The sequence below is a fragment of the Marmota monax genome, unplaced genomic scaffold (genome assembly GCF_021218885.2).
Source record: "Marmota monax isolate L192 unplaced genomic scaffold, Marmota_monax_Labrador192_F-V1.1 WCK01_AAM20220418_F8-fsc00091, whole genome shotgun sequence".
NCBI lineage: Eukaryota > Metazoa > Chordata > Mammalia > Rodentia > Sciuridae > Marmota > Marmota monax.
Genome location: NW_026692434.1, coordinates 4,376,110 through 4,448,198, shown reverse-complemented (window position 1 = coordinate 4,448,198; position 72,089 = coordinate 4,376,110). Strand labels below are relative to the sequence as shown.

General features: G+C 38.1%; 1 protein-coding gene across 6 annotated transcripts; it reads right to left on the bottom strand.

Annotated features, from left to right (window-relative positions):
- Window positions 1–36,806: 36,806 nt before the first annotated feature.
- Ogfrl1 (opioid growth factor receptor like 1) lies at window positions 36,807–56,155 on the bottom strand. Of its 6 annotated transcripts, none has more exons than XM_046443001.2 (8): window positions 55,858–56,155; window positions 51,758–51,844; window positions 51,526–51,607; window positions 49,001–49,079; window positions 48,835–48,901; window positions 48,576–48,721; window positions 43,376–44,024; window positions 36,807–42,847 (listed from the first exon to the last, which is right to left on the bottom strand). In XM_046443001.2, exons 1-8 carry the CDS (start codon window positions 56,089–56,091, stop codon window positions 42,809–42,811), a joined length of 1,383 nt encoding a protein of 460 aa, XP_046298957.1. In that variant the 5' UTR covers window positions 56,092–56,155; the 3' UTR covers window positions 36,807–42,808. The 6 variants fall into 6 exon arrangements, with proteins under 6 accessions (XP_046298957.1, XP_046298958.1, XP_046298961.1 ...); XM_046443002.2 differs by having other exon boundaries at window positions 51,526–51,604; XM_046443005.2 differs by lacking the exon at window positions 55,858–56,155 and adding an exon at window positions 53,594–55,235.
- Window positions 56,156–72,089: the final 15,934 nt, after the last annotated feature.

Sequence of the window (72,089 nt, the reverse complement as noted above, 5' to 3'; positions counted from 1 at the left end):
AAAAAACCTTTATATCAGAGTCCTCCATAGACTCAGAGAGAATAATGTCAAGCTTGAAATGGAGCTGCTAATGTCCTCAACCAAAGGCAGTTAATGCTCCCCAAAATGCCACTGGCCATAAGCTGGCTAGCTCTTTGGAAAAAAAAAAGGATAAAGATGTTTTCTACATTTTAAAGACATAAGGATCAGGATAAGATATATTAGGTGTCATATGTTACTTGGTTAACACAGAGTGATAATTTTTACTTGCAGTGCATCTTTTTGAAAGATCACAAATTGCTTTACTGCTGTCACTATAGAACCACTATTCAATCACTTTGAGGAATTATAAAGGACACAAAAAAAATCTCTGAAGATGAAAGAAGGGAAATGCTTTTTCTGCCTAATAAAAAAGAAAAAGGAGTGTCACTGGAAATTACAGACTGCTGGTCTTGTATGAGCACCAGTGCCAGAGTGATCAAACAAGTCCCTGCAATGCCTCCTCACCAGCAGTGAATGCAGCTTTTTGGAAAACATCTTATTAACTAGGATTATGTAGAGGGTTTGCTTTGCTTTTTTTTCTTTGGAAGCAGTTTTAATGCCAGTAAGTTTCTGAGTCCATTGCATTGAATAAGCAACTTGGTGCTATGGACCAGGAGGAAGAAGATGTGGGATAACTTTGTATCTCTTACAAACTCTCGGTCTGACTGAGTAAATCACTTAACTTTTTATTTGTTGGATTCTCCACTAGTAAAATCAGATAACACTTCTTACTCATCAATGTCCCTTGAACTACAGCCTTTCAAATACTTAAAACTAAGGTCCCAAATCCTAAGGATATTTTTATCTCCATTAAATGCCATCTATGGGGTTGCCTGACTCACAGGATCTTAGCCTGCTGGAATTTGTCCCTTTTGTGCAAGAGGTTTGGGAGGGAAACGGTCATATCTGGACCAAAAGATCCTGTTTCTTATTCCCCCTTTCCACAGCTGATTAGTGCAGGCATGGCCACTTCACTCAGAACTGGCTCATCAAACTCTCTCTCCCAATAGAGAAAATAAGGCACACAAAGATCTGGAATTGTCAATCTAAGAGTCCCCAAGACATTTTTTAAATTGTGAAAGAAAGCAATGGAATTGATTGTAGGGTAGTGCTCTCAGCCCTACTCTCCACCATGTACTAGAGTGGCTTCCTCACAATGCCACCGACCAGCTGGCACCTGCTGTGCTGGACAGGGACGTGTTTCCTATTTCTTCTGCTTGGGATGTTCCATTCTACAACCCTCCACCCCATCTAGAGTCAACCAGATGCCCAAAGAGTTCTGATACCCATGCCTATGGGATCATCCTGAGGTCACATGACAGGAACCTGGTTCCAGGAGGTGGCCTGTGAGGGAATTACTTTTGCTGGATGACTCAGTATTTCTTCACATGATTTTATGAAAACAGACTGCCAGAATGACGTCAACACACTGATTTGGGAACGCTACACATTCTATAGGTCCCTGACAGAGGATGTTACTAGTAGTAAAAATAAAGTTTGATTTGCAAGACTTTTGTTTCACTCATGTTTATATAATTTATATAGATATTATAGAAATATTTGTATAAATATTCCCTATATAATATTTTATAATGTATGGCCATTTTATAAACGTGTTTATAGTATGCATTTATATATATTCAGTTCTCATCTAATAAATTACTTATTTTGGGTCATTGTAAAAATTGCTTCCCTTGATGAACTACCATGTTCACCTAAAAATAGAGTAAAGCAGTGTGTGTAAATGGCAGGCACAATATAGAATATAATTAAAATTTAATTATCTCAATCAAACAATAACTTAGAAAAGGGATAAATGAAGGAAAACATCTATAATAAGATTGTTGGATCCCTTTATGAGTCTAATAAAAAAATAGACGCATTCACCATTTTAGAACTGGGCAGAGCTAGAAACTCTCAGCTTGAAACAGACAAGTTGTAATAGAGACAGGTGTACAACTCCATCCTTTAAACAAAGGCAATGAAATTGCCATCTCAGGACTCCTTTAGGTGTCTGGATCTAAACATTAACAAGATGATCTCAAAGTTTGACCTTCATATTTCATTACTTCTACCCCATCTATCATTTTTCACTGGCTTTTTCAATATTCTATTATTTTCTGATAAATAATTGAATTTTAAAGTCCCATAATTTATCATTTAAATAAGATGTTATAATTTCATATGAAAAATAAAATTAGTCAAGATTAAATAAGTAAAAATCACAATTTCGAACAATTTTACCTTTGCATGGTTCCTAGACATGTCGGTATATTTTTAATCATCTTTAATTCATTCAGTCAGTCATGCTGAGAGTCAACACGTTACCCTTGTCAGTGCCTGGCCAAGCCTGAAAAGAAATCAAACTCTATGACTCAGGGCTAAAAGGAAAGTTTCAGTGCTTGAGAAACTGTCAACTACCTCATGATTTTTTCCCCTACTTTATAGGAGCTCATTATAGCTGTATTCATTTCTCTTAAAAATTCACCTGTGACTTACTGTCAGATGTACTTTCTTCAATTAAAAGTTATTCTCCCTGCTAATGTTTCTAAACATGTACTATGTTTTTCATTTAAAAGTGTGGAATACCTAACAAGGATGAGAAAATAAGCTTGATCATCACATTTCTGGACAACCAGCATCACTCTCCCTACTATTTTTTTCTCCTTGAGACACACCATTTTATGCTTGCGCTATGCATGTTTATGACATCTATCACTGTGAGCTCTAACTGCCAGGGTAAAGATCTGGTGCCAGAGGAGGGAGAGACACTGCTGGCCAAATCCCTAGTAGTCTATGTCAGAGTGAGTGATGATGGTGGAAGCTTGTAGAAGAACAGCAGAACCTGTGGGATTCTAGGATGCTTTATCTAGATCAAAATTTGTACAAATCCCGGTGTCAAGCATTTTCGTGAACATTTTTCATATTCAGCATAAGCCCAAATTCCATCTTAAAGGTTAGCTCATTCAACATCCCAAGTTACTCAAATAAGAATACTTCTCAATGTTTGTTAGCCAGCTTGAAGGGTACACAATGTTTTAGTATTTAATTCTAAGTTCACTCAATAGTTTCAGAAGCAGAATGCAGTCTTATATGAAAGTGATATAAAAAATAGGAAAAAATGCAGGTATTGGCTTGTCACTGCTGATAGCTTTTTTTTTCCAGAGAAGAAAACTGTAAAGCTATCAGTCACCCTCATTATGAATTCTGAGCTCAACTGCAAGGTCCTTCTTGATGTGTCTCATCTTCCATTGTTGCTTTGTTTTTGTAGTTCTTTATCCACCATCCATATCATCTACCCCTAATCATTTTCAGTTTGCAGTCACTCCAATATACATATCCACATGAATATGAGCAAGAAGGCATGCCCAGAGAGCCATTTGGTTCAACATTTATAACCACTTCAATATTAGGCTTTTGGCATTATCACCAAATGACACCATACAGAGAGTCACATGAATATACTGACAGGATATTTATATTCACACAATTTAAACATGCTGTACTGCTTAGATAGCTTTTTAAAATAAATCTTATGATTTCTTCTGAATAGCATTTTGTGTCTATTACTGGTGTAAAATATAAACATTTAAAATTATCACAATTTTCATAAATTTATATGCCATTTCTTCAGTCTTTAATAATCCAGGGTCCCCAACAACTGAAAGTGGTCAAGCTCTGTGATTTTTTTTTTCACATCCCAATTTTAGTAGTTGCCATTTTCTTCCCATGTTTTACTTTTCTTAAAGAAGCAGCTGCAATTTATCTTCTACTCTTGGACAGAATTTTGTACTTTGCTCTCCTAGTGCAAATCCTTCATGCAATCTACCACATCCTGCATTATATGTTTTTATACGTGCATGTGTGTTCCTCCCACACACTATGAAGATGCAAAGACAGATGTTATGTTTGCTAAACTCAAATCTCAGAGCATTAAATGCTCCTCGTTTCCTTCCTAAGAAGAGCAGCTGGTACTGGGACCCACTAAACCTCCGGCTAGCTGGCTTCGCTCAAAATATCTGCATCCTTCAGTTGCCCACTCTTGAGTTGTATATCCATCAAGTCTATCATACTTATTCTCGCATCTTTATGCCAGTTTTACTAGTTATTGTAAGCATGTAATTCCATTAAATATTAAACAAACATAAAATGATTATAGCAGAAATGAAAATTTTATTTTTGTGGAATGTATCCTGAAAGCTTCCGGGGAAACCAGATAAAGGAAAAATGACAAAACAAACAAACACCCTGTCAAATTATGGGAAATACTGCTACACATAATCAAGGGGAAATTTTTAAAGGTCTGGAATGATTCTGCATTCAGATTGGTCTCCAAAGTCTGTGCTCCAATCTTCATGAAATCATGGTTGAAATACGGCGTGAGAGATTTGGTTCTTTCAATAAGTTTCAGACCAAAGAAAAACAAAATAAAATGAAAGTCTTGGTTTTACATTAACAAATTCACAAATTAATTTAAGGGACAATATAATGTTTAAGAGCATATTTTTGAAGCCATTTTTAAATATAAACTAACAAATCCTTGGTAAAGACCTCCTCCTGAACTTTGCCCTGATCCCTGCATTTTGCAGGTTCAAAACAAAACAGAACAGAGCATTAAAAATCAGAAACTCGGAAAGGAGGGGATGGGAAAACCAAAATGTGAACCAAGTGCTGCCTGTGTCCATGAGTCACCTTGTGGAAGACGCTGGAACAAATAAGGACTGAAAGACTGTGATAGAAAGCCTGTCATTTTGGCCTCTCAGTGTTGTTGGTAAGGCCAGGCACACACCTTTCATTCTGGGGCTGACCATACAAATAGCATGTTTTTCTTTTTGCTTGAGTTCATTCAGGTTGGGTTTCTTTCACAGGTTACAAAGAGAGTTTGGATTAAAAAAAAATTAAGTAAAATAAATAAAAGACATACCTATTAATATATTAAGTTGTCACTGGGTAATATTATTGAATATCTCCTTCATGCCAGGCTTTAAGGATAGAACAGTGAATAAACCAGATCATAGTCCAGAACTTCCCAGAATTTGTAGGCAATGTCCCAGTGGTTAGAATGGATTTTATGTATAAATTTTATATATCTATCACACTAATATTTATATTATAATATAGTTGCATTCATTATGCAGTAGTGGTTGACAGATCCAATGTTAAAGAAGGTTAAAATATTTTTAAAGGAACAGCCATAACCCTTTAGTTAAATGCCAGTGAGAATAGCTTTGTATTCCAAATCGTCTCTCTGTGCCATTACCAAATTTAGAATTTGGCACTGGAAGAACTGTAAAACTTAATAAGTAAAGAAATTTCTTATGTTAGCATGATATAAAAATACAGAGAATAACCTCATTTGGTTTGGTTCCTGCTGATGACAGTACTTGTAGAATTTTAGAACTAGAAGAAGCCTAAAAGTCAGGAGGGTAAAGCACAGAAGAATTAACTAAGTGATTCATCCATGTTCAATCAGATGGGGAATGCAGCAGATCTGGGCCAGGTGTGAAGATACCTGGTAGGTCACCATCACTTGGAAGTGTATCACTGGCTTGTTACTAATAATAAAATGGGGATACTTGAAAATTATTACTTTAATCCACAAATTACATCAAATTTATGATTATTCCTGTGACACATTGTTCATTTGCATTCCAGGATTCTTTCTTAAGCTAGAGAGAAGAGGAATCAAACACTCCCTGGGCCTCCTGTGGGAGAGGGTGGGTAAATCAATAGCACCAGTCAAGTGTTTCTTGTCCTGGGGACATCAAGGCTGAAGATCATGTGAGCTGGTAGGGGGGGAAAAAAAAAAACAGTATCCCAGTGTCTAGAGTTTTGTAGAAGGTTTTGTTTTTAAATCAATTTATAAAAAGGATAGGAAGGAGTCTCAATTTTCAAACAGCAAAAAAGGAGAAACTTTAACATGTGGTTATTAAATGGCCCATGAGAAATAAACCCACATCAAATGAAGTTGTTATTTTTGTAGAACCCTCTTTCCTTAAAGAGCAATCACACTGATCTGGAGGGAATTTTATTTTTATCCTTTCTAACTTAACTTCTGCTTACTGCAAAGGAAGCTAATATCTTTTCTAAACTTGGGCTTTATACCATGGTATTAGAACATGCCAACTCATGTCTTATTCAAATACCTTGGATAAAACAAAACATCATTGACTTGGGCCTGCTCCTGTAAACCTCAATTTTCAAAAGCTTTCAGTGTCAATTACCTCCCACAACAAAGCAGTCCACAAGCCTCTTGATAATGCTCGGAGTGTCATATCATCAATTGCAGGCCTGTTTATACTTCACAGTAAAATCTAATTTCTTGTAGTTACTGCTGAGAGTTAGGCTGCCTTAGTCAATTGAATTCCTAAAGAAAATGAGGACCTCAGAAGCAAAGCTGAACTTATTAAAACAAGCTTGCAATCAAAATTTCCAGCAGCAATGGGACTTTCTAATTCAGTTCATTCAATACATGCTACTCAGCAGTTTTAAGAAAATACTTTCTCGAATATAGTGAGGTCTCTTCCCATTAGAGGAAAAGGGTGGAATAGAATGTAATTCATACAATATTAATAACTTGCTCTACTTTACAGCTTAGTAATAAAGTTATTTATGCTGCCTGAGGCACTTCATGACATTAATAGTGGAAAGATAGCAGTAGACAGGTGGGCCAGGCCTGGGACATTTACAAATGACAGAAGCAGCTCTTCCCTGCAGGGCTTCTTAGCAGGACTATATGGCCAAGGGGAATGACCCTGGGACATGCAGAAGAAGAGATAGTGACTCAATCAATCTCTGTCCTATCTTTTGGAACAAATGAAAAACAAAAATTGTAATTTAGAATAAGATAGCCTGGACATAGATCAGCTAGCAATCACACCACAAATTCATCTCTTTCCCAAATCAAATATATTCTTTTAGGATTTAAGTTTTCACTAGCTCTTTGTACACTATACAAGTTATACTCTCAACCAAGCTACCCTCATACATATAGACATACTTTTTATCTTTGATTATGCCTTCCTTATATTCCTTTATCTGTATGATTTTATATAGTTTCCTACATTCAATTTTAATCAGAAAGAAATAATCACATCTTATCCAGTGTTTTTCTTTTAAAAAAATGTTTATATTTTAGTTGTAGTTGGACACAATACCGTTATTTTATTCACTTATTTTATGTGGTACTGAGGATCAAACCCAGGGCCTTGTGCGTGATAGGCAAGCGCTCTACCGCTGAGTCACAACCCCAGCCCCTTAGCCAGTGTTTTTCTCTTATAGCACCTGCCACAGTAGTAAATAAAAGACTGAGACTAAAGAAGTATTTGTAAATAATGAAATATGGTGCCAAAGTATTGTCTGATAAGAGGATGTAATACGATAAGTGGTAGGATGTGCAAACAGAAGGAAGTCATGGCATAGGTAATTCAAAATAGTGGTTAATTTCAAAGTCACTTATATATTATATATATCTTATATATAATATGAATGTATTATATATATATATATATATATATATATATATATATATATATATATATATATACACTTTGAAAATAACCAAGGCTGGCCACATTTATCCCATTGATAGAGTAGCCAACAAGCAATGAGTCCTGTGCAGTGACTAGCCAAAGAAGAAAAAGACATTCGAAATATTTGTCATGTTTGGTCCACCCAACAGTCATCCCCCAATTCCTTATCCTGCTCTAATACCCTCCCATGTACTTCTCTACCCAATTGTCTAAACCGTGGTGGGAAAGTGAATCTAGGCATTACTTAAGGCTTCTTGACTAATTTTCCTGTTACAGTCTGGCACATCTAAGGGCTGGTATCTCACTCACACTTGGCCAGTCACACCCTCTTTTTCCAGGGCTTTGAATTTCAGACCAGGTTATACAAAGGCACAAAAGAAAGAACATTCCAGGGCTGATATATATCCAAAATCTGCTCCTAGAAACTTCTGGAGATTCATAAGTCCCATAAATATCAAATAGGATTCCTATGATCCACCTGTAGTTTCTAATGAATTCATTTTTAATAGAATTTAATAGAGTTGTTTTCTGTTGTTTGCATCTTACCTACTATGTTGGACCAGTGTTCCCTGGGGATACGTGGAAACAGAAAACTAGGACACAGGCACAGTGTACCACCAGTAGCATCTGAGTGGATGCTGTGAGTAGAATCAGGATCAGAGAAGGCACAGAAAGTGCCAGAAGGCTGCTATTGTGCACTGGTGAAAGGTAAAGAGGAAGGGAGGCTTCCACACAGAGTAAGGGCAAGTTAGCAGTCATAGAAAGAGGCATGTGTTCCCCGAGGGTTCAAGCCCCTGAGATCCCTGGATCCCTGGCAGACCATTTGCCAGCCCTGCTTCTCCAAACAGCCCATGATATATTCTTCCCAGAACATCCCTGGAATTTCATCACTGGAATAAGCTCTTTCAACTCTTTCAGAGCTTTTGAAAGAAAAGTATACTGGGTCAGGTGTGGGCTCTAGGTTCCAAATGCTTAGCTAAAAATCTCAGTCTACCACTTATTTAAATGCTCTTCTCTCTAAAGTGAGATTAATAATAGTTACCTCAATGAGGTTTCAATAAGATAATACAAGCATAGTATTCAGCAAAATGCCATTCTGATATATCAGACACAAACGTTATCTGCCTCTTCAGATGATCTCCTCCCCTCATAGATCCTCACCCCACCCCAGAGCCCTGTTGCTAAGAATACAAGGCCCTCCCCATGACCACTCCAGGCAGCAGAGCCAAATACCCCTGACAGCCACTGCAGGTGCCTCCTGATGAAATCTGAAGGTGGGAGGAAGTTAAAATAATTCTGGAGCAGATTCTGATCCAGGGGAAAGGGATGAGAGGGAGCCAGGCAGATTAAACCCCCTCCTTTCTGCATCCCTGGGTAACTCCGAAGCAATTTCTCCATGTGACCTGTTGGGGAAAGCCCTAGTAGACCTACTAAATGACCAGCTGTGTCCAGTCACAGCTGCCACCAGTCAGGATCCAGGAGGTCTTTCTCATCCCACTGATTCCTATCAGATACTGCAGCTTCCCTTCATCCTCACTCTGACTCCTCTGGGTTTGTACCCAAATAAAACTCAGATTTTAAAATTCCTCTTGGCTTTATTCTCCACATTCCAGGTAACACAGCCCCAAACAACTATTACTAGTGTTATTAGCTTGATTTATCAAGGAGCCAGAATAAAACAGAGGCAGAATACCTATCTTAATTCAAAACTAGATACAGAAAAACAGGTGAAATACTTAGGCACTTGGTGCTGTGACCTAAAGATTCTATTAGAGGATATTGAAGGTTTGGAGGGGTGTGTGTGTGTGTGTGTGTGTGTGTGTGTGTGTAATTGAACCCAGAAACTTTCAAGCATGCTAAGTATGCACTCTACCACTGAGCTATATACTCCTAGCTCATGATGGTTATTTTAAAGAATAAGACTACCTCTTAAAATAGTTTACTAATAAATATAATGCTTTGCAACAGGATGCTTTATACTAAAAGCATAGTTTTTTTTTCAAATATATATAGCAATTTTCAATCAAGATCTTAGAGAAACAAATACTGAGAAAAGCATTTACAGCCACCCCCTCCTCCATCCCCACTCCCCCTAACAGCCCCCTTGCCCCAAGAAACTTTCCTAGGCCACATACCTGTTTCTTTCCCCACGTATTCACACTCAAAGTCTTATTCTCTTGAAAAGAATCATTTAAAAGATAACTTGCATAGAAGGTGATGTTATAAAGTATTTAATGACACTCAAAATAGCAAATGAGTAAGACAATTTATAAAGCTATATAACATGGTCTATATTAAAATACTGAAATATATCTTATGGCTGAAGAAAAATAAATAAAAATGTTCACAATCATAGCTTCTGGCTAACAAGAAAAAATGCAATCTTAAAAAGGTGATTAAGATAAGGACCTTGGATTCAGGCCAAACAGTTCAAACCCCTGCCCACTGTTTTCTAATTGTGTGTCCTTGGTCAAGTTACTCTATAGGGCGAGGGCTTTATCTCTGTGTTATAATAGATATAGGTAGAAAATAGGATAGATACAAGTTAGATATATAGAGCCACATAGAAAGTAGCTAGTATGGGTATAAGTATAATGGTCTAATAGGACTCACCTCAAAGGGCCATTCTGAGGAATAAACAAAGTCTTACTATCTCAGTAAATTTTACAGTTTCTCATCTACTTGTTCACCCTCAGTTTTGCTCTGTCCTATATTTTTCTCGTCTCCTATATCTATCACAATTCCTACCAGCTATCCCTCCAAAATAGAACCATGCTCTTCTCTCTCCATTACAGGCATCAATGCCATCATCATCTCCTGCCTGAAATTCAGAAATACCCTCTAAGTGTTCCACTCTGCTCCCATATAATCCATTATCCACACCACAACCAAGTGATCATTCATGACATGAATTACATTTTTTCACTCCCTGCTTAAACTCTCCAAGGGCTCCGCATTGCACCGAAAGTAAGAGTGGAGCTAATTTCTATCACCTACATGCTCTCATGACCTTGATCTTGCCTGTCCTTCTTACCCCTCCTCTTACTGGCATGCAGGCTCTTATCACACTGACCTCTAGCACACAATACTGGCCAGGTTTATGTTCTTCAAGAAAACCAAGTGCATTCCTATCTCAGGATCTTTGTGCCTCTTTGTCCTTCTGCCCAGGTGTTCTTCCTCTAGGTCTTTGCAGGACTTACCCCTTGTCCTCATTCAGGTTTTATTTTCAATGCTGCACTCTGGGGCCACTTTAAACACTCTCTCCTTAGTAGACCCCACAGCATCACACTATCCCTCAGTGCTGCATTATTTCCTCAAATGACATGCTATCTATAACTCTTGTATTTATTTAATTGTTTATTGCCTATTTGCCTCAGAAGCAGAGAGATCATCTATCTTGTTTACCGCTCTACTCCCAGGACTGAATGGATGAATGAATAACCATGTGCGGGGCTCAGCATAGCATTATTCTCCCTGTCATTTCCCAATGGAGGGATCATGAGTTGTTTTTATAATGGGAAAAAAAAATGAACTACTACTTCTTTAACCAGGAAGTGTTATTCCTTGAAAACATTCATCTGTCCTAATACTAAGTTCTTGGAAAAAATGTCATTTTCTACATTCCTTTAGCAGCACTGTTGGATTTATTTCAAAAGGAGACCTAATTTCTGAAATGCAATTACTTTTTAGCAGGACAGAATTAGGTATGCATGGAATCTAGGCAGAGTGAAGCACAGACGTGGAAGACCAACTGGCTGTGACAGAGCATTGGAGCAGATGAGGTGTCTATGGTATAGTCAGAGAGAGCACATCAGCAGACAATGAGCTGCTCAGAGGATGCAGACTGTGGAAATCGAAGAGGGACACACTGAAAATGAGGTAAAGACCTTTGCAAGTGACCATGGTGCCTTTCAAACTTAACTTGAAGAGGGAGGGCCCTGAGCTAACACAGCAGGCTAGAGGCCAGTGCCTGGGGCATCGAGCCCTCCCCTTTAGGTAGGCATAGTTTGCAAGTTAATTGCACTAAAAACATGAGCTGATGCTACTGTGTCCTTTTTTTCAAGAAGGTGTCTGGTTGGTCTGTTCTGAGGTGCCCTACATTTAAATCTTTGATATCTTTTCTTCAATACTTATCTTCTCAGGTCATTTATTATTATTATTTAACGCATCATTTATTATTCAATGTATTTTTATTCTTCTAAAAGTATTATGACATACTGACTTTTTAATTTACTTACTTTTTTTTTTAGAGCTTTATGGTTATACATACTAGTTGGGTTCATCCCAACAAACTCATTTCTCAAGTGATTTTAAGCCAGTTCAGTCATTACTCAGGTATTCAGTCCCCAAAGGAGGATTTCTGTTTTTTTTCATTAGTGTCTCCTTTGTCAGGCCTCTGCATTGCCTTGACCTGAACTCAAGGTCAGGGATGAGAGGAGAAAATAAGTTGGACGTTGCCAGGAAGCCAATCTCTACCTACTCGATCAAGGGAACCAGATATTCCTGGCCAAGGGTCTGAAAGAGAATGAGGTGCTTGGAGAATCTGCATTAGTTCTGTATATTACTAAAACAATTCCCCAACCTGAACCTGAGTGATCTGAAAAACTCAATGAAAGTCCTAGAAGGAAGGAGAGAAAGTTCATCATCAGCCAGAAAGCAATAAGCCTCTGATGACTTCGAATGTCACCCATGGCTGGCCACCTGGTGTAGTGAGTGCTGTTGCCCAGGGCTCTAAACTCAGTGTAGTCCAGATCCTGGAAAACCAAGTAACCTATGTCAGAGAAGTGGACTCAAAAGTAAAAGGTGTGTAAAAAGTTAAACTGTAAGTCAAAAAGTGCACAGATGCAGACGCTCAGTGGGTAAATTGCTTTGAAATTGATGTTGAATTTGCTTTGGGTTCATAATGGGACTTGATTATTTCCACATGGTACTTAACAGGCACATAAAATGCCACTAATATGAAAGAAATATATTTTAAATGTTTGTTGATGAGGGAAAGAATACATTCATATTATTAAAAAGGTCATAAAGGAATTTTATGAAAAACAAGTATATTTTCTCAGAATACTGATTAAAAACTCTTCAAATAAGGTAGAATAGCTTAAAATAGTTACTTAGTATTCAGATGTATCTAGTTGATTAGGATGGAGACTTTTGGTTTGTAAGAAACTATGCTAGACTTTTAAATGAATTTGGGTTATTTTAAAAATCTTCCAGCAGAACAATTACTAGAGGTCTGAGGCTCCTCAATCTAGACATTATTCATGGTCTTAATCAACCTCCAACATATAGATCCTTTTACCCTTGCACTGAGGCTTGCCTTTGTCCTCGTTGGATGTGGTAACATAAACCATAACCAAGCCATCACTACTCAGACAGCATGGTCTAATTGCTGATGCCTCAGCATTTGAAGTTTATCTATCTGGGTTCAAATTCTGGCTAGGTCCCTTTTTAACTGTGTGATATTAAACAAATTAATTAATCCTTCCATGACTTTGCTTTCTCTAAAATATAATACTACCTACTTCAAAGGTTGGAAACCAAGGAAAAGTAATACAATCTTCTAAAGAATCCTTCTGATTTGCATTGATATGTAGTATCAACATATCAATAGGCTCAGACCACTAGAGCCTAGTAATTTGTACCAGCTTCTCCTCTCTCCTCAGTTAACTCTGCTTAATAAAGGGCCTGGCACAAAGCAAATACTCAAAAGATGTTAACCAACATTAGCTGTTCATTTGGTTTCCTTAAAAGTAATCTCATTTCAACAAACCACCCCTGGGACCACAAGACTTGGGAGAATACCATCCAACCCAAGCCCTCAGGTACAGAACGGCAAGATCATTCGGGCTCAACTCGATATATTGTCTTGATAAATGCATGCCTCACTGCTTGGACCACATAATTACAGCCCTTATAACTAAAGATAGGTCCAGGCACTGAACTTGTCATTTGTAATATGATACTATTTAAGCTTTGCTTTTAATCTTTGCTTTGCTGTAGGAGAAACAAAAATGTTAAATGATCTCTGATGTTGGTATCTTTATGGACAGATAACTCCAGTTCCCAAATTCCTTGATTAATGATATTTTTTGGTTCTTAGTATCAGGGTTTGATGGGTACACAATAACTTAGTGTTTATTTCCAATGCTACTCAGTATTTTCACAAAAGAAGTGTGGTTTTATATGGAAAGGCAGTATAAAAATATGGCAAAATTTAAACATCCTTTAGGTTTTACTTTTTACTAAAGCATGCTATATTTGCCAAGAAGTACACACAGAAAGTACACACAAACTAAACACATCCATGTAAAATACCATCCAGATGAAGAAATAAAACACTATCAACATCCACAAGACCACCTTTTTTCTCTTGACACCAGCCCCTCCACCAAGGTGATGTCCATCCCAGCCTCTAACCCCACTGGTATGTTTGAGCTATGTCTGTGCTTGATGTGGGCAGTATCATAGAGCCTGAACTCTGTGTCTAACTTCCTCCACTTAGTGTTCAGTTTTGGAGAATCAGCTCTCTTGCCATGTATAGGTGTAGATGGTGCATGATAATTACTATATAGAATTCCATTCTTGATTATACTATAATTATGAATCCTGCTGCTGGGCAGTTTGAAGCTATGATAAATAGTTTATGCTTTTTGGTGCACATATGTACATACTCTGGTTGAGCATTCACCTAGGAGGTGATTACTGAGTTATAGGGCATATGTATGTTCTGTGTAGCCACTACTGCCAAATATTTTCCCAAAGTGGTTATACCAAAGTACAGCTCACCGTGAATGAATGAACATTCCAGTTCCTTCATATTCTAAGCAATACTTGCCATTTTCCAGATTTTTAATTTCAGCCTTTCCCATAATTGTGCATCAGCTTATCTGATTTACTTCTAAATCCAATTTCTTAAATTTCCTCCCTTCTCTCTGTTGCACAAAGTCTGCAAATCACAGCATACTCTCTCATGATGCAGAATAACAAAGCAGCACAGCCACTCTGGGCCACCTTGGAGGACAATTTCCACAGAGTGACAAAGCCTAAAAAGGCACAAATATCACCAAGTAATAATAATGATAATAACAATAATCCTGGAAAAGCCAACTAGGGTTTCACTGAAGTTCTCTTAAGGAGATGGGGTTGGGAGGTGGCAATTCTGACATCCCACACACAACAGGACTTCCCAGGCAAACCCTCACAGCAGCTCTTTATTATTTCATTGTTAAGGCAGGTACCCCACTTTCTCCCCAGGATTCCTGTCTCTGTTTACTTCTCTTCCATTCTGAGGCTCCTCTCCTGTGTACCTCTTTTTCTGTTTTTGATTCTTTATGTTCAACTGTTGACTTCTGGATTCCCCCTCATTCCTCATCCTGGATAGCATTCTTCAAGTCCAAGATGATGGTCTGGTTTGGGAGGTAGAAGTCAGGACAAATCCCGCACATCATAACTGAATCCTTCCCTTTAATACATGTGTGGTGGGGGATTTTGAGATATCTGTGTTTGTGCCACACTCTCAGTTTTCACAGGTCTCCCATTCCAAGCGGGGCACTAGGCACTGGCACTTTCTTTCCATAGGTGTTTAGAACAGGCAGAGATCAAACAACCTGGGGTTGAAGACCTGTGCACTATTTCATAAGATCCTGCTGGGCATTCTGGAAGAAGCCAGAGGAATGACATCTTTGAGAAGCAGTGTTGCTGAGATGAGAGATATGCTTCTCCTGTCATGGGAGAAGCACAAGAGATCTGAGGCCTCTGCAAGTGATACTATGTGTGCTTTGCTCTGCAGCAGTGCCAGAAGCAACTGAATACAACTAATCTGTATATGAAGCCTCTGCACTAGTTGAAAAGGCACCTCCTCTAGGCAGTTGTGACCCAGCAGGCATATGGCTTGATTAGATGGTATTTTAACATGTCAGGGCACAGGGCCTGATGAGAAGGGTGCAGATCGACTCCAAGCTCCTCACTGGACACCCCCCCCCCGCCCTGCCATCCAGCACTTCAGGCAGAAAATAAAGCACAACACTGTGTAAGGGTTCCCTGCAAAAATGTAACAAAACTTTGGATAGATGGCTCCCTGGTGCACCAGAGAGGACACCAAAGCTGTTAGCAAAAAGCCTTAGCAAAACGCCTCTTGCTATGGAGCAGAGAATCATGCAACTTTAAGGAATCACTGATTTTGAAGTTTAACTGATAAGTCATCTGAGACCTCAATGACCCAGCAACTAGAGGCCTTTTTTTCCTAATCCCACACCATTTGATTTTCTGAATAATATGATCATGGGAGAATCATCCACCACAATTCTTATGAAAATTGGGTTCCCCAGAAGCCTAGTGAGGTGGGAGGGAGTCAGTGTCTGTCTAATTTGATTTAAAGACAAGAAAACTGGAACATTTCTTATACACTTGAGTTTATTTGCTATACCTGTCATATCTGAATTATAGTTCTTTTTTTAAAAGGCTATTTTTTATTAGCCAAACTATAAAATACAACTTGCAAAATGACAATCAAATTACTCCTGGGTAGATCTATATAAGTAGATTTTTATTTGGTCCACATGAACCTACACTCTTAACTTTGAATGCAATCCTGTCCAATTTTATTGACATGGCACCTAACAAGGGGTTATAATGCTTATCATATAAAACATGAGTTATCCAAGGTTATAGTGAGTAAAGTTCTGACATTTCCATGTGAGTACATAAGCAGATAACTTGTGAATATTTTATCTTTGATCCATTGCTTTCTTAGATGCCATTTTTTACATGAGAAGCAGAAATATATGAAACATTGCTGATATTATATTAATAGATATTCTGATCTATTTGCAAGTGTCTGCAACTGAGATGTTTATTTTGTGAATATACAGTAGTAATTTGTTTTATTGACATTAGAAAGTAGTACTTGAATAATGTATAGCCTGATTTGGGGACAGCCAAATTAATAATGATTGAAGTGAAAAATAATTTTGTATGTCATTGAGAGGACTAAAGTCAAAACAATCAAAAGCACCTAAGAAAAATTCATGTCATCTCATATAACCTAGGATAAGTATTATTTTCCCATTGCTTCTCCTTGTGAATAAAAATCCAGAAACTAAAACAAATATTAATTAAAAACACATGATAACCTTTTCTTGCAAACTTTTCATAGAAAGAACTAGAAGAATTGAATTATTGCATCTTATTTTATCAAATAAAATCACAATAAATAGTAAGAATGACAAAATTCTGACACTTCAATGAAGCTGTAGACTTTCAGTACCACTCCTCCGAAAAATTCAAAGTACTTGAAAATGGATTATCATAACATATTCTCTTTTCACAAATGATAAAAGATAAATATTAACTATCCTCAGTGCATAATAAAGGCAACTGGAGCACATTTTAATAGATTCCTCAAGACCACAGTCAACCGTTGAATTATTCATATACACGTTCACTTTAGTGCCTCCATGTTTTTATCATAGGATGCTTTTTCTTTATTCTCTATGTTTCAAGAATCTTATGTTTTAAGAGTCAACTGAAATATTAATGCTTGTATTGAACACCCCCCCCCAACACACACACACACACACACACACACACACACTCATCTTCAGGCACAAATAAATAACTGAGCTGGCTATCATTTTTTAGTTCCTGAGTCTCATACCTTTGGATTTTGAAGAATTTACTTATGCCCAAATACAAGCCAAATTGGATGCAAAATACACCAGAAATAGCAATCATGATTGTATTGGGAGTGCCCACTTGTCGGATTTTCCATATTGTCCAAATTTTCTGTAAAGGTCATATAATAATCAGAAAAGTAAAGCAAAGTTAAAACTGGGGAGGGGAGATGACATATTAAATTCTATGAGGCATCAATTTAATTTATAGCTAAGAAGAAACAATATTCCAAGTCTAGGGCATAGAAGAGACATTTGAGAAGGGGAGAAAAGGCTTTGGATAATGAAGGGACAAAAGACCCCCCACACACAAATTTTACCTTCTTCACATGTTACATCAAGATCTATTCTACTCCCCCGGCTGAGTGGGGGATACCTGTTTCAAGAATGGGTAGGACAATAGGCCAGATAGACAGATGGCTACTGAGAAAACAAACATTTTCCCTACATAAAATGGCTGAAGTCTTGAGAGTCTCCTGCAGAGAAGACTCAGTGAAGATTTACTCTCAAATGGTTGGAGTCTGAGTAGAACTTTCTGGTCTGAAATGTGAAGCTGAATCCAATGAGCTGGTAATACCACCTGCTCCTAAGAACTAAGTAGGAGAGAGGACAAACTGCCAAAAGAGGCCCCAAGGCTTAGTGACTCAAAGAAGATGAAGTTTATCTCTCTTGTAAGCTTGGTGTAGTCAATGGAAGTTCTGCCTCAGGTAGTCATTTAGGTACTGAGTTTCATTCCATAATTTCTTTCACAGCATAGGCATTAAAAAAGAAAAGAGAAAAACAATTATAGGCCCCTGGGCAAATCCAGACTACCACCTCTTTTTTTTGTAAATAACATTTTATTAGAACACAGCCAAACCTATTTATTTTTATATCATCTTTAGCTGTTTTCACACCACTTGGCAGGAACTGAGTGGCCATAAATCTGAAAATATTTACTATTTGTCCCTGTAGAGAAGTTTGACTATGCTTGCTCTAGGGCATTGGCCTTGCTGATCAGTGGAGGTGGACTATCGGTATATTTAAGTTCCCGCCTGTGAAAGGAAAAGAGCACATGGTCAACATTACAGGGCCCAAGTCCAGGGGTAGCACACAGCACTGTCTCACCTCTGCTGCAACAACATGGTTACAAGTCTTTGTGTAGTTGTAAGAGGCTGTGAAATGCATCCTAAGCTGAACAACCAGGTGAAGCTATAGCTTCATCAAATGAACCAGGAGAATAGGCTTTGGACAGCTAAGAGCTAATTACATGCTACATTTATTCAGTCCATCTCCCTCAACTTTGATCCTTTTAACATATATCTAAATATACATCAAGTCATAGGCAAAAGTTCACATTTTTGTCCACACAAGAAGTGTATTTTTGCTACAACCAAGACAATATACTTCATAGTAATGCCTGTCAAAGAGAATATTGAGATACAATTTGGTGTAAGAAGAGAGCAAGTATAAGAGCTATAGTGGCTGTTGAGCCACCCCAAAGATAGATTGTGCTTTGATGGGACCATGCAATGAAATAGCAAGCTGGTCATATACAAAATATTTGAGACCCATTTTCAAAAGATTGACCATATACAAAAATATCCCTGAAGCCTCCAATAAGGCTCAATTTAAAAAGGAAAAAAGTATGTATATAAAAGATCTAATGAATAGTCACAATTTCCAAAGGGGACTTTACAGTCCATTTGTTCTACTACTATATGCGATTAGAAGTTAAAAAGGAATCTAAGCTAATCTTTCTTCTAGGATGATTCCCTGAAGCAAGTTTTACTACTTTCTTTGATTCCATTTTAAATGTCTAGAGTCATATGCTCTCCTAATCCTTCTCCTGGAGGCAATTCAAAATCCAGCAGGAGATTTTCCCAACCCTTGCGGTATACAGTGCAATAGAATGAATAACCAGGTATTCAAGGATCTAATCCTCACTCTTCTGCTTCTCAACCACATGAACTTGCATAACTGCCTCCACATATTTTTTCAAATTGCATATTTCCCTGCTATTATTCAAGGGAGAAACAAAGATGTCATAGACTGGGGCCCAGCCCTACACGTTATAATCTAACATAGGAGCTACTGCAAGAAATGCTTAGGTACATGGATCCCATCTGTTGAGAGGGATGGTGGAGGAGGTGCATGTAAAGATCTGCAATGTAAAGAAGGAAGCAGATGGAAAGTAGAAAGGAGACATTCAAGGAATGACTGGTGGTCCATTTCAGCTAGAACATGCATCATTCACAGAACAGTGGGAGACTGGTTAAGAAAAAAAGAATGGAATCAGGCCTGGGAAACTAAAACTGAAGGTTTTGAAAATGGGTAATTTGATATAGGAAAGACTTTAGAAAGATTACTCATGTGGTAATAGTCACATGGGTGACTGTGAAGCAAGAATAAAAGTCAGGCAGTCAGTGTAGAGAGGTAGCTGGATTGGACTGAGAAAATGGAGGCTGATTTGGTTCTGGGAGGCTGGAGACAACGCTTGGGAGATTGGAATATTAATGCATCCACAGCACTTTGATTACTCAGATTACCTGCCTATACCACCCCTCCCAGAAGGCTGTCAATGAAGCACCCCTTGAACAGACAGGGAGCTGCTAGTTAATGCCCCTGGGCTGCAACTCCCTTCCTGTCCAGCACTCCACCTTGACCCTTTCAGTCCACCTGCTCACCTCCTGGCCATCCCACGGACATTTCCCATTCACAAACGCAGGATGCAGGGGTGGGGTGGGGGTGGAATGAACAACATAAGGGAGATGAAAGCAGGAGAACAAAGGAAACTTTAGATGTATTAAAAGGGTTGGAACTTCCTCATCCCAGGGATTCCGCCTTTCCGTCCTCTTCTTCCTCCCAAGAGAAGTCCATTTTACTAGTCTTTAAATAAAATTTCTTAAATTTCTACTCTATGCTTGCCTTGCTAGTGTTATACTTCAACATTTGAGGGAGCAGAACTTGTTCAAGGGAATCAGTAACCAGTGGTATCAACTGGACTGGACACAGGGAGACTGGTTAGAAACTAGGCAGGGATCTATGAGAATAAAACAGATGTGGAAGAGATAGTTAATAAGGAACAAATTCAATGACTTATTTTCCCTGGGCTGAACATGATACAATTGGTTATTTTAGAGATGCTATAATCAAAAAATGATGAAGCAGAAAATAAAACACTTAAGATGACAGAAAAAAAGAATATTTCAGATTTATATGAACAGAAAAAGAACCGACTAAAAAATGTATTTAATGCTTAATTTGATGTTTATGGGATTTTTAACTGTTTTGTAAGCTAAGAAAGGCAATAAAACTGAAATGGGGATGATATAGGAGCAGGTTTGTCTTAGTAAGAGAAGAGAGGTCTGGGGAGGGAATTAATACCCTCTCTAGGGCCTTCATATTTATTCCAAGTTAGATGGACCATTTAGATTCTATTTTTAAAATGTTTTTTGACTGGGGCAATAGTGTTTTTCCTTCCCCTCCTTCTTCTTTTACTTTATTGAACTATATTTTGCATATAATAGAATGCACATATTTTAAGTGAAGAGTTGGATGAGCTTTGATTATGTATATACCATGTAATCTCTATAATTAAGCACTAAAATACTTCTGTCAGCATCCCTCCCACACACCTTATCCCAACCCAATTCCGCCTTAATTCTTGGCAATCAATTCCAGCCCTTCTCAGGCAACTGCTGACCTGACTTCTGTCCCAATAGGTTGATTTGCTGGTTCCAGAGTTTCCCCAAAATGCCTACAGGTATTACAACAGGTATTCTTTTGTAACTGGCTTCTTTTCCTCGGGATGTTTTTGAGATTTATCAACATTATTGCAAATGCAAGTAGTTTATTCTATTTTATACAAAGTGAGTGTTATGAAAAACCCACAGCCGTTTCATCCATTTATCTCTAAACGCATATTTGAGTTGTTTTCAGTTTGGAGCCATTATGAAGAAAGCTTCTGTGAACATTAGTGTACCAGTGTTTTTGTGGACATAGGCTTTCATTTCTTTGGGATATAGCTTTTCATGTATTTCCTTATGACTTAAGCCTGAGTTATATGGAAGTATGTTTAATTTTATAAGCTGACAAACTGTTTTCCAAAGTAGTTACAATATTTTACATTCCCAACAGAAGTGTGTGTGAGTTCCAGTTGCCCCAATGTTTTTCCAGTACTTGATATTGTCAGTCTTTTAAAATTGTAGCCATTATAGCAGTTTACAGTAATACCTTAGTATATTTTTAATTTGCCCTTTCCTGAAGATATGATGATAGACAATATATTCCTGTCTATTTTTTTTTCATATTCTATTGGTCTCAGTGTGTGTATGTATGTGTCTCTGTGTACCTATACATATATATTAGAAAGCAGAAATCTTTTACAGATTACCCACTGTAGCTATACTGTGTCTATGTATGTATGTATGTGTGTGAAGTGCCTATTCAAATCTTTCATCCAATTTTTTTCTATCATATTTTATTTTTGAGTTGTGAGAATAGATTACTCATTTGGGATATAAGTTCTTTGTCAAGTATGTATATACTATAAACATTTTCTTCCAGTCTATGGCTTGCTTTTTCATTTGATAGTGATATCTTTGGGAAAGCATAACTTTTCAATTTTAATAAAGTACATTTGTCAAATTTTTATGGTGACCGTTATGTCATATCTACAAAATCTATGCTTTCCCCCAAATCTTGAAATTTTTTTCTTCTAGAAGTTTTATATATTCAGCCTTTACTTTGGTCTATAATTCACTTAGAGTTTACTTTTGGAAAAGTATGAATAAGGGTCAATTCTCATTTTTCCCCATTTGAGTATCCAGGTGTTCTAGCATTATCTACTGAAAACACTATCCTTTTACCAAATTTCCTTGGTACCTCTGTCAAAAATCAACTGACTCTGTAGGTGATGGTCTATTTCTGAACTCTTTATTCCATTCCATGGAGTTATTACTATATCCCAAATCACACTAACTTGATTATGTAGCTTTTAAAAAAAGCTTGAAATCAGGAGATGGAAGTCCTCCAAATTTATTCTTCATTTTAAGAATTATTTTGGGGCTGGGGATGTAGCTCAAGCGGTAGCGCGCTCGCCTGGCATGCGTCCGGCCCAGGTTGGATCCTCAGCACCACATACAAAGATGTTGTGTCCGTCAAAAACTAAAGGAAATAAATATTTTAAATCTCTCTCTCTCTCTCTCTCTCTCTTTCTCTCTCTCTTAAAAAAAAAAGAATTATTTTGAGGGGCTGGGGTTGTGGTTCAGCGGTAGAACACTCACCTAACACGTGCGAGGCGCTGGGTCCAATCCTCAGCACCACATAAAAATAAATAAATTAAATAAAGGTATTGTGTCCAACTATAACTAAAAAATATTTTTTAAAAAAGAATTATTTTGATATTTTAGGTCCTTTATATTTTCATATATCTATTAGAATCAGCTTGGCAATTTCTACAAAGAAATTCTCTGGGACTTTGATTAAGCTTGCATTGAATATATAAATCTGGGGAGAATTGGTACCTTAACAATACAAGTTTTCTAATCCAAAATATTGCATATTTTTATTTTCTCTATTAAATTTCTTTTAACAATAATTTTTAGCTTTCAATGTACACATCTCACAAATATTTTGTTAAATTTATCCTTACACATTTTAGGTGGCTGTCTTAGAAATTGACTATTAAAGAAAGTAATCTTACCCATTATTTGTCAGTTTTATTAGCTTAATTCTCAGAATAACAATTTCTTCATTTCTGATAGTGGAAGAGGGGTTGTAATGGGGAAGGATATTTCCCAACTACAAGCATTTCCAATTAGAATATAATTTCCTGCCATACTAGGAAAAGAAATTACTATAGGAAATCTCACTCAACCCCAACTTACAAGACTGTCAGTACATACAAACACAGGGGAAATTGTATAAGTGAACAGGTCTCCCTGCTGTCAGTTATGAAGCTACTTACCAAGATAATTAGGTCTTTAAGACAGAAAGCAGCTCTTTTTATAGATTACCCAGTGCACATATAGTTTCCACTTAAAAATTATCTGATTTATCACATTAATGGGTACTATGATTTTCCTAGTGCTGGATATTTCTTTTAGCAGAATTCCCATACTTTAGTTTGAATCAGCAGTAGCATTTGTGCAATTATGGAGTGCTTGTAGGAAGTCTAAAGATTCAAAGTAGGTAGAAATGTTTTATTAGCAGAGTTTTACCTAGATAGACAAAATTGTCTTAAAAACACTTCTGGGAAATCTAACTACCTCACTGATCTTTTTGCTTTCCAAACAAAAATGTTGATGATAAAGAGAAAACTAACTTTCTGAAGCTTTAAACATCATATTATTTCTCTTGCCAAATCCCCTCATGGGTATTTTATAGGTTTTCCTTAATCTGAAAAGTAGATTATCCAGGTCACCATCCCTGTTTTCGACTGACCGCAGCGCATTCAGCCATAGAACAGGTAATTTCAGGCTGCAATTCGCCTGCGGCTTGCAGACAGATTGCTAGGGTTCAGTGCCTGGGTGCTTCTTAGAACCTGATCTTATCGGAGCGAACACCAAGCGCGGGGCGGCCGAGTTCCGGCTCCTGGAACCGTCCCGGAACCGCCCTGGCCCAGGGCTGCGGAGCCTGCGGAGGCTGCTTCTTGGACCCTGCTCCTATCAGAGCATACACCAAGCACTAAGCGGCCGAATTCCGGCTCCCGGAACTGACCCCGCGGGGACTGCTTCTTGGAGCCTACACTTATAGGAGCTTACACTGAGCACGGAGCGGCCGAGTTCCGGCTCCCGGAACTTCCCTGGCCCGGGGCTAGGAGCCCGCGGAAACTGCTTCTCGGTCCGGGTCCTGCTGAGGGCCGGTCAGGACTCACCCGTTGCTTTGGTTGCCCGGCAAGGGGAACGAAATGCTGCCATTCGCATAGGATACCAACATGGCAGAGATCTGATGTCATCAGAAAGCGGCGGAGGAGAGAACTTCATCAATACCAGCGACGACAGAAACAGCTGGTCTCCTGGTAGGGGGGGTGAGGCAAAGACACCCGAGTCTCCTCAATTTGTCGTCGAGCCAGAGGGGAGGAGCCGGGCCGCCGCCAGCGCCCGGAGCAGGCCCAGCGGCTCGCCAGCGTGGTGACCGCGTGACCCCAATTGGAGAGGGGGCGGAGCGGAGCCGCCACCCGCACCCGCAAGGTGGGCAGACCCGCGACCCAGTGGTACATGGGCGTGGTAGGAGGTGCAGGGCAGAGCCGCCGTTCGCGCTTGCAAGGTAAACAGACCTGTGACAGCCTGGCAGGTCAGGCCCAGTGGCCTGCCAGTGTGGTACACACGTCACCCCAACTGGAGTAGGGGCAGAGCAGATCCTTCTCCCACGCCTGGATCAGGCCCTGCTGGTGTGGTGGCCACGTGACCCCAATTGGAGTGGGGGGGAGCGGAACCGCCACCCGTGCCCGCAGGGTGAGCAGACCTGTGACCAACCTGCAGATCAGGCCCAGGGGTCCGCAGGCGTGGTAGGAGGGGCAGGGCAGATCCGCCGCCCGCGCCTCCAAGGTAGGCAGACCTGCGACAGACCGGCGGATCAGGCCCAGGAGCCTGCCGGCGTGGTACAAACACCACCCTAATTGGAGTAGGGGCAGAGCAGAGTCGCCGCCCGGGGCCAGGAACAGGCCCAGCGTCCTGCAGGCGGGGTAGTCACGACACCCCAATTGGAGTAGGGGCAGAGCAGAGCCGCTACCCGTGCCTGAAAGGTGGGCAGATCTGCGACCGACCAGCGGGACAGGCCCAGTGGCCTGCCGGTACGACAGACATGTCACCCCATTTGGAGTAGGGGCAGAGTAGAGCCGCCGCCCGCGCCTGCAGGGTAGGCAAACCTGCAACCGACCGGCGGATCAGGCCCGGTGGCCTGTCGGCGTTGTACACTCGTCACCCCAATTGGAGTAGGGGCAGAACAGAGCCACCGCCAGCGCCCAGAACAGGCCCAGTGACCTGCCGGCGTGGTAGCCACGACACCCCAATTGGAATAAGGAGAGAGCAGAGCCGCCGCCCACGCCTGCAGGAAAGATACGCAAGCAGTATGAAAAGACAAGGAAAGAAAGGACCACAAGCAATGCAGGTCAACGCAACTTTAGAAGAGGTAACAGCTGCAGCAGATGGAATGTCAGATAAAGAATTCAGGATATACATGCTTCAGATGATCTGGAGTATCAAGGAAGACATTAAACAGCAAAATCAGACAATGAAAGATCACTTCGACAATGAATTATGCAAACAAATCCAGGAAGCAAAGGATCAACTATACAGGGAGATAGAGGTTATAAAAAACAAACAAACAGAAATCCTAGAAATGCAGGAAGCAATAAACCAACTTAAAAACTCAATGGAGAATACTACCAGCAGAGTAGAACACTTAGAAGATAGAACATCAGACAATGAAGACAAAGTATTTCAACTGGAAAAGAACATAGACAGTTCAGCAAGACTGTTAAGAAACCATGAGCAGAACATCCAAGAAATATGGGATAACATTAAGAGACCAAACTTAAGAGTCATTGGGATACAGGAAGGTACAGAGCTCCAAACCAAAGGTATGAGCAGTCTATTCAATGAAATAATACGAGAAAACTTCCCAGACTTGAAGAATGAGACAGAATCCCAAATTCTAGAAGCCTACAGGACGCCGAATGTGCAAAATCATAAGAGATCCACACCTAGACACATTATAATGAAGATGCCCAACATACAGAATAAGGAGAGAATTTTAAAAGCTACAAGAGAAAGGAAGCAGATCACATTTAGGGGTAAGCCAATCAGGATAACAGCTGATCTTTCAACACAGACTCTGAGAGCTAGAAGATCCTGGAATAACATATTTCAAACACTGAAAGAAAATGGGTTCCAACCAAGAATTGTGTATCCAGCGAAATTAAGTTTCAGGATGGAAGATGAAATTAAAACCTTCCACGATAAACAAAAGTTTAAAGAATTTGCAGCTAGAAAACCATCTCTTCAAAACATCCTCGCCAAAGCATTACAGGAAGAGGAAATGGAAAATAACAATGAAAACCAACAGTGGGAGGTAGGACAGTAAAGGGGGGGGAAATAATCAAAGAGGAAAACAAACCATGTTTAGTAACAGAAATAAACAAATATGGCTGGAAGAACAACCCATATCTCAATAATAAACCTAAATGTTATGGCTTAAACTCACCAATTAAGAGACACAGGCTAGTAGAATGGATCACAAAACAAGACCCAACAATATGCTGCCTACAGGAGACGCATTTGATAGAAAAAGACATACATAGGCTGAAGGTGAAAGGTTGGGAAAAATCATATCACTCATATGGACTTCGGAAACAAGCAGGAGTGTCCATACTCATATCAAATAAAATAGATTTCAAGCCAAAGTTAATCAAAAGGGATAAAGAGGGACACTACATACTGCTTAAGGGAGCCATACACCAACAAGACATAACAATCATAAATATTTATGCCCCAAACAATGGTGCAGCTATGTTCGTCAAACAAACTCTTCTCAAGTTCAAGAGTCTAATAGACCACCATACCATAATCATGGGAGACTTCAATACACCTCTCTCGCCACTGGACAGATCTTCCAAACAAAAGTTGAATAAGGAAACTATAGAACTCAATAACACTATTAATAACCTAGACCTAATTGACATATATAGAGTATACCACCCAACATCAAGCAGTTACACTTTTTTCTCAGCAGCACATGGATCCTTCTCAAAAATAGATCATATATTATGTCACAGGGCAACTCTTAGACACTATAAAGGAGTAGAGATAATACCATGCATCTTATCTGATCATAATGGAATGGAACTGAAAATCAACGATAAAAGAAGGAAGGAAAAAGCATACATCACTTGGAGAATGAACAATAGGTTACTGAATGATCAATGGGTTATAGAAGACATCAAGGAGGAAATTAAAAAATTCTTAGAGATAAATGAAAACACAGACACAACATATCGGAATCTATGGGACACATTGAAAGCAGTTCTAAGAGGAAAATTCATTGCTTGGAGTTCATTCCTTAAAAAAAGAAAAAACCAACAAATAAATGATCTCATACTTCATCTCAAAATCCTTGAAAAAGAAGAGCAAAACAACAGCAAAAGAAGTAGAAGGCAAGAAATAATTAAAATCAGAGCTGAAATTAATGAAATCGAAACAAAAGAAACAATTGAAAAAATTGACAAAACTAAAAGTTGGTTCTTTGAAAAAATAAACAAAATCGACAGACCCTTAGCGATGCTAGCGAAGAGAAGAAGAGAGAGAACTCAAATTACTAGCATACGGGATGAAAAAGGCAATATCACAACAGACACTTCAGAAATACAGAAGATAATCAAAAACTATTTTGAATCCTTATACTCCAATAAATTAGAAGACAGTGAAGGCATAGATAAATTTCTTAAGTCATATGATCTGCCCAGATTGAGTCAGGAGGATATAGACAACCTAAACAGACCAATATCAATTGAGGAAATAGAAGAAACCATCAAAAGACTACCAACTAAGAAAGCCCAGGACCGGATGGGTATACAGCAGAATTTTACAAAACCTTTAAAGAAGAACTAATACCAATACTTTTCAAGCTACTTCAGGAAATAGAAAAGGAGGGAGAACTTCCAAATTCATTCTATGAAGCCAATATCACCCTGATACCTAAACCAGACAAAGACACTTCAAAGAAAAAAACTACAGACCAATATCTCTAATGAACCTAGATGCAAAAATCCTCAATAAAATTCTGGCGAATCGGATACAAAAACATATCAAAAAAATTGTACACCATGATCAAGTAGGATTCATCCCTGGGATGTAAGGCTGGTTCAATATACGGAAATCAATAAATGTTATTCACCACATCAATAGACTTAAAAATAAGAACCATATGATCATCTCGATAGATGCGGAAAAAGCATTCCACAAAGTACAGCATCCCTTTATGTTCAAAACTCTAGAAAAACTAGGGATAACAGGAACATACCTCAATATTGTAAAAGCAATCTATGCTAAGCCTCAGGCTAGCATCATTCTGAATGGAGAAAAACTGAAGGCATTCCCTCTAAAACCTGGAACAAGACAGGGATGCCCTCTCTCTCCACTTCTGTTCAACATAGTTCTCGAAACACTGGCCAGAGCAATTAGACAGACGAAAGAAATTAAAGGCATAAAAATAGGAAAAGAAGAACTTAAATTATCACTATTTGCAGATGATATAATTCTATACCTAGCAGACCCAAAATGGTCTACAAAGAAACTATTAGAGCTAATAAATGAATTCAGCAAAGTGGCAGGATTTAAAATCAACACGCATAAATCAAAGGCATTCCTGTATATCAGCGACAAATCCTCTGAAATGGAAATGAGGACAACCACTCCATTCAAAATATCTTCAAAAAAAATAAAATACTTGGGAATCAACCTAACAAAAGAGGTGAAAGACTTATACAATGAAAACTACAGAACCCTAAAGAGAGAAATAGAAGAAGATCTTAGAAGATGGAAAAATATACCCTGTTCATGGATAGGCAGAACTAACATCATCAAAATGGCGATATTACCAAAAGTTCTCTATAGGTTTAATGCAATGCCAATCAAAATCCCAACGGCATTTCTTGTAGAAATAGAGAAAGCAATCATGAAATTCATATGGAAAAATAAAAGACCCAGAATAGCAAAAACAATGCTAAGCAGGAAGTGTGAATCAGGAGGTATAGCGATACCAGACTTCAAACTATACTACAGAGCAATAGTAACAAAAACAGTATGGTACTGGTACCAAAACAGGCGGGTGGACCAATGGTACAGAATAGAGGACACAGAAACCAATCCACAAAACTACAACTATCTTATATTTGATAAAGGGGCTAAAAGCATGCAATGGAGGAAGGATAGCATCTTCAACAAATGGTGCTGGGAAAACTGGAAATCCATATGCAACAAAATGAAACTGAATCCCTTTCTCTCGCCATGCACAAAAGTGAATTCAAAATGGATCAAGGAGCTTGATATCAAATCAGAGACGCGCCGTCTGATAGAAGAAAAAGTTGGCTACGATCTACAGTCGGTGGGGTCGGGCTCCAAATTCCTCAATAGGACACCCATAGCACAAAAGTTAATAACTAGAATCAACAAATGGGACTTACTCAAACTAAAAAGTTTTTTTCTCAGCAAAAGAAACAATAAGAGAGGTAAATAGGGAGCCTACATCCTGGGAACAAATCTTTACTCCTCACACTTCAGATAGAGCCCTAATATCCAGAGTATACAAAGAACTCAAAAATTAGACAATAAGAGAACAAACAACCCAATCAACAAATGGGCCAAGGACCTGAACAGACACTTCTCAGAGGAGGACATACAGTCAATCAACAAGTACATGAAAAAATGCTCAACATCTCTAGCTGTCAGAGAAATGCAAATCAAAACCACCCTAAGATACCATCTCACTCCAGTAAGATCGGCAGCCATTATGAAGTCAAACAACAACAAGTGCTGGCGAGGATGTGGGGAAAAGGGTACACTTGTACATTGCTGGTGGGACTGCAGATTGGTGCAGCCAATTTGGAAAGCAGTATGGAGATTTCTTGGAAAGCTGGGAATGGAGCCACCATTTGACCCAGCTATTCCCCTTCTTGGTCTATTCCCTAAAGACCTAAAAAGAGCATGCTACAGGGACACTGCTACATCGATGTTCATAGCAGCACAGTTCACAATAGCAAGACTGTGGAACCAACCTAGATGCCCTTCAATAGACGAATGGATAAAAAAAATGTGGCATTTATACACAATGGAGTATGACTCTGCATTAAAAAATGACAAAATCATAGAATTTACAGGGAAATGGATGGCATTAGAGCAGATTATGCTAAGTGAAGCTAGCCAATCCCTAAAAAACAAATGCCAAATGTCTTCTTTGATATAAGGAGAGTAACTAAGATCAGAGTAGGGACGAAGAGCAGGAGAAGAAGATTAACATTTAACAGGGATGAGAGGTGGGAGGGAAAGGGAGAGAGAAGGGAAATTGCATGGTAATGGAAGGAGACCCTCAGGGTTATACAGTGGAGGGGGTAGAGAGAGAGGAGGGGAGGGGAGCGGAGAGGTGGGGAGGGGGGAGGGTGGATGATGGGAAAGGCAGCGGAGCACAACAGACACTAGTATGGCAATTTGTAAATCAATGGATGTGTAACTGATGTGAATCTGCAATCTGTGTATGGGGTGAAGGTGGGAGTTCATAACCCACTTGAATCAAAGTGTGGAATATGATATGTCAAGAAATTTGTAATGTTTTGAACAACCCACAATAAAAAATTAAAAAAAAAGTAGATTATCCAAAATTCTTGAAATAATTAAATTATAAATAAATATAATGCCATGTTAACTTATGTAATGCTTCTTCTATTTGTGATCTTAATTTTTTCTCATATCTATTAAATTAGATAAAGAAGGATTGGATATTCTCCAATCAGAAAACAAACTTTTAAACTAAACAAACTCTATATAAAATATTACATAAAAACCTGGCTCAGTATCTTTTCTTTTTTCCATATCTCCCTTACCTCCTTTTTCTCCTCATTTTGATTTTGGGCTTTAAGAGAACACTCATAAAACCACCAATATTAAAGAAATACTAGCAGTAATAGTAGTTATATTTTTTACTCTAGTTCAGAAATAAATATTGTAATTCTATAACTTTCAAGACCCTGCAAAGTGAGTATTATTATTTCCACTTTTACAAACAATTGAAACCCATAGTGTTAGTAGCTTTCTGAAGATCACAAAGTCATATTAAGATGATGAGATTCAATTCAGAGCCAAATCTCTCTTCCTTAAACAGATGCCTCCTATCAGGCACGTGGCTCTATAGGGGCTTAGAGTCTAATTGACATGGCTTTTGTTGGTAGGAACCTCAAAACTTAAGGCTATAAGCTCCACCAGGAACACCATCAGATCTAAGCCCAAATAGTCAGATGAGACCAGTCAAGCTTTAGTGGTTACCAATTGTGACACCCAGCTCTTCATCATTTTGACCAAAAGACCTGACAAGAACAACTTAGAGGAGGAAAAATTTATTGGGGCCCATGGTTTCAGAGGTTTAGTCCATGGTTGGCGGGCTCCATTGCTCTGGGTCTGAAGTAAGGCAGAACATCGTGGTGGAAGGATACAGCAAAGGAAATCTTCTTATCTCTTGGCAACCAGAAGCAGAGAGACATAGAGAGATGAAGTGGCCAGGGACACATTTGATCCAAGGCCATACCCCCAGTGACTACTCCTCCAGCTATGTCTATAATTACCACCCATTAGTCCAAATTATTAATCCATCAAATAAATTAATCCAATGATGAGGTTATAGCTCTGTAATCTAATCTTTTTACATCTGAACATGCCTGCATTGCCTAACACATAAGCTCTCCAGGGGCATTAAAGATCCAAACCATAATATCAGTCCAGGGAGCAGCCAAGCCCAGCCACTCCACATTGCAACCAGAGAATATCCAAAGGACATAGATCTTTTTACCTTTTCTCTGCTGCCCTAAATAGTCAATGAAATCTCCTGAATGCCCCTCTAAAAGCCATCTTGGTCAAGAAAAGAGAAGTCAGTATGAAATCTAAGTGACTAATAATTTATTGAAAGATACAGGTTATTTCCAAAAAAGTTGTTATGCTGGCTCTGAATCAACTTTTGAATAGTCTGGATGTCTAAACTAAAAGAAACACAAACGTGAAGTCATACAAAAACTTACTGTTGTTAAGTTTAAGATGTCCTTAACAATCAGCAGGGTGGGGCTCATGAAAATTAGACGAACTATTAGGAAACAGGTGCTACATTTCCTTTAGATATCTGAGGGTTTGTTGTTGTTATTGTTTTGGGTACCTGGGATTGAACTCAGGGGTGCTTGGCCACTAAGCCACATCCCCAGCCCTAATTTGTGTTTTGTTTAGAGATAGGGTCTCACTGAGTTGCTTAGTACCTTGCCATTACTGAGGCTGGCTTTGAACTGGAGATTCTCCTATCTCAGCCTCCAGAGCCTCTGGGATTACAGGCACATGCCGGCTAGGTATCTGAGTTTTGTGCCTCACTGAACTCTATATTTCTATTTCATTATCATAAGCTAAAGAAGGACAAACAAATGAGGAACCACCCTTTTCACAAAGTCAAGTTAAGCTCAATTGTTTTCTAAGTCTATCTATAAAAAGAGCCTTTCTTAGGGTGGCTTATAAAGGAAACTTATGAAAGCTAAAGGAATTTGAGTGAACATTTACTTCCATACACTAAAGCTTCCTTAGGACTTTCATTTGAGGAAATTTAAAGTGAGTTTTTAGTTTCAACTTGGTTGTCAACATGCAGAAAAAAGAAAGGATTAAATCAAAGAAGCATTAAACATGAAGGAAAAAAAGCTATTCCTTCAAGAGTAGCCTTTACTGCTGGGCATGGTGGTGCACTCCTGTAATCCCAGCAGCTTGGGAAGCAGAGGCAGGTGGATTGTGAGTTCAAAGCCAGCCTCAGTAATGGCAAGGCACTAAGGAACTCAGTGAGACCCTGTCTCTAAATAAAATAAAATACAAAATAGGGCTGGGGGTGTGGCTCAGTGGTGGCCGGCCCCTGAGTTCAATTCCCAGTACCAAAAAACGAATAGCCTTTACTGTCAATCAGAATTGTCTAAATTGTTTAAAAAAAAAATCAGGCTTGCTCTGAACTGTCAAGAGAATTGCCTTTATTCTGACATACATTCCAGGTGATTTTCCTACAAAGAGACTTCCATCTCATGCTCACACTTGATTATTTCTGTATGCAGCATTCAGGCAGTCACTGAAACAGGAGGTACTTTGTAGATCTACTGAATATGATTTTTACATTATTTAAAATTTCAAAATTTCAAGCCAAGCAGCAAATGTGAAACCACATGCCCCCATCCCCTTTTTTTAATCTTGACTTTGAACCTCTGTTCGGTGAGTTTAGAGCCAACTAACGATATTTGTTGCTACCTGACACAAGAAACCAGGAAGGGCTATGATCTAAGTTTGCAAAACAAATACTAGTACTTATGAAAGGTTCCAATATAAATCTTTGTACTGCCATATAAACATTTCATTTTTTAAGAGAATTTTAATATTTTTATTTTTTAGTTCTCGGTGGACACAGCATCTTTGTTTGTATGTGGTGCTGAGGATCGAACCTGGGCCGCACACATGCCAGACGAGCGCGCTACCGCTTGAGCCACATCCCCAGCCCTAAACATTTCATTTTTAAAACTGTTTGTCTTGAGGAAGATATCTTCTTTCAGCAATAGATCAGAAATAGCTGCCCTCACTCATATATATCTGTTGATAGATATTATTGCTAAACATTTTTTTAACTTCAAGGACTATTTATTGTTTATGATAGACCTTATACTAGACACCCATAGATATCAAGTTATGCTATGGAATTTTTGAAGATCCCGTTCTCCTTTGGGGGCAGAGGGACGGATCCAGAATCATCTGCAATTGACAAAGTCTATGGAGGCAGTGAAGGTGAGGAGGAAGCAGTGGATTAGAGACAAATTCAAGGAGTAAAATCAGTGGAATTTGTTTTCAAATTGGGTAAGTTGATGAACAAAGCCAGGAAAATATCCTGATCTCCAGTGTGAGGATCAGGCAATGCCATTTAATGAGATTAGGAAATGACAGGTTAGGGCAGCAGAGTATAGGCTCCATTTTACCCAAAACAAGCTCTAAAAGGGCTGCTGTGTACAGTGAGGCACTCTGTCAGAGATGATTGTGCTCAAATATTATTTCCAAGCCCAAAGTTTCTTTCCCAAGTGAGAACAATTGAACACATCTCAGAATCTGGTAATCATGTGCCAAGTGTTGAGAAAGCCTCTTTCATGAACAGGACTCTGGTCTTGAATTTCTACAACAGTATATGCCAACCTACTGCCTGGATTGATGCTCTTGAATCCATTCTGATTAACAGGGTGTAGACTGAGTTAAAAGGGGCCACACACAGTACACAGTAGGTCCACTGAGTAGAAAGCCCCAGCGGTTGGCCAAGTTCCACCTCAGATTCTTGCAACAGCAGCCTTTGAGGGGTGGAGGTCATGACACCTCTCCCACCTCAGCTTCATATCTGTCCAATTAAGATCCACATTCTCCTAACTATAAAAATCTGTAATTTCTCTTCCTGTGTCTGGACATTGAAACAGATAAAATTAGGGAAAATGCTTGAATTAAATCTAGATTTTTATTTTCTAAAGAAATTAAACATATTTACTTTCTACTCAAGTCAAAGTTTATTTCATATTTCATTCATAGTACATATGTGGCATTCTGAGGGATAAAGAGCTGCCAAAGACAATCATCTAAGATCTGAAATGACCCCATTTTAATGTCATGCAATGAAAATACCTGCAGTTTAGAAATGTGAAAGTTGAATATTTATTTAGCATGTCATCTGTCTGGCTCTGATTATAAGAAAACAATGGCAATTAGGCCGTGTGTTCAAAGAATCAGTCACATACATTCTTAAATAGTGTTAACTTTTAAGTGGCTTTAATTTAAAAATTAAAGTTTATTGCCTTCAGTAAGAGTCCAACTGATACTGTCCTGAAATAAATAGGTCTCCTGATTGATTAAAAGACTGAACCTCTGTCTTATATTCCAGCTATTCTCTTAGTAGACAAGGAATCATTAAAAAATATATATTATATATGTGTGTATATATATATAAACACATAGTGAAGGAAAGTAATGAATGGCTGTTTGGTACATTACATTCACAAGTGATGGAAATTTTTTATAAATATCAGTATGTCTCAATTCTATAACTGATAGCTTTTTTGGTAAAAATTACATTAAAATTACAAGTGAAACTTACTACACTTGCTTCAATCTATAAATCTGATTAACATAGATTAGATTGGTTTCCATTAATATAAATGTTCTACAATTCCTCTTATGACAAAACATCACATTATTTTCTAGAATACCTGCAACTAACTATGATCAAGTGTCTGAAATATGTCCCTGGGGTTTCACACTTTCTCTAATCTTTCCAAGAACTCTCAAAGTAGATATTATTACCAATGAGAGCCCAGAGACTCAGAGAATTTACATGGCCTGCCCAAAGCCATACAGTCTGTTAAAAGTAATGATGTTGCCATGTGTACCCAAGTCCATCTGACTTCAAAGTCTGTTCTATCCCCATTAAACAAAATGTCTTTGCCCTTACTTCACACCCCACCCCCAGCTCCGGGTTTTTTCTTGAACTTTCTTACACCGTTAAATCATCCACTTAAAGATGTCAAATAATCTCATTGTGCAAGGATTGCTGTCAGATCTCATTTGACTCACCTTGCCTACCATTTTTCCTGTTTACTCTTTCTCTAGCCTCTTCCTTTTCCAAAGCTGAGAGTAGATTAAATCAGCTACTTCAACTTCAGTAAAAATATACCATATGCCACTTGGAAACAGAATATTTTTATATTTCTGGGTAGTGTTTAATCTGCAACAGGGTTATAAAAAATAGAAAGATACTAATAGAGACAAATCAATAAACTTGGTCTCGCTAAGTCAAGTCAAATCCATGCTGGCTCTCTAATCTGACTCTTTAGTATCCTACTTTAAAATGCTGTTCTAATTAATCCTACATATTCATGGGGATAATCCCAAAGGCAAGATAATCCTCATGTGTGTTCCCTTTAATAGGCTGACGACTCAGCCACCACTACCAAAACCTAAATTCACTCACAGGAACCAACTGCCCATCAGCACTTTAATCCAGGTTGGGATGTCCTTCCACTCCTGCAACACCAGCAAGCCTGCTTTGCATGCACTTGAGCCTTAAAATAACGGAAATGTTGTAAATCTTTTTTTTCCACATTCTCTCCCTTATTAAATTTTACATTCTTGTAGAAATGCAAGCTCAGTCCTGCATTTCTCACTATTCTGAGAAATTCCATTTTCTCCAGATTTTAAATTGCCTTCAGATACTCACTGTGTGCAGAAAAGAAAACCCTTCTATCTTCTGCTACCAGAATGTTTCCATTCTTCCTCTATGACAATAATTGTTTTTGTGTGTTCCTTTTTCTACTAAGCAATTCATCCAAAAGTTTTCAGTTAAAACCTTGCTCAATCACCACTATGGCTACTTTTTTTTCTATCAGTTTCTCAATTATGCCCAATGTGAACTTACTCTCTTTGCACAATTCATCCTTCGCTCTCTCATCTTCTATTTTCCTGCCTGGATAGGTCAATGTACTTGAACCAAAATGTCCTGCTTTTCCTCTTTTCTGTCCCCATTGTCCTGAGATTCCCAGAGCAACCTCTCCTCTTTGAGCTCACAACTGCATTTTTCTTAATCAAAAACTTGACTTCCTAAAACATTAGCCTGCTTAATGAAGAAAAAAAAGCCATCTCCATTAGTTATTCACTGTCATTAATCTATATAAAATATACCTTAAAAATCTGCATGGAAAAGTTAAAAAAGAAAACAATTAACACCTGAGTATATTTATACGTTTTCTGTCTTATAAAACCTCACAATACAAATAACTTCATATGTAAATAAGATTTCACCCTTTGCAATAAAATATTTATTTCAGAGGATAAAGGAAATAATGTTAACCTTCTATGTTAATCATAAAAATATGTTTAATCACAGGAAAACAGCAAGTCATTTTTTTTCCAGCTCTAAAAATATTTTAATCATGCAAAATCAACATAATGGACTCTAGAACAATGGCTAAAATGTTACCTAAGATGAATTGGCTTTTATTAGCTTTACAGGATGTATATTTGGCAATAGTTATTAAAAATAATTACTCTAAAGGAATTCTAAATATATTATTTTAGAAACAATATTTTAAAATACAGCAGTAAGCAACAAAAACTATTGCTCTTTATACATTTTTGGCATAACACTGCCATACAGTTACAGAATTATAAAATAAGTATTTTATAGTACCATACAGATCCAGAAACTGGTTACAACTTCTACCACATACACATGGTATTGGTACTAACAAACATGCATAGCATTCTGTAGTTCACACTGCAGTTGAATACAGAGCACAGAGAAGGCCCAGTGGCCACTGGATAATCAGAGCTTATGTGACAAGTAAAACACTTCTTTGTAAGAATCATATCCGGTTTCCTAAATATTCAAAATATAAAGGACACGATAGTTTCCAACTTTAAGTAGTGACTACACTTAGCCAGACTGATCGTCTTAGATAATACAAAAGATAAGACAATATCCTACTTGGGAAATAGGTAAAAGCCCTTTTTAAGAAAAAGGGGGGGTGGGAAGTTGTCAGAGGACCTAAGGTTTTGCTCTCACTTGCTTCTCTGAATGGTAATGCCCCACGATCACTGTGCTGGCAGCTCTTGACCATGTGGGAAACAGTACTTCTTTAACAACCCACCTGTCACTGAGTCCTTCTCCTGCTCTGCAGCCTGTCCCTCAATTGAACTTCTAGTTGGTAAAACCACTGACTGTTGGTACACATAGACAAAGGAATTAAACTTGGTATCTGATCATTGATTACTTCCATCAGTCTAAGGGAAGATTCCAACATGGAGTAGGCAAAATTTGTGGTTTAAGTGAGTATACTGACAGATCTATTTCCACATCAATCCCTGATCTCCTTGGCACAAATAGTTCAGAGATGATTCTCAGAGCGAATCCCACCACTGACCTTCTTTAGACCATTCCTCACTTACTTCCAATAATACTGACACTTGTACAAATTTATAATTTGTGGTCTTTATTTCTGTGGTTTCTTATTACTGTTTCTAATTTTTTGTTTCATTAGTTTTCTTTTTTTCCACATGAAACTAAATCTGTTAGCACTGGAGAAAACAAAACAATTGACCAATGAGTGCAAAAGTTGAACATTTCTTGGACCTAAACTTATATGTAACTAATCTCCTAATGAATAGAAACTGCTACACAAACTCCTTTAAAATTTAAAAAATGAAAATATGATAAATATCATAATTTAAATATTTTTCTTAAGGTGTTCTGATTTACAAAAAAAGATCTTTTAGCATAACATGTGAGCATTATTACCTTTTCTTTTAATCATTTTATTTAAAGTTTTTGTATGTTACTCTGAAAAAGGAAACCAAATTTTTATTAAAGGTTGGGGGGGGTGCATGCAGGGTTGGCATTTTAATGCTTCCTAAGATAATTATAAAGAGTCACAATTTATATAGCAGATCCTAATTACTCACAATTTTGTAAACAACTACAAAGTGGTGGCGAATAAATTACAGCAGATATTTTGTCAAAACTGATACCCATTAAAATTGTGTGTGGAGTGCAAAGCAGCCTATCCTCCCCAGAGGTCAGAAATCATAGGGCTCAACATGCTCATGATCCAGAAGATGCCCTGAGGACCCAGCAGGTCAATGAAGAGGGTAAAACCCAGTGCAGGCTCCATTTCCCCAAAGTATCTGCTGGGGTCTTAGTCACCTCTCCCTCTCTGACCTCCACCTCTAGCCAAGGTTTGGGCCATAATACAAAAAAATTAATAAGAGTCTCCAACATGAAGACTTTGATCCAGGAAAACAACATATTAAGTAGTTATTTCCCACAAATAACTAAAACAAAAAACTTCACAACAAAATAGGAAAAGTTGATGACACAGAACACTTTCTCTAATCTAGGAAGAAAAAAAAAGAACAGGGCTTTAAAAAATGTATAAGATTATAGCATAAGTTTTTCAAATTAATTTTAGGTTCCTACAAACATCTACTGAGATTAAAGTTTTAATGACTTCTCTTATATAACACCATTTTCTGCATCCATCTGAATCTAAGAACAAGAAAGAAGTAAAACACAGATAAATATTACTTGTAGTAACTAAGGAATGGTTAAAGTGAAAATTAGAGCATGTAGCAAAGAAAAAGCATGAACACATGAAACAATACAGGTTAATCTTTCTTCCTCGAAACTCTTGTCAAACATCACATAGACTGTGGTGAGTACACTTTTCTATGAACTTATGCTCTTATTCCAAATGACAATTTCTCCAAAATGATAAAGCACCAAAGTAAATTTCATTAAAATAACTGATGTGATATACATGGTTTGAATAGTTCCTTATGACAAGATTTTACAATGGAGTAAAAGTGTAAACACTGGAATGAAAACCATTTACATTCATTAAGGCACATCTGGACACCTCCAGGCATTCATAACTATAAGATTATTAATTTCAGTAGTAAGAGATTTCTACAGTTTGTCCCTGAACACAATCTGCTGGGTGGGTTGGATAACTAGAACAAGGCAGAAGGCAGGGCAGGACTCACTGTCACCCTAGAGATTGCCCACACAAATCTGTTCCTGTAATGAGCCACACAGAACTCAATACTGAAAGAAGTCAGGGGACAGACACAATTCCTAAGTCCAACATTTCCTCAGATCATCTTTCACTACAACTGCACCTGCATTTAAATGACCCTAACATGTCTAATTCCTGCCTTATATTGAACGCACATGCAAAGAGAAAGTGGAATTTTCTAATGGAAAACAAAATAGAAATCCTGAAAACATTTCTGTAACAAGGGATCTACTTACCTCAAAGGACATTAAAGACTTGTAGATGTCATTAAATTAAATTAAGCAACATCTTTCTGTTCCTGGTTTACATAACAGAGATTTTAGAAAAACCTCTAATACAGTTTCTTAAAAAATAAATGTTTGACTTAGTTACTCAGTGGATTATAAACTCAGCCATAACTCTATTGACTTGGGACATTTAGCATTAAAACAATTAATCAAATATTCTTTTATTCATCAATCTAACCAAATTTTGACAATTTGATGTGGTTTATTTTACCAAAATGATGTTTTAAAGACTAACTCAGAGATATATTATACTGTTTTTCCTTTTTCATCATACTTTCACTCAGGTTAAAGTATAAAAGCTAGAAGCAGAATAGGTAATTTTATGACAAAATATGAAACATAATGACTATAACAGGTTTTATGCCATTTTTATGCTTATATTTTTAATACTTAGCAAAAAATACCAGAACTTCCCTAAGAACTCCTGAGTTGTAAATTTTATTTTCTCTTTGAAGCTGGGAAAAAAAGTACTCTCAAAATCTAAAACAAAACTCTACAATATAATTTTTAAAGTGACAACTGACTTGATTTAGAGAAAGCAGATATATCTTCATTTCTTTTATGATTCTTTTGAATTTTTTATGAGATTGAGCATGATAATGTATAATGGTGCAATAATCTTAATGTTAGAAACTTCTCTACTGTACAGAAATATATCTTATATATCACTTTACAGTATTTCAAAATAATTTCACATATTTTATCTCCTTTGATATATGAAAGCACAAAATATTAGAAATATACTAGACTAAACAAGCAATATAACATCTATTTGCCATGAAATTCAAGTTACTATTTTATTAATAGCCAATATTAACTATCCTTGCAGCCTGTAGTACAACAATAAAGACTATATTTGCAAATATACAATAATGTTTCTAGCTATTTGGCCATGCTTCACTGAATTTTCTATAACAGCTTCTCTGTAAATTTCTGCAAGCACATGGTAGTTTTTAAAAATACAAAACAGAAGTTAAACCCATGGGGGCAGTTTCATATCTAAGACACACATAAACACATATCTATAGATCTTATTTTAAAAAACCATTAAATATACAAAGTATTCTTATTATAAAAAGTTCTAGACATTTAATTTTTATCTGCAAAAGGAATGTCATCCCTACTTATCCACTTAATAATTCTCTCATTAGTTATTTACAGATTAAATGTAGGAAACTATAGTCACATATGAATATACATTTAAAAAACACATGATGGAAAAAGGCCACTATTTTGGGTGGAAGCCAGGAAGTTCTCCCCTTGATACTAAGTATTCTCAAATAAAGTAGCACAATGTAACAAAATCCCTCATAAAGAATAATATTTTAAAAATTAAACTGTTAAATGAAATGTTTTTCTTCTGAGGGCTTTAATATGCTGTAATTTCTAAGTAGTTCAGATTATATTCATTTATTTTAGTATCTGGTAATGGTAACTGTTAAAATATTAACAGTTACTTATCTATTAACAGTTACTAACATTTAATATTAAACATATGTGACCGGATTAGTATCTGTAACTGTTAAAAATATTAGAAGTTAAATTAAAATATTAAAAGTATTAATAGATACCAGATACTAATCTGGTCACATGTTTAATATTAAGCATTTAGAAAGCAGTCTGAAAGTGTCTATACACTGTCTATACACAACTAGTAAGATATTTTGAATTAAATTAATGTTATTCCTATAATTCAGCCTAATTTGACAATTCACTCTTATCCACTAAACTCTGTGGAACTGTTTATTAAGATCTACAGGGACACTGCTATGACAAGCACCATGTCAGAGGATCCATGTATTTCCTGCGTGTAAAAAGAAAAAAAAAAAAAAGGAAATAACACACTTAAACTGTTATCTCAAATTCTTAGTACTTCAATTTGACATGTTATAGGAACTAAAAATGATAAGGTATTCTATATTCTACATATTGAAACATGAAATAAAACATGAGTGCTACTAAGACTTTCATGAAAAAAATCAAGATTAAGCAAGTGGGGTGTTTTTGCATAAATTTCAAAGCAATAAAATCATATTTCTAAAAACATACTATCAGTGTGATTATTTTCTAGAAATCCACTGCTTAAAGTGTGGATCAATAAATATAACAGAAGACGATATGATGGGATATGAAATAGGCCATATAAAAAAATCCTCCAGGGGACTAAAGTAAATAGAACTTTTCTTAAAAGTGAAAGAGAGATTAAAAAAAAAGTCAATTTATTTCTAAGTGATATAATGTGAAAATGTTTATATATTCATTGCTTTTTCCATATTTGTGTATATGTTTTGAAGTTCTCATCACAGTGTTTCTGATTATTTTCTGATTTTAATAGTAATTAGTATAATATTATTGGAAATAAAATTGTTTTCAGTAAGTATTAGTAATAAATTAAGTTCTTACTAGAACTGAATATATGAAATTTCAAACTATTCTCGATTTGAAAGTTTGATAAATTAAAGATGCAAAATTATATATATGTATATATTAAAAGATACACTGTAGAATAAACAACATAGTAATTTAATAATCCACATATCACTGAGATATATTAATGAGTTAAGAGATATGCCTATTGATAGTGCAAGAGGCATGCCCTTTAAAAATGAATAATTTCCTTTTTTCCTTTTTTAATTCTTCAGTCATCTGCATCCAGAATCAACCACCAAATTTATGTGGAACAGCCATTTAAGTAAAGTTCTTTTTTGGACTTTTGCACCAAAATTTGTTTTTAAGCACTTAATACAGAAAATATTTTTATTATTATTTTAAAGAATACTCTGAAATCATACAATTAAAAGTTGTCCTCTGTTCCATTTAGATGTCAAGAAAATGATTATCCTAATGTATACTATAAATACACTTGGTAGCTGACAAAGATGGCGGCTCAACGGCGAGAGAGGGAGACTTAAGAAGACAGCAGGACTGACAGATTAGCTGGGGAGGTCAGAGCTCCCCCAGGACCTCCATTTCACTTATCAGAATCTAAAAATAAACACATTGAAGCATTAGGATCAAAGAATTCAAAATATTTTCTGAATATATCTGGAAAAACTAAACTTTTTCTTCCTACTTCAAAAATTAATCTAAAAATCAGGTAAAAGTATGGAGACACAATGAAAATGTTGTCTTGATTTTTTTTCATGGAATCTGTAGTCTCTTGAAAGAACATATTTGACATGCATATCAAATACTACATGATTATTTCTAGACACCTTGAAAATAAGTTTAAAGTAATTGTTATATACAGAATTTGAAAACTCACATCCTAAAACCATTACAGAATATATTCATTTATTAGATGTGGTCTTAAATCCTCTCATTAAATATCCAATTCATTGTCATCCAAAATAAACAAATAACAACAAAATGCTTACAAGAGAAAACACAAACAGGTGGCTAACAGTGGAAACATGACATCATCTCTGTTCTTTAGGATAAATTAGACAGTAGCTTTTTCCTCCCTTAACCTAAACTGGCTTTTGATTTTCTGATAATTCACTGTAATAGTACCTCATCATGGCAACTGGTATTTCCAGGATTTTCACAGTCTTTGTTATGATTTTCGCCCTCTTCTTCTTTTTCAGAAGGAGATGAACTCTCCTTTCTTTCTGTTGGAGTAGTAACTGTTTTCTCAGATTGAGCATTTGAATTTTCAGTATCACTGTCCTCTGTGTTTTCTGGTTTGGCAGCTTCATTGCTGGGCTCTGGGCTGGGCCTGTCTGTCTCTTCCCCAGACTCTTTTGGTGCCACTTTTTTTTCTTCAGCTGTTTTGCTATTTAAATGAACAGCTGAAGAGGAAGTTTTGGAGTCCTTGGATTTTTTGTGCATAGACGTTTGACTGTTATGACTAGAGGCAGGAGGGCCCGGCATTTTCTGAGCTTTGCTTCCCTCTGATTGTTCTTTTTTAGGTGGTCCCCAGATAAAATTTTCTGAAGGCGTGTAATGTTTCTGGGCAAACCGCAGGAGCTTTCTCCTTTCTCTTCTATCTCTAATTGTATAAACAAAATACTCCAGAGCACTCTGCTTAATATTGGGAATAGTATTTTCCACAAGAGCTTCATGAAGAATAAATTTTACAAGAGGAGATTTAAAACTTTCATATCCAAGCTCACCAAGGCTTTTGAGAATACGGGTGATTCTTAAATAGTTGTGCTGGGACCTGGAAGAGAGGATTGAATAAAATGAGGTGGATGGTGGGAACTAAGGGGAAGAAAGCAGGAGAATACAAACTATTGGGAAAACATTTTTTTATGGAAGTGTAAGACAAGGAAATATGCCTTGTAATGATTTTCTTAAATATTGATAAAAAGAATAAGAGTTTATGAAAACTTTACACCTCAATGTAATCTCAATCTATGTGAAACTCAAATGTATAAAACAAACTCTGCCCTTTTAGTTCTTTGTATTGGAAAAATATTTAGATTTAAATTTATGCCCCCTGGTATTAATTTGTTTATTTATTAAATTCACCAAGGACTGAGGACAAGTGGTTTAAAAGAGCATTTATAGGAGCTACCACAACCAGCCATAGCATAGTACCATATCATTATATGAAGGGTGAGTACAGTACAATAAAATATTTTGAGAAAACAAGAAAGACCATGTTCACATAATATTTTTATAGTATATTATTAAAACTGTTCTGTTTATTTATTAGTTGTTGTTATTATTAATCCCTTACCATGCCTAATTTACAAACTAAACTATATCAAAGGCATGTATGTATAAGAATAAACCATAGTATACATAGAATTCTACACCTTCCAGGGTTTCAGGCATCCACTGGGGGCTTGGAACCTATACCCTGTGGATAAGGGGTAACTTCTGTGGCTGCAACACTACCAATGATGTATAGTACTCATCAAAGGTAGCTAGGGTTGAACATAAAAACATTATCTAAAAGCTGAATGGTGTTATTAATAGTGTCAACTAAACAGCAAAATCCACCACGTAAGTCAAATTCACAAGGAAAGCAGCAAAAACCGTTCTACCCAGCTAGAACAATTCTGACAAAGGATGCAAAAATGACTTATTTAACAGAGCATCATTTAACAGTTGCCTCAGAGTCAGTCATACTCTGGCTCTGTCACTTAGCAGCTATGTGAAATCATGATGACTCTCTTAGTCTCAGTATCTTCATCTATAAAATGGGGAAAACATCCCACAACTTGCTGGACTTTTGTAAAAATCAAGATCAAGTGAATTTATAGATATATAGGGCATGAAAAACTCAACAAATATTGGATACTGTTTAACATTATTATTCTTATCATTATCTCTAAAGATTTGTTATTGAGAACCACCAAATTTGTACCTGTTCCAAATTAATAACCTAATTCTCTTCCATCCTGGTCACTCTCACCTCCTCTTATACTATCAGAAAAATTTAAATCTCATTTCTGTGGGCCTTCATTCCAAAGATGCAATCTTTCCCCAAATAACACTAACATCTTTCTTCTCTATCTCAAAACTAAGGCCGTTATTGGATTAATGCTTTCCCAGTGTGTTTTTCACTATTCGTACTCTACTTCCACAAATTCATTCAGCTCAATCCTTGCCTTACACAGGCCAGACCAAAGCCTAAAGGAGTCTTCAGCTACACATATTAATCATGTGTGTCATCAACAGCTCAGGTATGTATTATCCAACATTCCCACACAACCAGAACCAGCACTTAAATTTCTTACTTTCTGAAACCTGTTTTATAGCTCAGACACTTCCCTTTTTACAAAGTTTTGTCCTAGCTTCCAAAAGTACTCAGAGTCTTCACTTAGGAATAACTAGGAAATTATTTGAGAATGGTAGAGAAGGATATTGACAAATTATTTTAGGTATGGAAGGGGGTTTTCCCATGGCCTTATATTTTAATGAAAGAATGTGGACAAAACAAAGTTTAATGATTCAGGCTAACCATACACTGGAAAAGACAAGTGTAACAACAATTTTTAACATCTCTATCCTTCTGGATGTTTACCAAGTATTATACTAAGTATTGTTATACTAAGTAGTGTCTTTACATCCAACTCTTTGAAGCCTAAAGGGCAAAAAATAGCACAGATATGTTTTAGTTTTATGAATTTGTATTTTTTCATAGTTAAGAAATAAGAGTGTTTGGAGACAGTACAGTCTGGGTGAAGTTAAGACAATGTGTCACCAACAGTAGAATTGACTTAATTGTTACATTTGTATGGAGTTTGTGTATTTGAACAACTTAGTGAGAAAACTCTTGAGTAACATCTGCTTCACATGTCTATGAAAAATTGATATATGGAAAGGTGGAAGAATGTTTACAAGAGATGCTATGTGACAAAATGAATATGTATTTGCAACCAGCTCAATTTCATACAATTAATCTTCAATGAATGGTCAAGTTAAAATATCTGTACACATTTATCTTTATCTACATATTCTCCAATTAACATATTTACAGTATAAAAGGACAAAAACTTGGGTTGAAGAAAATGATGATCAGGGATTTGAAATAAAATTACGGAAGAGAACAATTGGGTGTTTCAGTATGATTTGATGTAAGTGTCACAATGAATGAGAGGAGAGTGGCTAAAACCCACTAGTGTTACAAGCAGTCTTGAGGATGTACAACACATAGAAAAGCAATTGGGCTTCAACAGACGTAAAGGCAATAAACAGTCGGACATGGCCAGGAAACTAGATAGGTGAAGAGAGAACACACAAAAAGCAAGAACCAGAAAATAGGAAAGTTAGAAGGGATTTCTGGGCCTAACATATGTCCCAGTATGGCTCAGTAATCTAAGCTGATTACAAATAAAATCATAATTACATCTTAGTGGTTGGTCTATATCTCTGTACTCTCATGACTTGAAATATTTCACTTCTTTTAAAATGGTCACTTGTTTAGTCCATGTTATTTCATTTCTTTTGATTCAGTAATTTTCCTTTGCTTAGCTACTATAAGTATACTGAGTTCTTTGCCTACTCTAGAAAACTTAAGATGGCATACAGATTAAACCACATATACACTGTGACATTTAAGAATAAATGAGAAAAGGACCCAACAGAAAAAGAAGATGGAATAGACATTTTCATATCATCCCACATGATTTGTTCAAATCTAGTCGACAAAATTTTTGGCAACTAAACCATAGAGGAAATGTTTTCTGGCAGGTTCTGAGACAGTTAATCCAGAACTGGAAAGGCAAAGAGAGACAATACACAGTAGAGGAAAGGTAGCTAGATGGAGCAGATTGAGAAGGACTGTTAATTCAGACTCCCCTCCCCTGACTCAAGACAGGAGATCTTTCAGCTAAAGCCTTCAGAAAGGGCCCTGTTTATAGCTATAAATCAGAGGATCTGACAGTAAAACCCAAGGAGGATTTGAATCTGAAAACCACATTTTGTTCATGATTTATTCATTCAACAAAAATTTACTAAATAAGATTGCTATTCTGACCAAAACCAAGTTGAAAAGAAGAAGCTTTGAAGTGCTATATGTGAGTACACAAAAAATGTGGTCCTATCCGACCCTTTCTAAAGGCTTACTTCAACCATCCTTCCTAACAATAGGCTACTAGCATACAGCTTTCTTTGACAGCGTGACCTAAGTGCTTAGAAACTTTGTCCAGAGATACTTACCTGCACTACTCAGGTAGAGATCACACACACACACACACACACACACACACACATCAAAACTTAATTTGAGTTATGAGTTAAGGGATTGGCTAATCAGAATCATAATCTTTATGCACATATCCTCAGTATTTTCATACAAGTTACCATTTTAATAGTGTTGATAATAACTAAAAAGGAAAAAGAAGGCTCAACTTTCTTATACCCATTTTACCAAAGCAAGACAAAAGTCCTAGAAGACAAATCATTTACATAACTGATGCCAAAATTCACATTGTTCTGACCAAAGAATTACTTTGAATTACTTAAGTTTGTTCTCTTTTTTTCCTCTTAGTACTTGCCCAGTTAGCTAATTATAATGTGCTAAAAAGTGTTTTAAAACTGTTGGTTTTATAGTCCAGCTCTTATAAGTTACTCTATAATTAAAAGAAAAAAAAAGCCAGTTTGCGTATGAAGAAAATATTTTTAAAAATAAGCTTTTGGTTATAAGTATTGATGGAAGATATAAATATCCAAGCAAAATAAAATAGCAGAACATATCCAAATAAGCTATGTTACATTTTTCTTTGTAGGTTTTGGGGGTTAGTAGCTAAAACATGTGTTTTTGATTTTACCTAAATAGTAAAGATAATTATAATATCTCCTCTGTTATAGTAAAAGGCACAGGTACATCTCGTTTCTATATAATGATTGCTATACATCATAGGCTTAAATCATGAATTTAATCTAAGAAGCATCAAGCTTGAAGGTGTTAGAAATTGACTGTGACCCAAGAAGCCCAGTAGAAGGAAAACAGAAGATTGCATGTAAACAATAACCATAAATTCCAAATACTGTGGTGGGAAGAGGGTAAGAAGCTCATTTGGCCACACGTGGGAACTTCAGCAAGAAACAGCTCTGAAGCTAAACTGCTGTGTTTCTACTTGGAATTTAGTTCTTTTTCATTATTGTTTTATTTTAGAATATTGAACAAGGAATAAAATGCATTTCAGAGTGAATTTTGAACATAAATTATTGGCCCAACTGCTAGCTACTCCTATGTTCCACAGAGAACTCTGACTACAGGAAAATACCATTTATTTATCACAAGGGCTTTACTTACTCATTCAGATGCTGAAATCTTTCCTGCCAGTTAACAGCCCGAGCAACATTTCCATTTTTATCAATCAGTTTTATTCCAAAAAATTCTAGCATCATTTTATAAGCCAGGAGGAATCTTCTAATTGCTTCTTTTGTTTTTTTGAATTCCTAATAAGAAAAATGGAAAAAAGGGTCAGCTGACATGACTTAGTAGCTACCAGGAAAATAAAATGACACTATTATTTGGCCACTTTACATAAAATGAAATGAGCCTGCATTACCTCAATTTCATATGTAGTTAGCTCTTTAGCATAGAAGTTCAAGCCTTGTTCTCTCAGGGGAAAAAGCCTATTTTAAAAAAAAAATAAATTTTTTTCTATTAACATTGTCTGTAAAGCATACATAATTAAATAGGACATGGTTCAAGATAGATAAAATGTAACTGACCATTGAATGTAAGTGTGGTTGTGCTCCAGCTTTTCATAATCTCCTTTCCATTTATTTAAAACTTCTTCAATGTAAACACCTAAACGGTAAATATTTAGAAAATGAAAGAGAGGATTAAAACACTGCGAAGGCATTTTAAGATTTGAATTACCTGAGTTTTATATTAAAACTTTTTAAAATTTAAAAATAGTACACAAGAATAATGTTTTTTAAAGAAGAATATCCTATCCATATACTCAGTTATAAGCACAAAAAAATTAATAGTACTCAAATCACAGAACATTCTATTGGGCAATGTACTCTACAGTAGAGGTTGGCAAACCCTGGCCTGCTAGCTCTTTTATAAATAAAGTTTTATCAGAACACAGCTACAAAGATTAATTTATGTATTATCTATGGTTGCTTTTATATTATAATAGCAAAGTTGAGTAGCTGGCAACAGAGACTTGCTAATCTGCAAATATTTACTACCTGCCCTGTAAGAAAAAATTCTCAGTATTCTCCCATTTTACTAAGGAAATTGTGCAATTTGCTGCTCACACACTAGTGAAAAAATAAATCTAGGGAGTAGAACATAGGTCTTTCTATTTCTGAAGAGTATACTCTTTTACCATGTCCCAGTGTTCCCCTACAAGAACTTCCTATGGTAAAATCCTCCTGATACTCAAGTCTATCAAGGTCCTTACAATTGACTATGTAGCCATTTAGTCAATCTTATGAAAATAGAAGCATAGTACTTCTCTAAACATAGCTCACTTCCTTCTTTCCTCCAGAGATCACCATTTCCGTACTTGGTAAAATGCTAAAACCATTTGCCTTTGTCATTGTTTTCCCCTCCAATGACCTCTGTTCCCACTTAATAAGTAAAATATACCACAGCAAATTATGCTTACTGGCAAGTGTGCATTTGTGTGCACACAGGAGAGCAAAGTGTGTGAATTGACACATTTGTGTAATACACTAGAATAAGGTTTAATGTGACCTTAGCTAACATTTTTGACCCCCATTATCTAAGGTTTCAAAATAAATTTTGTGATAAAATACAAAAAATTTTGTGTGTTGCTTGAAGCTGCCAGAGCTTTAAATTATTAACTCAAAAATAAATTCACCACTAGAAATGTAAAAATAGAGTTAAATACTGTCATAAATTTATGTTCACTATTTCTAACACTTAAAGGCATTTCTTTAGCTGAGTTTTATGACATTCAAATTAGAGACAAATCAACAAACTATGTGCATTTCTTCAAAAGGTTTTCTTACACCAAGTCCTAACAAAACTAATAATTTAGTTAATATTTTTCCATTGACTAAAATAAAAGCAGCATATTTCTATCATTAGTAAACAGAAAGTGCATTTTTATCCAGAGGTTTTCCTTCAAATTCAAGCAGGCTTTTAGGACACCAGAAAGTTCGAAAACAGCAGATGTGGCCACTTGATTCCCAATTTATACATTTCTCAGTACACAAACTAGGACTCCCTCCTCTTAATACCCAATCCAGCCTTTAGATCTCTTTCCTCCAGTTCAAGGAGGAAAAGCAGGATCTCTTTCCTCCAGATTACCAAAGAATGCAATATCTTGCCACCTTGAAAGTCTTACAATCCATGACCCTCATTTCCTGACTCACTTTGATGTGGATTTGGCTCAGTTTCCATGAAGAACAAGGAGCAAGAACCAAAACTGTATAGTCATCTCAAACAGAAAGGGACTCTAAAGAGAGAAGTTGGCTTCAGCTTCCCTGGTTTGACCTGGATAAAATGAGGCTGCCCATCATGAACCACAGTGTGGTGCTTCAATGAAATATGCAATTTTGTGGTCAAATTACCATAGCAGCTGCATCCTCTCCCTAAGGGTTTGAAAAAGATCCTACAAGGGCAACTGTAGAGTTGTGAAGGAGACAAATTTTTTTGGCAGAAGTAGATGGAGATCTACCGCATCCTCACTCCCTTTCCCAGGATCCTGGAATACTAAACTGGGATGGCTGTATCTTCCTGACCCATAGCTCTGAAACTGACAGGAAAGATAATTCCAAATACAGACAGCATTTTCACTCACATTCTAAATAATTTAAGGGTATGGCATACTGGAAAGAACAGTGGACCCTAGAACCTAGACCTAACAAGACAATTAGCTGAGTGACCCAGCAAGTCAATCACTGAACTCCCTCTGACCTCATTTTTAAGATGAGAAAGCTGAATTTGAACTCCTCTAAAATCCTTAGTAGTCTAAAACTTTATGGTTCTGTAAATCTATAAATGTCTTTTCTGTTCACAAAACATTGCCCCTAGTACCTTTCAGATAATAGTGATGATATACAAATTGTGGGAAGGTATCACTAACAAATGCTACTCCTCCAGAATTTACCAAGTGTGTCCACAATCCTAAAGCCTAGGACTTTGGAGACACATTTGACTGAATGGTAAAGTCAGTTTACAGATGCAATAAAAATGTACTAACCATGGAATAAACAAAGAATACCCAGGTGTATGCTAAGTTTGCTTTTTACCAAAGTAGCAGATTACTCACCATCTGGCTTAAATGGAATTTTATTCTTATAGAAACGAAGATTGCTCAAGTCATTTTGATATCGGATATCTTTGAAGTTCTGCTAAAGGAAAAAATAAATCAATCTCTAGTACATGGAAATACAAAAAAAGGCACAAGGACCCTTCTGATGTTTTTCTCATTGGCACCATAAAATTAGGAAAACAGAAGGGAAATATTTTACATTTAAAAGAAAAACATCCTACACTCTTACTGGGTACTGATGTCGGTATTTGTACAAATCCCTTGCAGCATAAAAACTTCTCTTTGGTTTGGCAGTTGCTTCAGAGGAATCACCACCCTAAAATAAAAAGTGAAACTCTATTTACATGTTGATGCAAGAAAATTTCACTACAAAATTTCCAGAACAAATTTGAAATAATGAACACCCATAAAGAAAGTCTGAAAATTTTCAACTTGCCCAGAACAATAAAAAGATTATAATTGTCTTTTAGTAATAGTAGTAACATTTGCTACTATTCTGTTTTCCTTACTTGTACCAAAAATTTTTGCCCTATGGCATATTACTAAATTAAAGCCTTTGGAGGACAAATGTTATGGATCGATATCCATCAGAAACAGAACTCAAAATGAATTCAAAACATGTATTTTACCAGCTGTTACCCAAATGATCCTATGACAAAGCTTATTTTAGAATACTTTAGATAATACTTAAAAAAGTTAGAATGATAAATCAATTTTACAAAGAAAAATTGTCATTAAATTTGCAACATTTAGTTGTGCACAGAAGTCAAGCAATATTTATGAAAGGATGATTTTAAAACAAACTAAATAGCTTTCTAAACTCCATCCTTTATAGCACCATAACAAGTACACAAAAGCATGGATAATCATCTGTTCATTCAATGATAATGTGAGGTGACATAAATCAGCAAACTTAAAATATATACACTCAAAACAATAAAATGTTCTCAAATGGAATGAACATCAGATTGAAGTAATTTACATGTGGTAGCTCACTCATAATATTTACATCCTAAGCTAAATTCTTATTCCCATGAAGTTCCTACCCCCCATTTTTAATGTAAAGATGCAGGTCAATATCATGAATTTGCACTCTCTAACTATACATATTGTTATAAAATATGTTTTGTGTCCAGTTCACGCTGAAAGACAATGAGAACGACAAAAATAATGAAAACTACAATGTTTAGAACTGAATACTCATTATGAGCTTTGCTCCAAACTCTTTTCTCATTGTCCCTGCCCCCCTCTGTGTTGACAGACTGACATCCTCTAAGCAATTTTCACACATCTTTGAAGTGGTGTGATTCTCACTCTTACTACAAGTACAGAGATGCTTTAATACCAAATCCTCTGATATTTTACATTAGTTACTCCGTCATGTTACATAAGCAAGGGAAAGTTTAAAGTCTGGTCCTTGCCACACGTTTCAAAATAGCTCTGCCTAGCAAGTTTCTGAATCTATTTAGCCTGAGCTACAACCATATGAATCATCATCTTACACTTGTATAGAAAACACTTTTTCATTTATAAAATACTTACATGTATATTATTTAATTTGATTCTTGCAACACACCTGGCTGACAATGATTAGTGTTTCCATCTTAGAAACAAGGTAACTGAGGTTAGGGGAAATTGAACAAGACCCAGGGCCCAGTGACAGTGCAAGAATCAGGCAGGTTCCAAGCCCAACTAATTAGGTCTGAATCAACTTCAGTTGCACTAAAAGTGAAGGATATATGGAAAATTTAGTATAATATTAATAGCCCAAGACTTGGAGTCAGACTAAGGTGAGTCTTAATTCTGCTACTTAGTATTTGTGAGGACTTAAGTAAATCACTTGGTTGAATCTTAGTTTTATCATCTATGAAATGGAGATAATGACTCATGCCATACCTGCTTCCCAGGATAATCATGAGAATGACTATACCCTCCAGCCTCTAAGTGTATCAGCTTGGCAGTATCTGTTACTGCACCTTCAGCCCCTATTTCTTTTGGACTCTCTGTCCTGACCCCCTCTCCTGCTCAAACAAGGTCTTGCTCCTTAACATATAGTTCCTCTTACCTGGATCATCAAAATTTCCCTCTTCTCTGGATCAGTCTTCTCAGCAAACAAACATACTGTACATCTTTAATCTTGGAATAAACACACAACACCTTCCAAGGCCACCATTGATTATAGATCCTTATTTCTAATTTTATAGTAAATCATCAAAGAATCACTCCTACTCCTCTTCTCTTTCACCATTCTCCACCCCAATCAAGCTTTATCCTCAGCACCCCTTCAAAATGATTCTTGGGAACTTTGCAGACAAATCTCCATCTTGCCAAACCAATTCTCAATGCTCATCTTTGGTGCCCTCCCAACAGCACAGACCCAGTGAAGGCCTCCATCCTTCCTGAAACACTGTTAGTACTTGGTTTTCAGGATACCACACTCTTGGTTTACTTCTTGTCTCACTTATCCCTTTTGTCTACTTCCTTTTGGGGTTCCTTCTCTTTATATCTCTGAACACAGGAGTAACCAGGACTTAATTCTCATTCCTCCCCACTCCTGGATGACCTCTTATATTCTTGGACTTTATCTCTGATCTTAAATGCTCTATTCATAAATAAAATTAACTACTCAACTGTTCTACTTGGATATCTAAAAGGATATTAAACTCAAGAAAAACCTTGATTTACCCTCCAGAGCTGCTTCTCCTTGAACTTTTTCATCTTAGTTAATGGTACCATAATTTGTCCAATATTCACTGGGACTAGGATGACAACAGTGCAAGTGGTGAGAAGTAGTCAGTCTGTAATGTACTTTACAGGTAGCTCCAATAGTATTTGCAAATGGATTGACTGTTAGTGGGGAACAAATGGGGTGGACAGTCAAAAGGTTGAATTCCTATGTATTTTTTTTTTTAAGAAGTTATATGGTGACACCAATGAGAATTAACCATTAAATGGGAATGAAAGGGTGCATGTGGCCTACTGTTTATTGTGGTTGCAATTACCTGTTTGAAACTTCAATTACATTGTTTCATACAGATTGACCTGGTTAATTAGACTGATATCCCAAATTTCTGAAGAAGTTCTATAGAAGTTAATTGGGAAGCAAATAGAAGGAGAAAACACCAGAATAGCATCTAATATTTCCCTAAGGTTAAATTAGCAATGTAAATGACAGAGGAGCCAACCAGAGCACAATAGGCAGAGGAGAGGTATACTCAGGATTCCAACAAGTCCAAGATTCTGACTGTGATAACAGACATAATTGGGTTTGCATATTTCTCTTCCTATATGATCTTGGGCAGTTTCATTCTCTGTAAGCTTCAGTTTTCTCTAAAATGAAAACTAAAAGAAAAATTTCACCCTGAAATTGCAGCTCATTTAAATAGCATGTTTGGTCAGATCCTCCACTAAGAAAACATAGTTAGGTTCCTCCCTACCTATGCAGAATCATCATCAAGATGGATGGGGCAGCACTCACAGAAATAAGTAGGTGGTGGTTCCCCTAAAACCGGGAGGTCACATTGGTGTTTGGACTCTGTTTTCACACTCTCGCTGCTGCCCGGTAACTGATAGAAGGCCTAATAGGGAACCACAAACCTCAAACACGAGGCACACTTCTTCATAAGGTGAAGAATATGTAGTTCCTCCTTTTTCAAGTTTCTGATTATTTTTTGAATCCAGAAGTTAAAGATGCCATTTACTTCTTTACTAACCTCTCGTCCAAACTGTATTAGTCGAATGGTTTAAGCATTGTTGGATCAACAAGTCTTCTAGGCGAAATAACACTTCTGAAGAATGTCCTGAACTTGGTGAAAGGCCTTACTTGGGATAAGAACTACGAAGTTTAACTTCGGATGAGAGGCTTCCGCAGTACTTTTAATGGCTGTAGACCCCACAGTAAGAGACACTGCCAGCTGCTTGGCAATTGCAGTCCCATTTTATTCGTAATACATTTTTTTTTAAACCAATAACACGCACTAGTCGAGTTTTCACAATCCTCTATTTTTAGCCAGGTTCCTCCCACCCCACCTTCCCATTACCCAGCTGCAGAGGCAAAGAAAACCCATTCAAGTTGGGTTTAAGCCCTGAGGGACTTCCCTGTCGTACCCAGAGTCAGGGCCCAGGCCAGCGGCGGGCGACCCCAGTGCTCCACGCCGCTGCAGGCCTCTCGGGTCAGCCGAGCCTCTAGACAGCAGCGGGCGCGGAGGGGTCGGGGCGCAGAAGACCAGCAGCCGCCCAGCACCCCTGCCCTCGGCACGAGGGGGTGCTCGGCGCTCGCTCCTCTCACCGGCGCTCGAGCCCGGCCCGAGGCCACCGGGGGCCGCGTACCTGCTCGGCGCCAGCCTCCTCGGCGTCCTCGTCCGGCGCAGGGCTGGCGCGGGGCCGCCCCCCAGCTCGCTCCGGAGGCTGCGCGGGCTCCTCGGGTTCCTGCCCCGGGCCCTGGCCGCCGCCGCCCGGCCCTGGCTCCTCCGGCTCCGGCTCCGAGTCCGTCTGCCAGGTGGAGTCGCAGTCCTCCACGGTGGTGGGCTCGCGGAAGCTGACCCCGCCGAGCAGGTTGCCCATTGAAGAGGCGGCGGCGGGCGCCGGGCTGCTGGGCGCGGGGCTGCTGGGCGCGCGGCGCGGGCTGCGGCAGGCACACTAGGGCCCGGGCATGGCCGCGGCCAGGGCGCTGGGCGGCAGCCTCGGCGCGCCCGCCGCCGCACTGCCTCAGCGCGGAGAGCAGCAGACAGGCACACTCGCGGGGAGGAGCCGGCGGCCCCAGGACCGCCGCCGCACACGCTGGAACCCGCCCATCTGGTTCCTTCTCCTCCCCACCGGCGGGAGCCAGTGTCGGCCCAGAGCCCGGGGGAGCGCACTGCCACTCCCAGGCCCGGCCGTCTTTCCTGGTCCCGGGTGAAGTGCCTCACTTCCACTCCCCGCTCTGGAAGGCCTGTCATCGTTTGGCCTTTGGCGTTGCCTGGAGCGCTTAGGGGTCTGGGGCTCCCCCTCCCCACCTGGGGCCAGGAATCACCATGGAGGGAACCACCTCCTAGCTGAGCAGGAGAGTGATCCCTCTGAGTTCTGAGAGTCAAGGGCTAGTGTTGGAAGTTATGTCAAGGGGGTGTCACTGTCAGCTGTCCATACCCCCCACCTCCTCTCCCTCTGGGCCAAGAGGAAGATAAATGAGCTGCAGCAGAAGAAGACAAAAAGCTAATGGTGACTGGGCACCATATAAACAGGAAGACCAAGCAACTATTGACTGCCCTTAGAGCAGTCACCTAGAATCCCTGTGATCTAAATAAGGATCTCACCTCATCTAAAAAGCAAATGTCTTTTGAAACAAAAAGAGCAATAATGGACCAGCACATTGATCTCTGATAGTATTACCCCAACACCTCCTCCAAATCCATGCTCTGTATAGATAAAATGCCTCCTTAGAACAAATAGGCTGATTATAAGGGAAGAATCTTTAGCTCCATGCTCTGTTCTATAAATGAAAGGAGGAGGGGGAACCACACTAAGAAATATTAAAGATAAACAACATCATCAAATAAATCATCCAGAGAAAAATGACTATAATAGAATTTGTACCCTGACTTTCTAACTAGTAGGGAAAGGAAAGCCTCTAGGAGTCAGAGCCTTCTGTGTGTGTCTCTAAAGTACTGGTTCAACTATAGCCCAGTGCCTTGGACCACAGTCAACCTTGGTAGGCACTCAGTAAACATTGTTAAATTGGACCAGAAATTGTACATAAATACGATTGGACAGTTGTACTTGGAATGGATGGTTTCTTTTTAAATGCTTCATGGTGAACAGGATGCCAAATCAAGGGAGATGGGCTATTTCTAAGGGAAGAAGATCAGAGGAACAGGCCATCCATCACACAGTTAAGTCAGGATTGCCTCTCTTTAAGCATCACAATGACAGCCCTTCATCTATGAAATGGGACCAGATTTCTATCTGCCAAGTGACTTCCAGTTCTGACCTTTTATAGTCTTATTACTGGGAAAAGCTCTAAAACTAATAAGTAGACACATGATACATGAAAAGGCTTTTTGGTCATATGGTATGAAAGTTGATGATGTATACTGAAATTGCTTTCATCAGACCCAGACAAAATTAGAGCCAGGAAGTAATGAAGGGGCAGAGTCCTTGCTTGTTTGAGGTAAATACTTTCTCAAGGGCTTTCTAAGGCTCACAGGAGAGTTCTACAGAAACTAAGTGCTTTGCACCTCTCTCTCACTATAACAGATTTTTGTAACAAAGTTTAAAGTTCTGTAAGACTGCAACAATACAAACAAGATAAACCTGGCAGAATACTTTCCCAGAAACAGTACTTCGCCCTATGAACTAATAGCCACTCCTTCCTCCCATTGCCAAGACCAATTAACTCTATCTTATGTAAATTTCCTCCCTTTTTGCCTTTAATAACTTCCTCTTGCTCAACTTTCTTAAATATACCCATAGCTCACTATGGCATCAGACTCCCATTGCAATGCTCTGCTATTCCCAAATAAATATCATTATTCTTTGGACAATTTCTCTCTGATTGTTATTTAGGTTGACAATGGCTTAGTGAAGAAAATGTGTGACAGCTGCAAAACATATGAATCCAACACTAAAAGTTGGGAATTTGATTCATCTTCCATCTGCAGAGGACTAGAACACCCTGTAAAAGTAAATGCTATCCACCCAGCCTGAAGCATTCCAGGGCCTGTAACATAGAGAGTCTAGGGAGTTACTGGTGCTGTCTCAGTTGGTCGTAGGTGTATGTGGATTGAAGATAACCATACTTTCTTTGTTCTCCTTTCATTAAGATCGTGTTTGAATCAGCTTTTTCCACCAATACAACTAAAAGACCTGACCAGAACAATTGTAAAGGAAAAAAGTTCAGTTTCAGAGGTCCCAGTCCATAGACGGCAAGCTCCATTCCTTGGAGCTTGAGATGAGGCAGAACATCATGGGGAAGACTGGCAGAGTGAAGCGGCTCACATAATGATCAGTGGCAAAGAAAAGGACTCTATTCATTAGATCCAAAATGTATAACCCAAAGCCACACCCCCAATGGCCCACCTCCTCCAGCCAAACCCTACCCACCTTCAGTTCCCACCCAGTTAAATCCATCAAGGGACCAGTTCACTGATGGGATTAAGGATCTCATGACCAGATCATTTCTCCTCTGAACTTTCTCACATTGTCTCCCACATGAGCTTTTGGGGACCACCTCACATTCAAACCATAACATAGTCTTATCTCCAACTCTTGAATTGGGTATGACCTCAGGGACTTGCTTGAAAATTAGAATCTGGAAAATGTGAAATTCTGAGATTTTCAAAGTTAAACCATAAGGAACCTACATTTTCCAGTGGTTTTTGTTGTTGTTGTTATTGCTGTTTGTTTTGTTTTTAAATATTCACTGTGATATCCCTGAGCTGACATGTAAATTCAACTACCTTGAGACTACCACACTAAAAAGGCTACTGGGTACATGTGTCCTCTAGTCACCTGTCCCAGCTGAGCCCAACTTTCCAGCATCCCCTCCTGGAGTCTAGTCATTTTTTATTGAATCCTCCAGACCAATCTATCCATCAGCTGAATACCTTGGCTGTGACCTCCATTGACCCTACATAGAACACAGGAACCAGCCAGCAGAGCCCTTCTCAAAGTCCTGACCGACAGAACAGTAAAATGTAACAAAGTGGCTGTTGTTAGGTCACTGAATTTTCTGGTAGTTTATTATACAGTTTTAGATAATGGAACAGTAAGAAGTATCTGTGTAAGCTTATATGTATTTGTGCACATAAATACATAAGTAAATGCTGCAACTAAATCCTTACCATTTCTAACACCTTTTAGCAAATATATCAGGTTTTTTTTTTGGGGGGGGGGTGGCGGGAGGCTATAGATCTTGTGTGAATTTCTGCAATATATTTTCTAAAGAACATAATTGTAAATGAAATTACAACTTGATGTTATATTTTTTAAAGAAAGTCTAGAGCATTAGCTTGCCTGTATTTTAGCCACACTATACATTTAATAAAGTTAATTCAATTCTGTAGGTCTCTTATCCTTAGGTTCTACACACAGAAATTACTTTTCCTCAACAACCAATCTTTTTCATTATTGGTATTTTCAAGAGTATAGAACATTCCTGAATTGACAATAGAGACATGTGTCTTTGCAACATATTAAAAAATTTATCACTTTGTTAGGAGTAGTGGCATACATCTGTAGTCCCAGTGACTTGGGAGGCTGAGATAAGAGAATCACTTATTCCCAGGAGTTTAAGGTCAGGCTGGGTAAAATAGCAAGACTCTTCGTCAAACAAAAAACTCACCACCTAGTCTTATTACCAGGCACATATCCATGTATCAATATATATTGGTTTTAATCAGTATATATCCAATGTGTCTTTGAAGAACATTGGATTCAATCAATAATATAAATAAATATGGAATGAGAAAAAAAACTATTATCAAAAGGACAACTATTTAGTTTCTTATATTCAGATTCTCTTTTAAATGATGCAGATACTATATAGCCCTGCTCCATGGTAACTCTGTTGTCAACTTTGTTTTGAAAGCCTTTAAGGTGAGTTCAGCTTAAGGAAGAACTGGTGCTTCAGACTTGTGCTTCATTCAAACTTTTTTTTTGGATGAAACCCAAATGCATCTGGCATATCTTGCATTGTCCTTTTTATAGTGAATTGTGTTTGGGGGACATTAACAAAGAAGGTTTGTTGTTATCTAATTTCCTTTGAGAGTTTTTCAAATAAAAGGAAAGGGCAGATCAAGGGCCATTTTATCCAACTTCAGGAGTTAACTCCTCAATAACTCCCTGGAACCTAAAACTTCTGGGGAAAAATAATATTAAAAATTAAAAATAATAAAGATAGCATTCCAAAGAAACGTCTTAAATAAACAATAATGTATTATAATAGTTTGTTTTGGTTAGGTTTTCATCAGTGTGACCAAAATAGTATATCAGAACAATTTAGAAGAGGAAAAGTTTATTTGGACTCACTGTTTCAGAGGGTCACACCATGGTTAGTGGATTCCATTGCTCTGGGTCAGAGATGAGGCAGAACATCATGGTGGAAATCATAGTAGAGAAAAGCTGCCCAGCTCATGGCAGTGGGGGAAGCAAAGAGAGATCTCACAAGGAGATGGGGCAAAATACACAATCCCCAAGGCACATTCCTAGTAACCCACTTCCTCTAACTATACCCCACCTGTCTACAGTTATCACCTAGTAATCTGTTCAAACTATTATTAATCCACTAAATGGATTAATCCACTAATTTGGTTACAACTTTAATAATATAGTCATGTCACACTAAAAAGCATTAACATTAACACAGAAGCTTTAACACAGGAAGCATTAACTCATGAGCTTTTGGGGGATGCTTCATAACCAAACCATTATACAGTCTCTTTCACTAACCATAGTCAGGGTCTTTGCTAACAACTTTGGGGTCTTTGTGCCCTTGAGAATATCACACACCTTATTCTAGGGTTTGTTGAGCTGGACCCCTCACGGCAATTTAAATTGACAGCTTTATGCAGAACACATCCCAGCCTGCATAACATTACATGGAGTCTCTGACTAGGCCAGCCTTGCTGAAAATTTCCTAAGACAGGAGTATCTTAACAGAGGTGTAGGTATGTGTAGGTAAGACAGGAGTATCTTAATGTGTTTTAATTTATGAAGACAAAATGTTTTGGGTTTTTCTGCTTCTTCCTCCCTGCAAATGTTCTAAACCTTTCTTCTTGTATGACTATGAGATGTTGACTCCTACCTCCCACTTTTTTAAAATCTCTCCTGCCACATTCCCTGACTATCACCAGCACCATAATCCCTTCTACAAAAGTCTATGTTCTCTCTCTTCAGATGTTGTGATTTGGTTGTCCTAATTTTTTTTTCTGAATATTCTTTTTATCTTTGCAAGGCTTAATTGCAAAAGTATCTCTAGAATCTGTTACCTTTTTCTTAAACTTCTTTTATCTTTATTCCCCAAAATATGACCAGCAATTCAACTTTTGTATACCGGAACCAAAGTTCTTAAGGTTGCTTTAAATGAGATGCAGAAATAAATACACATACATCTTAGTTTCACCTAAACAGAACTTGCAAGTGGTAAAGATATTTCTGTATTTTTAATTATTGATATAAAATATCAAATATTTTGCTATCACATTTTGGTAACAAATGGATTCAATTGCCTCATTTGCACCCAAAGTGCTGCCAAGATTGTGATGAACCCCTGGGGTATTCTAAACATTCCACATCTAATTTATCAAAGTGACATACTATGATGAGTGTTTACTTCTGGGTTTTTTTTTTTTTTTTTTTTTTTTAAATTGGTTTGTTTCAGTCTCCCCACTCCAATTTGAAACTTAATTTGTTTCACCAGCATTCACCATAGGTAGCCACTGTGCCCAAAGCAGACACCCTGACCGAAAGGGTTCAGAATATATGTAGGGAAGACAACAGTTTAGGAAATTCAAAAATAATCAATCAATAGAGGCAAAGCAAGACCTCAGGGCTCTGGCTTTACTCTAGAGAGTTGGGGAGGTTTCTCTAAGGAGATTACATTCAAATAGGAGAGAAGAAGTTAGCACAACAGAGATCAGTGAGAAGGGGATTTCTAGCCAAGGGTCCAGTATGGACCAAAAGCTTGCGGCAAAAACAAAATTCACCCCTGCAGCCAGAATGGTCAAGTGTAAAAGTTATCTCTTCTAGGATCCACACAGTATGGTGGGTTGCTAAGAGGGAAATTTTAATATTTTTAAAGCATTAAATTATCCCTAAGAATTAGTTCATAATTCAAAGACCAAGTCTAGATTCAGAGCCTATTGAATATTTTCACAGCTTGAAGTCCTTAGTACCAATCACACTGAAGTTATTAATAAAGCAAAGGTACAAAAAAAAGTGTCATAGAATTTATGTGTTGAATTAGTGCATAATAAAATATCAGTGGGGGCAAGGTGAAGTTAATTTGATAAGAACTAAGTGATAAATCATCATTTGCATAACTAAACAAATAAATTCATAATGTAGACTAAAAATAGAGCCATAAAGTTGAAATTATTAACAAAAAAATGTTGGTAGTCCTTCTTTAGCAAATCAGCAGCATTTAGACCATAATTTGACTTTTAAAAAGTCATATATGCAGTATGAGACAAGAAGGATCTCAAAAACAAAAAAAAAAAAAAAGGAAAAGGAATTTTTTCACCTCACTTCCAAAGTTATTGCTTATTTTTCATAAATAAAAAGAGACATATGTCTCATAATTTCTTTAATCAAATAATTACATGAAATGTTGGTTTCTGTTTGAGAAGGTGGGGTTTTCCTGGGTTTCCTCAGGCTTCCTCAGAGTTTCTGCCCTTCTCTTCATCTTGTTGCAAGCTCCTGAAGGAGTGAGTTTCCTCCAGGCAACGTTGCTATGAGAACACATCAGACTCAGCAATTCTGGTGTCATTGAGCCTTGGGACACGGCCCAGGATCTAAAGACATTTGACACTTTACCCTAGGACTTAATTTCAGCCTTAGTTCACAGGAGAAACCAAGTCATGTATGTTCCTGCCCAAAGAAGAATCCAGATTGCTTAGGTCTAAACCAACCTCAGACACTAGTCTGGCCATCTATAAGATGGGTGTTCTGTTTTAGAGGCCTAAAAAGTAATTCTTATAGACTGTCAGCAATTCCATCAGGAGAGAGCAAAGGTATAGGTATGCGTGATATACCTCAAAGAAAGAGATCATGCTATTAGGCAATAACTACTTCTTCCAGCCTTCATAGTTTGTATTTATGTATAGAAGGGTGCATATAGAGTAGCTTTGTCTCAATTTTATACGTTTTTCCCATGGCTAATCTCTCTTACAATTGGTTTTCCAAGATAGCCCAAATGATTCTCATTTCCTGAAATTCAATCCCCTCCCACAGTGAATGAAAAGATTGTATGACCAGCAAAATATGGTAATGTATGGCACATGATTTCTGAGGCTAGGTCCTAAAAGGCATTGTTGCTTCCACCTTGGTCTCTTGAATCACTGGCTCTAAGGGAAGCAAGTGCCATGTTGTAAGGACATTCAAGTAGTCCCATGGAAGTGAATGTTCAAGCAGTTCCCTCCCACAAGGGGAGGAAGAGAGGCCCTCAGCTAACAGACAGCAGAACTTGTCAGTCTCCTGGGAGTCCTCCAATACTCGTCAAACTATCAGATCCCTGCCACTCCAGCTCACCTCTTATTGCACGAACATAAAAGACATTTTTTTTTTCAACACTTCAACAGTGAGCACTATTTGGCTTACCCCTTTCTCAATTCCTGACCAATAGATGTGTGAGAGAAAATAAGTGATTATTGTTTTAAGTCACTACATTTTTTTGGTGATTTATTGCAAATTATTTGAGTACCTAGAGCATCATCATTGAGTCAATTTTAGTCATCAACATTTATTCCACACATTTATTGAGTACCTATTAAATATGCCAGGCCCTCTGATAGACTGGGATACAAAGACATAGTTGTTGCTCTCAATCCTTGGGAACATTCATGAGTTAATACAAATGACAATAAAAGAACATATGAACAAAATACTATGACAAAGGGCAAAGAGTCTCTTTCCTTCATCAATAAGAGGAGTTATTCTTTCTTGCAATAAATATGTATTTAGTATTTTCTAAGCATCAGTCACCATGGTTTGTGGTAGATGCTGTAAAAATACAATGAACATGACACAATCCTGCCCTGAAGATCATAAGTTGAGAAGATAACATATTGGAGGAAAGTTAAAATGAGGCCATCAAATTTGGTATATTGTGATTTTGGTGAGACCTGTTTTTATGGAATGGTAAAAATAGAAAATAAAAGAAAGAGGAAAGAGGATTTGCTGGTATAGAACATATGTATGTTTTCAAAAATGTTAGTGGCAGAGGGAAGGAGAAAAAAGGTCAAGAACTTTGTTCTCCTTCTCAATTTCCATCTGCTCTATTGGTTTCACCACCTGCAGCTTATTTCCTCTTCTCCACTGGAGCTGGAAATCTAGGCAAGACAGGAAAGCTGACTAGAAACAGGCTCAGGGAACTTGAAATCTCCTCAAGTGAATGTCTCCTGGGAATTTGCACAATGGGCATCTTACTTGCCACCTCCTAGTCTAGTCCTATCTATAGGAAGTTGCTTTTTAACATTAAAATGAAATTAGAGAAGATTGCAACAACTCTCACGAGTGTTATACTAGTTTAAAGACGGTGACATGATGTATGAATGTAGAAAACTGCAGAATTGCCGAGATTCAGCCTGCGTAAGCTGAGAGGGGTCACTGGACAGACTGGCTGGCTCCTACCATCTATTACTGGGTAGCATTTGCCATAGTGAATTCAGCAAAGTAGAGGGACTCCCCTGGGTCACACAAGCTCAGAACCTTTAACTGCCAGTGCTACTGAGTTGATCTGACTTGACAATGCTCATTCATACACACTAACTAGCTCTTGGGGAATGTCTCAAGAGACTGGCCCATAAACCACAATGCCACTTCTTAATTCACAATGAGAACTGTAACTGACAAGACTGGTGTGCTTCAGTGTCTGCCCACCCATTTTGGTGAGCATGAAATCAGAATAAGGGAATGCTATGGGATGCACATGTTTAAAGAGCTTAAGGCCCCACAGTCCACAGCCTCCGTGGTTTTTTTTTTGTTTGTTTGTTTGTTTTGTTTAATAATGAGGATCATAGCACTGTACCCTCCACCACATCATGCCCATTAGACTCTGCCTTTTCTGAGGCTTTATCAATGATTGAACTGCTTGAATGGATTATTCAGGCAGGATAATCCAAATCTATAAGAAGCCATACATCTTGTGCTTCAGCCAAGTAGAATTCCAGTAGAAAGGTATATTGTTGGAGGCTCCCTGCTCTGCTGCTGCTAGATTGTGGGATGTTCAGTTGGTTTAGAGAGAGGAGGAACACCAGGGATTTGTGGGTCATAACTAAATAGCAACCGGATCTAAGTACTTCAGTTTTTTGTTTTTTTTTTTTAATTTTTTTATTGTTGGTTGTTCAAAACATTACATAGTTCTTGATATATCATATTTCACAATTTGATTCAAGTGGGTTATGAGCTCCCATTTTTACCCCATATACAGATTGCAGAATCACATCAGTTACACATCCATTGATTTACATATTGCCATACTAGTCTCTGTTGTATTCTGCTGCCTTTCCTATCCTCTACTATACCCCCTCCCCTCCCCTCCCCTCCCCTCCCCTCCCCTCTTCTCTCTCTGCTCCCTCTACTGACATTCGTTTGTCCCCCTTATATTATTTTTCCCCTTCCCCTCACTTCCTCTTGTATGTACTTTTGTATAACTCTGAGGGTCTCCTTCCATTTCCATGCATTTTCCCTTCTCTCTCCCTTTCCCTCCCACCTCTCATCCCTGTTTAATGTTAATCTTCTTCTCATGCTCTTCAACCCTACTCTGTTCTTAGTTACTCTCCTTATATCAAAGAAGACATTTGGCATTTGTTTTTTAGGGATTGGCTAGCTTCACTTAGCATAATCTGCTCTAATGCCATCCATTTCCCTGTAAATTCTATGATTTTGTCATTTTTTAATGCAGAGTAATACTCCATTGTGTATAAATGCCACATTTTTTTTATCCATTCATCCATTGAAGGGCATCTAGGTTGGTTCCACAGTCTAGCTATTGTGAATTGTGCTGCTATGAACATCGATGTAGCAGTGTCCCTGTAGCATGCTCTTTTTAGGTCTTTAGGGAATAGACCGAGAAGGGGAATAGCTGGGTCAAATGGTGGCTCCATTCCCAGCTTTCCAAGAAATCTCCATACTGCTTTCCAAATTGGCTGCACCAATTTGCAGTCCCACCAGCAATGTACAAGTGTACCCTTTTCCCCGCATCCTCGCCAGCGCTTGTTGTTGTTTGACTTCATAATGGCTGCCAATCTAACTGGAGTGAGATGGTATCTTAGGGTGGTTTTGATTTGCATTTCTCTGACTGCTAGAGATGGTGAGCATTTTTTCATGTACTTGTTGATTGATTGTATGTCCTCCTCTGAGAAGTGTCTGTTCAGGACCTTGGCCCATTTGTTGATTGGGTTGTTTGTTCTCTTATTGTCTAATTTTTTGAGTTCTTTGTATACTCTGGATATTAGGGCTCTATCTGAAGTGTGAGGAGTAAAGATTTGTTCCCAGGATGTAGGCTCTCTATTTACCTCTCTTATTGTATCTTTTGCTGAGAAAAAACTTTTTAGTTTGAGTAAGTCCCATTTGTTGATTCCAGTTATTAACTTTTGTGCTATGGGTGTCCTATTGAGGAATTTGGAGCCCGACCCCACAGTATGTAGATCGTAGCCAACTTTTTCTTCTATCAGACGGCGTGTCTCTGATTTGATATCAAGCTCCTTGATCCATTTTGAATTAACTTTTGTGCATGGCGAGAGAAAGGGATTCAGTTTCATTTTGTTGCATATGGATTTCCAGTTTTCCCAGCACCATTTGTTGAAGATGCTATCCTTCCTCCATTGCATGCTTTTAGCCCCTTTATCAAATATAAGGTAGTTGTAGTTTTGTGGATTGGTTTCTGTGTCCTCTATTCTGTACCATTGGTCCACCCACCTGTTTTGGTACCAGTACCATGCTGTTTTTGTTACTATTGCTCTGTAGTATAGTTTGAAGTCTGGTATCGCTATACCGCCTGATTCACACTTCCTGCTTAGCATTGTTTTTGCTATTCTGGGTCTTTTGTTTTTCCATATGAATTTCATGATTGCTTTCTCTATTTCTACAAGAAATGCCATTGGGATTTTGATTGGCATTGCATTAAACCTATAGAGAACTTTTGGTAATATCGCCCTTTTGATGATGTTAGTTCTGCCTATCCATGAACAGGGTATATTTTTCCATCTTCTAAGATCTTCTTCTATTTCTCTCTTTAGGGTTCTGTAGTTTTCATTGTATAAGTCTTTCACCTCTTTTGTTAGGTTGATTCCCAAGTATTTTATTTTTTTTGAAGATATTGTGAATGGAGTGGTTGTCCTCATTTCCATTTCAGAGGATTTGTCGCTGATATACAGGAATGCCTTTGATTTATGCGTGTTGATTTTATATCCTGCCACTTTGCTGAATTCATTTATTAGCTCTAATAGTTTCTTTGTAGACCCTTTTGGGTCTGCTAGGTATAGAATCATGTCATCTGCAAATAGTGATAATTTAAGTTCTTCTTTTCCTATTTTGATGCCTTTAATTTCTTTCGTCTGTCTAATTGCTCTGGCCAGTGTTTCGAGAACTATGTTGAACAGAAGTGGTGAGAGAGGGCATCCCTGTCTTGTTCCAGATTTTAGAGGGAATGCCTTCAATTTTTCTCCATTCAGAATGATGCTAGCCTGAGGCTTAGCATAGATTGCTTTTACAATATTGAGGTATGTTCCTGTTACCCCTAGTTTTTCTAGAGTTTTGAACATAAAGGGATGCTGTACTTTGTCGAATGCTTTTTCCGCATCTATCGAGATGATCATATGGTTCTTATTTTTAAGTCTATTGATGTGGTGAATAACATTTATTGATTTCCGTATATTGAACCAGCCTTGCATCCCAGGGATGAATCCTACTTGATCATGGTGCACAATTTTTTTGATAAGTTTTTGTATCCGAGTGGCCAGAATTTTATTGAGGATTTTTGCATCTAGGTTCATTAGAGATATTGGTCTGTAGTTTTCTTTCTTTGAAGTGTCTTTGTCTGGTTTAGGTATCAGGGTGATGTTGGCCTCGTAGAATGAATTTGGAAGTTCTCCCTCTTTTTCTATTTCCCGAAGTAGCTTGAAAAGTATTGGTATTAGTTCCTCTTTAAAGGTTTTGTAAAACTCTGCTGTATACCCATCCGGTCCTGGGCTTTTCTTAGTTGGTAGTCTTTTGATGGTTTCTTCTATTTCCTCAATTGATATTGGTCTGTTTAGGTTGTCTATATCCTCCTGACTCAATCTGGGCAGATCATATGACTTAAGAAATTTATCTATGCCTTCACTATCTTCTAATTTATTGGAGTATAAGGATTCAAAATAATTTTTGATTATCTTCTGTATTTCTGAAGTGTCTGTTGTGATATTGCCTCTTTCATCCCGTATGTTAGTAATTTGAGTTCTCTCTCTTCTTCTCTTCGCTAGCATGGCTAAGGGTCTGTCGATTTTGTTTATTTTTTCAAAGAACCAACTTTTAGTTTTGTCAATTTTTTCAATTGTTTCTTTTGTTTCGATTTCATTAATTTCAGCTCTGATTTTAATTATTTCTTGCCTTCTACTTCTTTTGCTGTTGTTTTGCTCTTCTTTTTCTAGGATTTTGAGATGAAGTATGAGATCATTTATTTGTTGGTTTTTTCTTTTTTTAAGGAATGAACTCCAAGCAATGAATTTTCCTCTTAGAACTGCTTTCAATGTGTCCCATAGATTCCGATATGTTGTGTCTGTGTTTTCATTAATCTCTAAGAATTTTTTAATTTCCTCCTTGATGTCTTCTATAACCCATTGATCATTCAGTAACCTATTGTTCATTCTCCAAGTGATGTATTCTTTTCCTTCCTTCTTTTATCGTTGATTTTCAGTTCCATTCCATTATGATCAGATAGGATGCATGGTATTATCTCTCGTCCTTTATATTGTCTAAGAGTTTCCCTGTGACATAATATATGATCTATTTTTGAGAAGGATCCATGTGCTGCTGAGAAAAAAGTGTAACTGCTTGATGTTGGGTGGTATATTCTATATATGTCAATTAAGTCTAGGTTATTAATTGTGTTATTGAGTTCTATAGTTTCCTTATTCAACTTTTGTTTGGAAGATCTGTCCAGTGGTGATAGAGGTGTGTTGAAGTCTCCCATGATTATTGTATGGTGGTCTATTAGACTCTTGAACTTGAGAAGAGTTTGTTTGATGAACATAGCTGCACCATTGTTTGGGGCATATATATTTATGATTGTTATGTCTTGTTGGTGTATGGTTCCCTTGAGCAGTATGTAGTGTCCCTCTTTATCCCTTTTGATTAACTTTGGCTTGAAATCTATTTTATTATATGAGTATGGATACTCCTGCTTGTTTCCGAAGTCCATATGAGTGATATGATTTTTCCCAACCTTTCACCTTCAGCCTATGTATGTCTTTTCCTATCAAATGCGTCTCCTGTAGGCAGCATATTGTTGGGTCTTGTTTTGTGATCCATTCTACTAGCCTGTGTCTCTTGATTGGTGAGTTTAAGCCATTAACATTTAGGGTTATTATTGAGATATGGGTTGTTCTTCCAGCCATATTTGTTTATTTATGTTACTAAACATGGTTTGTTTTCCTCTTTGATTATTTTCCCCCCTTTAGTGTCCTACCTCCCACTGTTGGTTTTCATTGTTATTTTCCATTTCCTCTTCCTGTAATGTTTTGCCAAGGATGTTTTGAAGAGATGGTTTTCTAGCTGCAAATTCTTTTAACTTTTGTTTATCGTGGAAGGTTTTAATTTCATCTTCCATCCTGAAGCTTAATTTCGCTGGAAACACAATTCTTGGTTGGAACCCATTTTCTTTCAGTGTTTGAAATATGTTATTCCAGGATCTTCTAGCTTTCAGAGTCTGTGTTGAAAGATCAGCTGTTATCCTGATTGGCTTACCCCTAAATGTGATCTGCTTCCTTTCTCTTGTAGCTTTTAAAATTCTCTCCTTATTCTGTATGTTGGGCATCTTCATTATAATGTGTCTAGGTGTGGGTCTCTTATGATTTTGCACATTCGGCGTCCTGTAGGCTTCTAGGATTTGGTGTTCTGTCTCATTCTTCAAGTCTGGGAAGTTTTCTCGTATTATTTCATTGAATAGATTGCTCATTCCTTTGGTTTGAAACTCTGTCCCTTCCTGTATCCCAATGACTCTTAAATTTGGTCTCTTGATGTTATCCCATATTTCTTGGATGTTCTGCTCATGGTTTCTTAACAGTCTTGCTGAGCTGTCTATGTTCTTTTCAAGTTGAAATACTTTATCTTCATTGTCTGATGTTCTGTCTTCTAAGTGTTCTACTCTGCTGGTAGTATTCTCAATTGAGTTTTTAAGTTGGCTTATTGCTTCCTGCATTTCTAGGATTTCTGTTTGTTTGTTTTTTATAACCTCTATTTCCCTGTATAGTTGATCTTTTGCTTCTTGGATTTGTTTATGTAATTCATTGTTGAAGTGATCTTTCATTGTCTGATTTTGCTGTCTGATGTCTTCCTTGAGACTCCAGATCATCTGAAGCATGTATATCCTGAATTCTTTATCTGACATTCCATCTGCTGCAGCTATTACCTCTTCTAACGTTGAGTTGACCTGCAATGCTTGTGGTCCTTTCTTTCCTTGTCTCTTCATACTGTTCGCGTTCCTTTCTACTTGGTGAAACTGTTGTGCTAGTGAATTTTCCCCCTATATATTTATATTGGTCTTGTATAGTTGCAAAGTCTCCCTCGCAGGCGCGGGCGGCGGCTCTGTCCCTCTGCGGGCCGCTAGGCTTGTTCTGTTGGTGGTCACAGTTCTGTCTACTTTGCAGGCGCAGGCAGCGGCACTGCCCCTCTGCAGGCCTCTGGGGCTGTACTGCCAGTGGGTCGCAGGTACGCCTACCTTGCAGGCGCGGGGGGGGCGGCTCTACCCTTCCTCAGGCCACTGGGCCTGTTCTGTCTCTTGGTTGCAGGTCTGGCCTGTTCTGATGGTGGTCACAGTTCCGTCTACCTTGCAGGCGCGGGGGGGAGGGGGCGGCTCTGCCTCTCAGCAGGCCGCTGCTCCTCTTCTGCCGGTGGGTCGCAGGCCCGCCTACCTTGCAGGAGTGATTGGAAGCTCTGTCCCGCCGCGGGCCACTGGGCCTTTTCTGTCAGTGGTCACAGTTCCCCTACCTGGCAGGCGCGGGGGGTGGGGGGCGGCTCTGCCCCTCAGCAGGCCGCTGGGCCTGCTCTGTGGGTGATCACAGTTCCCTCTACCTTGCCGGTGCAGGGGGAGGGGGCGGCTCTGCCTCTCAGCAGGCCGCTGCTCCTCTTCTGCTGGTGGGTCGAAGGCCCGCCTACCTTGCAGGAGTGATTGGAAGCTCTGTCCCGCCGCGGGCCACTCGGCCTTTTCTGTCGGTGGTCACAGTTCCACCTACCTGGCAGGCGCGGGGGGTGGGGGGCGGCTCTGCCCCTCAGCAGGCCGCTGGGCCTGCTCTGTGCGTGGTCACAGTTCCCTCTACCTTGCTGGTGCAGGGGGAGGGGGCGGCTCTGCCTCTCAGCAGGTCGCTGCTCCTCTTCTGCCGGTGGGTCGTAGGCCCGCCTACCTTGCAGGAGTGATTAGAAGCTCTGTCCCGCCGCGGGCCACTGGGCCTTTTCTGTCCGTGGTCACAGTTCCCCTACCTGGCAGGCGCCAGGGGTGGGGGGCGGCTCTGCCCCTCAGCAGGCCGCTGGGCCTGCTCTGTGCATGGTCACAGTTCCCTCTACCTTGCCGGTGCAGGGGGAGGGGGTGGCTCTGCCTCTCAGCAGGTCGCTGCTCCTCTTCTGCCGGTGGGTCGCAGGCCCGCCTACCTTGCAGGAGTGATTGGAAGCTC

What these genes read in the sequence shown, in the direction of transcription:
- Ogfrl1 (XM_046443001.2), bottom strand. Translation starts at nt 56,091, where the DNA reads ATGGGCAACCTGCTCGGCGGGGTCAGCTTCCGCGAGCCCACCACCGTG. An exon ending in AATACCGACATCAGTACCCA is followed by an intron (nt 51,608 to 51,757) that starts GTAAGAGTGTAG and finishes TTTTTCCTTTAG; the next exon opens with CAGAACTTCAAAGATATCCG. An exon ending in AATTCCATTTAAGCCAGATG is followed by an intron (nt 49,080 to 51,525) that starts GTGAGTAATCTG and finishes TTTACCGTTTAG; the next exon opens with GTGTTTACATTGAAGAAGTT.